This window comes from Protomyctophum bolini (genome assembly GCF_963924005.1).
Source record: "Protomyctophum bolini genome assembly, chromosome: 8".
In the NCBI taxonomy this organism is placed as follows: domain Eukaryota; kingdom Metazoa; phylum Chordata; class Actinopteri; order Myctophiformes; family Myctophidae; genus Protomyctophum; species Protomyctophum bolini.
Window position 1 is genome coordinate 40,116,296 of NC_137869.1, and position 61,752 is coordinate 40,178,047.

Consider the following 61,752-nt stretch of genomic DNA (forward strand, 5'->3'; position numbering starts at 1 on the left):
TCTCAGAGAGAGAGAGAGATAGTCAGAGGTAACTGGGGGAGGCATACTATGGTCCAACGGAGCATTGGTTCGAAGGAGCATTGGTCCGAGGTGCGTTGGGGGTCAGGAGAGGGTTGATACTTGGGGTTAGGTTTAGGTGTGCTGCCCCGGGGGAGGTTAGGGTTAGGGTTAGGGCTTGAGGTATAGGTTGTCGTTCGGACCAATGCTCCGCCGGACCAAACACATGAACCCGGTAACTGGGTGAGGGGGTGTTTGTCCAGTCAACCTGTGTTTATTTATGGCTTTATACAAATGCTATATATATCTCTCTGAGCGTATGTGTACAGTATGCTATATATACTCTGCTGACCTTCTTCCCTTGGGTATCTGATGGCCGGACAGACGCTCAGTCATGCGTTTCTATGGAAAACAAACGGCTCATATTGAACTTTTATTTATACAGCGATGGTTACCTAGATTAACCGGAGTCCCCTAGGGCTATATGCTGGGCCCACGTCCTGTTTTCGCTCTGCACTAAAAAAAATGTCGTCGCCGAACATAATAATAAACAAAGTTACGTACAAGCTCACGCACTCTCTTTTAGATCTGCTGTTTTTGCTGTTCACCCCAGAATGGGGACGCTGCTGCTTCATTCACAGTATAACCATCTTCTTCAAGTGTTGGCCACTGTAGAAGTACGTGTATTGTTTTGTTTTCTTTATTCATTCATGGCGTTAAAAAACATTCGACCTTCTAGCTGTGAGGCGACAGCACTACCAACTGTGCCACCGTGCCCCCCCAAAAAACATTTGATAACAAAAAAAAGTGTTGGCCACTGTAGTAGTTGTGCCTTGCTCTGCAGTACCTTAACAATTCTGGGTGCAAGGGAAGGGGGTGAATGATTGATTATTTTCTCATATCCTGTGTCCTCCCATGGGCTCTGTGCTAGTTCTGCTCCTTTTTAAAATCTCTTTGCCCAATAATCGTTGATCTAAAAGTGCTATAGACCGCAGTTTTTGCGTCACTTGTTTTTTTAGATCACTATCTATTCTACAGTATGTACAGAGCTATTTAAAAAAAAGCAATACAATATCGTCTCGGATGTTGGGTGGAAACGTCATATGTCCAAAACTGTTACTTCTCAGAAGTAGCAGATCTACAAGCTCAAAACCCTTCACTTCACACTGTGTTTTGAGCATGCAGATCTGCTTTTGTCCACAATTCCATGCTGTATTGATGTGGGAGAGATAACAGGCACACGTTGATCAAAATAACAATTCTTCTACATTCCCTTTATCTTGTAAATTAAGTTATGCAGATGGTTAACAATACACGTAAGGGTCCATTTGGTTTCAGTTTACACTCACAAGAGTTAAAGATCTACAAGGGTCCATTTGGTTACAAACTCTCCATCATAGATAGATCTTCATTTGTCATTTCAACAAGTACAACGAAATTAAAAGTGCCAACCGATCAGTGCGTCATAAACTACAATATAAAAGCTAATACAACAAAACACACACATAACCGTACTTCATGTTACTGCACAAATCCCTATTGCACGTGACATATATTGCACAGAGTACACCCTTAACTGCAGCTGTTATTTATACGGTGTTATAGCTGGGGACCACCTGGAACCCCCTCAAGGACCACTGGCGGTCCCCGGACCACTGTGCTAGCACACTGTGTGATAACCCCACCCCCAGTCGGCAGAACACTTCCCATGCAGTAAACATGACTCCTCAGACCGGCCTGATCCAGTCGGGTCCGTGCCCTGGCTGCCGTCATCGCCTGCGTTCTGTCCTCTCAGCAGTGGGGTTCAGCCAGTCTGCACTGCAGCCAGGCCCCCATGTGGGCTATATAGCATGGCTGCCTGGCAGACCTTCAGACATTCATAGTAGAAATACCAGCCACATAATGCTGCACTAGCTCCCATCGGGAGGGAGCCAGAGAGGGAAGGAGGGAGAGATGGAGGGAGGGAGGGAGGCGTAGCAGTATAGCACTCAAACCTGTTCATGTCAAGCAGGACCCTCAAAGGAATATGTCTATGGCCGCGGACATAATATATAATAGTAGTATAATACAATTATTAGTGTCTCCAAAAACATAAAAAAACCAACAAAAAATAATTAATTTTATTTAATTGTATTAATTAGCCTACATTATTTTGTATATCATAGGAGAGATAACAGGCACACCACCTTGATCAAAAATAACAATTCTTATACATTCCCTAATTGTGTAGACTTCTTGTAAATTAAGTAATGCAGATGTTTAACTAAAAATACCCATAAGGGTCCATTTGGTTTCATTTTACACTCGCAAGAGTTAAAGATAGTTAAAGGATCCGTTTGGTCACCAACTCTCCATCATTTATATACGGTATTAGCTGGGGACCACCTGGGACCCCCTCAAGGACCACTGGTGGTCCCCGGACCACTGGTTGAGAACAGACTGTATCAAACATGACGAGTGAGTGACTATTGTAAACTATACAGAGCCGCCCGGGACGTTTTGTTTATTTTTGGACCACAATGCTTACATGAGACGATTTTAAGATGACCCAATGTTAACGAGTGACGTCAGAACTTGCGTGCTCTAATAGCTCTGCTTAGGGAAGTTTTTTTGCTGTCGTCTTTCAGCAGCTATAGCCTTGGCAATATCTCCATCCATGGACGAACTATGGCTTGTGCCAAGTGTGCACGTGCACGGGGGCCCTGAGCCAATGGGGGCCCTTGGGTTAAAAATATCCTCAGAGTAACGCTTACAACCAGCTTTGAACTGAGCAGAATGGACTTTCTGTTCCAGAGATAATGGACAAAGCATCTTGAATTCAACTTTAGCCGATTTTCACCATTGTCGCCCGTTTCTCTTTAATAACACAGGCTAGGAAGGTCGGAGAGCGACTAACTAGATACCCGAGTAAATTTCACTTCGAACATATCCACTTCAATTTACGTCAGCCTTACCGTTAGGCTGCTAAAGGGCTAGGGGCAGTTGATGAACCTGTGCGTAAATCATCATCATTTGCTCAGCTGACATATGACGTAAATTCTCCATTCATTGTCAATGGCATTTAATGTTCAAATCAAATGCCTTCATCATTAAGCTACTAATTTAGTAGTAAAGCGGGTCACGTTTGCATGTTTGGAATCGTAACAGCTGAAATCAATATATCAGTATTCTGATATGGGCAATTCTGATATTGCCCATGTATGCCCTAGGGGACACGGGGAGAACAGGCAAACTCCACACAGAAAACTGCAATTTTCAAATGGGCAAATGTACAGTATTTATCGGGCTGAAGTAGCCTAGTTAATGTATGTTTTGTAATAGTAATCAAAATCTACAAAGCAACTAGTAACGCAAGTTTTTAAATAATTATTGTCGAGTGAAAGTATAACATTTGCCTCTGAGATTTAGTGGAAAAGTAAAAGTACAGAAAATTGGAAATACTCTAGTAAAGTAACAATACCTAAAATAATTACTTAGGTAGGCTACAGTAAATTACTAAATAAACTAGTTACTTTAAATCAGGCAGGTCCTTTGATTGTTATCCTGTTCTCCAAGCCTCCTAGCTGGGCTCCTAAGCTGTGGTTTGACCTCTGACCTCAGGACTGCAGACTGACTGACCTTGTTTGTTCAGTCTGAAAAACCTTAACCCGACCCCCAACACTCCTCATTCCTTGTTATCTGTCAAGATGTAGGAGGTCAGAAAGCAGACACAGACACAATGAGGCCAGTTAAAATGGTTATACACATAACGTGAAGGAGAAGAAATGGAAGCAATTAAGCCAGCTCGTGAGGACCGGTAAATCCATCGACTAAAACTACGACGAAAAATGTTTGACTACATTTTTTCACTGAGGAACTGAGAAGTTGATGAGGTGATGGTAGGCAGGTGTGTTAACTGAGGGAAACGAGGAGAATAGAGCTGGTGTTGGAAATCAGGAGCCAAGCCCAAACACACGGCCCCATGGACACCCGCATCCACGTCACACGCACACAGTAGGCTTGAGGAGACCATGTAAGACTGTAGGAGAGACAGACAGTAGGAAAGCTGAGAGGGAGACAGTACAGACAGACAGACAGACAGACAGACAGACTGTAGGAGAGACAGACAGTAGGAAAGCTGAGAGGGAGACAGTACAGACAGACAGACAGACAGACAGACTGTAGGAGAGACAGACAGTAGGAAAGCTGAGAGGGAGACAGTACAGACAGACAGACAGACAGACAGACTGTAGGAGAGACAGACAGTAGGAAAGCTGAGAGGGAGACAGTACAGACAGACAGACAGACAGACAGACAGACAGACAGACAGACAGACAGACAGACAGACAGACAGACAGACAGACTGTAGGAGAGACAGACAGTAGGAAAGCTGAGAGGGAGACAGTACAGACAGACAGACAGACAGACAGACTGTAGGAGAGACAGACAGTAGGAAAGCTGAGAGGGAGACAGTACAGACAGACAGACAGACAGACAGACTGTAGGAGAGACAGACAGTAGGAAAGCTGAGAGGGAGACAGTACAGACAGACAGACAGACAGACAGACAGACAGACAGACAGACAGACAGACAGACAGACAGACAGACAGACAGACAGACAGACAGACAGACAGACTGTAGGAGAGACAGACAGTAGGAAAGCTGAGAGGGAGACAGTACAGACAGACAGACAGACAGACAGACAGACAGACAGACAGACAGACAGACAGACAGACAGACTGTAGGAGAGACAGACAGTAGGAAAGCTGAGAGGGAGACAGTACAGACAGACAGACAGACAGCTGAGAGGGAGACGAGGGAGACAGGAGAAGCAGGCAGTAGGAAAGCAGAGAGGGAAACTCTCACAAAGAAAATTTGATTTATTTGCATAATATGCCATGTGTCATAAAACTGGTCTTAGGGGTAAAATCGGTGTCTCCTCAGTCACCTCACCACCACTCAATTCCTGCAAGACTGCGGTCCGTTTTGCACGGTCACCATATTATTGTCTTTTGTCTGCACGAAACAGATTCGTCCCATGAGTCACCCCGCGCCAGGCCGACGTATGGTTAAGCAACTATACATAGTGTCTTGGTGTCAGACTGTCAACAATGACTCTCAAACATAATGACACCCAGTCATGGCCAACAGGCTGCGTGGTGGTGTGATAGTTCTGTATTTTAGTTTTGCTCAGCAGTCAGCACAGTAACATGTTTACACAAAGCGACCTCACTGCTGTCAGAGTCCCCTAATGTCAGCATGTACGTGTCACACTTCCTGTTTGGGGCGGTCAAGTACACAGTGGGACCACACGTGATTCACCACATCCTACTAACGGTGGTGGAAGAAGTACACAGATTTGTATTTCAAGTAAATGTATCAATATCACAAGGTAGACATATAGACCAACTCTGTTATGAGTTTAACATTCTGAATTTGACTACTTTAAGATACAAAGGTATTCGGCATAAAAATCTGCTTAAAGTAGCCACTAAAAGTAAAAAGTATATGCCTACTCATTATGCAGAATGTCCCATTTCACTATTTTCTTTCTCAAAATGTTCACAATTTGTTGCAAAGTAACTAAAGACGTCAAATAATTAGTGTAATAAGAAGTACCGGTATGATATTCTGTGAAGTATAAAAAAAAAAACTCAAAGAAAGTGCAGTACTTGAATAAATGTACTTCATGGTTACTATCCACCACCACTGGCACACATGGCACACACGTGTCACTCGTGGAAGAAAGTACTCAAATGTTTTACTTAAGTAAAAGTATCAATTCTGAAATGCAGAAATACAATTACAAGCAGTCCGGAATTCAAAATGTGTGAGTAAAAGTACAAAAGTATTGGTATAAAAATGTACATAAAGTACCAAAAGTTAAAGTAGGCACAATGAGTAAGTTGTTGAAAGTAATGTAATGTTGAAAAATCTTTTGAAAATAGCAAATCTATCTATGCAATTGCAAGCTCACAATGCGTCGCAGATGCAACGCATTGTGAGCTTGTAGATCGGCTATATTCAAAAGACTATATGTATATGTGGTTAATGTATGTTTTCAAAGTCTACAAAGTAACTAGTAACTAAAGTTTAGAAATAGTAGTGGAGTAAAAGTACATCATTTGGACCCGAGATGTACTGAAGTTGGAAATAATGAATAAGTAAAGTACAAATGCCTCAAAATCGTACTTAAGTACAGTACTTCAGTAAATGTACTTATAGTTACTTTCCAGTTTCCACCACTGATGAGCGTTATTATATGTCCTGCATGCTGACAGCGTCAGCATTTCCTATCCCGGCATGGCCTGTACTCAAATACTCATGGCCGCACTCCTCCAGCCCAAGGCCTCCTGCAGGTTTAAATACTTTTGCTGACATAGCAAAAAAAAAGGGTTTGGTGGAGCCGCAAGGACACCGAGATAGATGCAGGCTGCTTTGTCAAGTGTTATTATGCCTGTTTTTTGTCAGGAGAATATCCTGGCGTCAGGAGTTCTAGTCAAAACAGGGCTCAGATAAATCCAGAGTAATGGAAGGTGTTTCGGTAAACATTTTCTATGCGGCTTTATGTATCGGACAGTAGACTAGCTGATAGGAAGTGGGGAGAGAAATGGGGAGTCCGAGTGACATGCAGCAGAGGTTGTCAAGATTGGGATTCTACCCACGACACGCTGTCAGGCTGCCAGGTGGTTCCTGGACTGCTACACCAGCGGCCCACGTGCAGGGTTTTTGAGGGGCACCAGCCCCTCCTATGCCCAACTTTGTGCGTCTGTGTGTAACCCATAGCAATGATTTGATTGGCTGAGCACAGAACGTGCTGTATGATGATGTGATGTATGACGATTTTTTTTATTGACTAAACTGCCTCGCTTCGCATATCTCCCATTCACTGTTTTCACTAAGATTACATCTTAGTATCTTATGCTCAGTATTGCTAATCTTTTTACCCAATGTTATTCTTAGTGAGAGGGCAACCAGCAAAATTGGTTAAAAATGGAGTGCTGTGTTTTTTCCCACCCAAAAACATGATTATCAGGTATTATTATATAAGAAATATTTCAAAAAAGTGTTTGTTAAAATGTTGTTGGGTGGTGATCAACCTGAACTGAAGCCGCCAGCTGTTGTTATATGATAAAGGGGTAGGGGTTAGGGGAGGGGAGGATATTGTGATGTATATCTATATCACTACTATATCACTGTTTTTTTTTTCATTGGCATGTTTGACTGTCAAGGTTTGAGCCTCCAGGAAGAAAGCCTAAAGGGAAGACATCATTGCACATATCAACCAACCACACCAAGGGGTCTAGTGAAGTACTGGAAAAAATATCACTCCACTCTATCTTTAATATATAGCGTCACAATCATTTTAACCACTTTAACCATGTTTTATACTTTGACTATTAGAAAATAACAAATAGTGCGTAGACTGGTGTAATAGCTCCTACAAGCAGCTACGAAGCTGTGTCGCATACAGTAATCTAGAGAACAAATTTGAGGAGCGATAGCCCCGCCCCCGCTATTCACTTCAATAGAAGTTTGCTCAGTGGCGTTTTGGGGCATAGAAGAAGAACGACAAAGTCTTCCGGGTAGTACCCCTTGAGCACAGTATGATTGGTTGGCTCCCATCGCAGTACCCCACGCACTGTTCTTAATTGTGGTACCTCTGCGTCACTGTCACGGCTACATCACAAATTCATTCAAAAATGTAATCTGGGCCCAGCCCGCCTGCAGTAGGCCTACCTGCAGGTTTTGACCAGTTGGGGAGACGGCTTCAACGTTTCCCAGCCATTCTCAGGGCTTTGTGCAGGGTCGCTATAAGGTAGTGGTTCTCAAACTGGACTCAAGGACCCCAAAATTGATGTGTATTGGCTGCAAACCCCCAGTTGAACAGCCGCCCCTCCCAGAAGAGAAAGATTTGTGTTTAAAAAAAAGAAACATCTAAATGATTGAAAATGTCCCAAACATTTTCTTTTTAATATTAAAAAAAAAAAAAAGAAATGTAGGCCTACAAGCTTGTACTGTGAGCTGGTATATTTTTGAAAAGTCAACATATTAGATATTAAAGTAGTTAAATGATTGTGATGCTATATTATCACATTTAGCTGGGGACCCCCTGAACCAAGGAACCCTGGCCCCATGGGGGTCCCCGGACCCCACTTTGAAAACCACTGCTATAAAGCACCTTTAGTTTCACAGCAAAGCGTGCCACGTCCAGGGAATATCAATCAGCAACATCAATTATACGACTGATTGCCTTTATTAAAGGCTACTGACAGACAACAACGCTACATTTTGTAATTGTTGACCAGAGGAAGTATACATGCCTGTTTTGTCCTCCTGTAGAGCATGGCCCCAGTTTGAACCCAACCTTCACTCCTGAAACTGATGCTGTGCCGTAAACAACCTCAAACTGAAGCCTTTGGTGCCCTCTACTGTCAATAACGGGTAGGAGTAGTGAAGCTGCCTTACTGCAAATGCAACAGGACACTGAAGCCACTGGCCACTGGCCAGAATATGAACCCGGACAGGCCCTTCAGGGAAATTGGACTGTGTGGTACTGGGATTCAGGCCCTGAAAAGGGCTCCTGTGGCCATTGATTTTGTTAAATTTAGGTCAAAAAGATGATAATACCACGAAAATGTCACACGCATGCGTGCTATGGGGGTCCCAAATAAACGACCGGCCCAGGGGCCCTGTTGGGAGTTAATCGTCCCTGACATGTCCAGTAGCTACCCTAAGGTTTTATGTTAGAAATGTTGAGTAACGAGGGGCACGGTGGCACAGTCGCCACTCGCCAGTGCTGTCACCTCACAGCTAGAAGGTCCTGGGGTTGTCAATATGTCAGTAACAATAAGTCAGTAAGTATGCCTATTTGAACTGTGTTCGTTGGGAGTGCAGTCTTAATTAGCAACTTTGTACAGCTGTGAGACTCTGCCTTTGAAGCGCAAAGTTACAAAATCGTGGGATAAAAAAAAATATACAGGCTATATATATATATATATATATATATATATATATATATATAAAAAAGAAAAGAGTTGAGTTGAGTAACTATGAGCGCAACTTCTACGTAGGCCTACTTCTACATTGCATCATAACAAAATTGTAGCGATCGGTACTTTCTATTGCCCCCGACCTGCGCATGCAAACAGGTTCTAGTCAGTGTGACATAATATTGTCTGGAAATGAGTCTATACAAATGTACAGGATAATGATAAAGTGAAAATGGAAGTGACTCAAGGTTAATCAGCCAGTAGCCAGGTGTCTCAGCTCAGCTCAGCTGTCCTGAATATGGGTGATTAGGGGGACATCACATAAATTGAGAGTATAGGGAGAAGAGATAAATAACTATCTAGCTCTCACCCCACTACATATGACATTTATATTGACTTAAATCCTGTTGTTAGTTTCTGTTGAGTGTTTATTATAAATCCAGCTCCTGATTTGGGATTCAGCAACCAGCCAACAGGATAAACACCATTTAAGTTTGAAGAACAGTGAGTCCATTTAGTTTTCTTTTATAGCCTACTGTTCTTTCAGTGAACTTCGGTTGATTGTACTTTAGCATTTGATGGTAAAGAAGAATACACCAAGACATTAAGTCATATGCCATCTCATTTCTGTAGCCATTCATTCATGATTCTCCTCTTAAAATAATAATCTTTTCTTCATTATGAACTGTTACTAGATGCAGCTGTGTTTGCTGTTATCAATGTCCATACTGGGCCTTCTGTTCCAGTACCACATTGTTGCAGCACAACCTACACCGGCAGGTAGCCTACGTTCAGAGACATTCATTCAGTAGATTTTATTGGGTCAAATACAGCCCTGCTGTCTATATGTCTATTTGGCTACTTAAAGATGGCTGATCTACAAGCTTACAATTCACCACTATGTGACACATTGTGAACTTTTTTATCTTTTGAAAATGTTTTAATTTGAAAGATCTTGAAGTCTTAAAATATTCACCTACATGGGCCCAAATAGGAATAGGAAATAGGAATGCCAGATCCCATGAATCTGTATTTTAATTAACAATTATTTTCCTGCTTATTTTGCACATGGGGGGGGTGGGGGGGGGGGGGAAACATAATAATTACCAGTTTCACTCAATGTCTCTTTGCTGTGGAATTTTTACATCTGTTCTAACAATCCACCATTTTTCATTTGGTAAACATTCTAAACCCATTACTCTCTCTAGGAAACACAGACGAGCTTCCATCGTTCCTTGATTACTGGGGACGACTTACTCCACGTATTCTTGACATAGCTGCTGGCCATATGGAAGCTGTGGCTATCGACGATGTGGAAGATCCACCCCGTGTCTTTCATCCCGATCCCGCTGTCCAGTTTATTTTCGATGAACTCAGATCAATTAAAGCACAAGCAAAAGAGATACAGACTCTGAGTAATGAAAATCATGGGGTAAGTGGCAGTGGCACCCATGGTGATAGATCTATTGGCTCAAGTGAGACTGACTTTTACTCGATGTCCAAGAAGATGATGCCTGAATTATACTTGGTACACCCTAACGTAAGCCAAATAACGGGAACTTCTTGGTCTGGCGGAACAGTTTGCCCAGTTCGACCCAACAATGAGCAAACTTATCAGACGACTAAAGAGTGATGTGCCCCACAATAGCTCTTGAAAGGGGCCCCCAAATCCTTATCTATCTACTTCACATCATCAAATATATACTTTGTACTGATAATGTCACATTTTCTGGTCTGAGCCTTTCTAACTCCAGATCTTCATTGTGTTTTCAGCTTGTGCACATGGCCCAATTCAGCATCTATTACCATCATGCCCTTGAGCAGGAACTGAGAGAGGCCGACAGAACGGGAGCGGCCACGTACTATAGTGAGTCTGGGGCCTCGAAGGAGGCAGGGTACCGAAAGCGTGCCCGGGAGACTGCCAAGAAGAACTTCGTACAGGATCTCCTGAGGGACTACTATGGGGATAGTACTCCTCCGTCTCTTCCAAGGTGTGCCAATACTTTAACCGTCTACATATTGTCTTCACTGTTCTTTGAAAACTTTAACTTGTCATTTTGTAGATTTTGATTATTACAATTCAAAACCACTTCAAACCTATAATTTATACATAGACTTTTGGCAATCTGAAAATGGCCGATTTGCAGTAAAAGTTTGAAAACTTGGTTGTGAGCATTCTGCATAAAGTAGCCTACTTTTGGTACGTAAAGTATATTTTGATGCCAATACTTTTGTTCTTTTTCTGAAGTACATTTTGAATACCGAACTTGTAATAAGATTTATAATCTGTTTACTGACTGTTGGCCCCCTGTTATTGAACAAACACTAACCTTTTAACAAAATGCCAAACAGTGGTACCAAGTACCCATTTGTGGGTCACAGACCAATTATTTTGGGGTCACAACTCGAGTAAACGACAAACAAAAAGACATTCCATAAATTAAATAAAAATATATAATTAAGAAGTGGTGTAAATGGCAGATCTTCAGTGTTGTGAGATTGTAGATTGGCTAGTAGTTTGGGTCCCAGGCAAACGTCAAATTTCTCTTTTGGGTCTTGAGCTAAAACGTTTGGGAACAACTTACTTACACCACCAGAAGCTGAGGAGAAGCTCTCTGATTCTAGTCCTATTCGTGATTCTTTTAAATGTATTAAACTCTTTTGTACAAATAATGTTCCCTCGCCTTACCCCAGACACCAGCACTGACACAATGAAGACGGACCGCATTGAAGAGGAGGATCACATGTACTGAACTGATCTAAATGCTTTGTCAAGATGGCTTAATAAACTGAAATCTTCAGATTCACAGATGACTGATTTATTACCCCTTCAGAAAGTGTCTTGAGACAGTTAACATTTTGATATAAATTCTATACACATTGGTACTAAGTGGGCACTGGGAACCTTGCATATAATTACTTGATGGAGGCATCTATTGCCCCCCACTGGGAAATCCCCATACATGGAGCAAAATACCCTATAGACTGAGGGTATGCGTGTGACATCGTCAAACCAGGAAGTTATGCATCACTTCCATTATACTTTGTTCTCTATCCTGAATACTGGTACATTAAATGTACTACTGTACAGTAGCATGATGTGTCCACTAGGGGGAAATACACCCACAAATGGTGTGTCTTCGAAAAGCACAACATTCAGTTTGTAGAATGGCCTGGGTACAGTTCAAAAGGTCTATACAAAGCTGCTATGTGGATAAAAGCAGTAAAGCACTAAGACTTGTTTACAGCAGGGTCCTCAATTTTCAATTCACCAGCACACAAACTGGGGGGGGGGGGACGACGACACACTTAAACCTCTGGTTGGAGCTTTTACAGTCTATGGGCCGTTTGCACCAAGAAAGATTAAATAAAGTTTAGTTTAGTGTTAATCAGGGATTTGTTGATCAAGGATTAATTTTAATTCGAGTTGTGTTGCACCACTTAATTTTAAGCATTGCTCAACAGATCTGTGATTAAATCCTTAACCTGTGATTAAAATCCATTAAACTGTGATTAAAACTTTAAACTGATTAATTCATGGATTAAACTTTGTTGTGTCCGCCATCTTGGTTTTGCGCTGTAAATAAACAGCAGCAGTCGTGAGCATCATTAGCATTACTATTTCATTCATATTTGAGAATGTTTAAATTATAGTGCCTGCAGCAAAAATATATATAATAATAAAAGTCGTCTCGCTCGCTAAAAAAAACAACAGACGTATGGTCACTCCGTGGTGCGTGGTAGGTTTATAGATCTGTTCCGTCGATCACACACACCACCACTTCCTCCGATAGTTTCCCAAACAACAACAAACATGTAGAGGTATATATGCTGCCATGTTGTTTTCAATTAAACCTCTCCTGCTGGTTTAGAATTAATCCCTTATTGATACTTAAATCAAAGTTTAAAGTAGTGGTGCAACAGGATTGACATTAATCCAGGTTTACTGTGAAAATTAAAACCAAGATTAAAAAAACAAAACCAAGATTAAAAGGATGGTTTAAAACTAAACCGGATTAGTGAAAACTAGGTTTAAAGTTTGGTGCAACTGGATTAATAGATAAACCTTGATTTAAACCAGATTAAGGCTTAATCTTTCTTGGTGCAAATGGCCCTATGGGTTGGAGCCGAATCTGTTCCAACAATGGGGAGGAATTACTGAAAATGCACCAAGACATTAAGTCATATGCCATCTCATTTCTGTAGCCATGCATTCATGATTCTCCTCTTAAAATAATAATCTTTTCTTCATTATGAACTGTTACTAGATGCAGCTGTGTTTGCTGGTATCCATGTCCATACTGGTCCAGTACCACATTGTTGCAGCACAACCTACACCGGCAGGTAGCCTACGTTCAGAGACATTCATTCAGTAGATTTTATTGGGTCAAATACAGCCCTGCTGTCTATATGTCTATTTGGCTACTTAAAGATGGCTGATCTACAAGCTTACAATTCACCACTATGTGACACATTGTGAACTTTTTTATCTTTTGAAAATGTTTTAATTTGAAAGATCTTGAAGTCTTAAAATATTCACCTACATGGGCCCAAATAGGAATAGGAAATAGGAATGCCAGATCCCATGAATCTGTATTTTAATTAACAATTATTTTTCTGCTTATTTTGCACATGGGGGGGGTGGGGGGGGGGGGGGGGAAACATAATAATTACCAGTTTCACTCAATGTCTCTTTGCTGTGGAATTTTTACATCTGTTCTAACAATCCACCATTTTTCATTTGGTAAACATTCTAAACCCATTACTCTCTCTAGGAAACACAGACGAGCTTCCATCGTTCCTTGATTACTGGGGACGACTTACTCCACGTATTCTTGACATAGCTGCTGGCCATATGGAAGCTGTGGCTATCGACGATGTGGAAGATCCACCCCGTGTCTTTCATCCCGATCCCGCTGTCCAGTTTATTTTCGATGAACTCAGATCAATTAAAGCACAAGCAAAAGAGATACAGACTCTGAGTAATGAAAATCATGGGGTAAGTGGCAGTGGCACCCATGGTGATAGATCTATTGGCTCAAGTGAGACTGACTTTTACTCGATGTCCAAGAAGATGATGCCTGAATTATACTTGGTACACCCTAACGTAAGCCAAATAACGGGAACTTCTTGGTCTGGCGGAACAGTTTGCCCAGTTCGACCCAACAATGAGCAAACTTATCAGACGACTAAAGAGTGATGTGCCCCACAATAGCTCTTGAAAGGGGCCCCCAAATCCTTATCTATCTACTTCACATCATCAAATATATACTTTGTACTGATAATGTCACATTTTCTGGTCTGAGCCTTTCTAACTCCAGATCTTCATTGTGTTTTCAGCTTGTGCACATGGCCCAATTCAGCATCTATTACCATCATGCCCTTGAGCAGGAACTGAGAGAGGCCGACAGAACGGGAGCGGCCACGTACTATAGTGAGTCTGGGGCCTCGAAGGAGGCAGGGTACCGAAAGCGTGCCCGGGAGACTGCCAAGAAGAACTTCGTACAGGATCTCCTGAGGGACTACTATGGGGATAGTACTCCTCCGTCTCTTCCAAGGTGTGCCAATACTTTAACCCTCTACATATTGTCTTCACTGTTCTTTGAAAACTTTAACTTGTCATTTTGTAGATTTTGATTATTACAATTCAAAACCACTTCAAACCTATAATTTATACATAGACTTTTGGCAATTTGAAAATGGCCGATTTGCAGTAAAAGTTTGAAAACTTGGTTGTGAGCATACTGCATAAAGTAGCCTACTTTTGGTACGTAAAGTATATTTTGATGCCAATACTTTTGTTCTTTTTCTGAAGTACATTTTGAATACGGAACTTGTAATAAGATTTATAATCTGTTTACTGACTGTTGGCCCCCTGTTATTGAACAAACACTAACCTTTTAACAAAATGCCAAACAGTGGTACCAACTACCAAGTACCCATTTGTGGGTCACAGACCAATTATTTTGGGGTCACAACTCGAGTAAACGACAAACAAAGACTATCTAAGACATTCCATAAATTAAAAAATATATATAATTAAGAAGTGGTGTAAATGGCAGATCTTCAGTGTTGTGAGATTGTAGATTGGCTAGTAGTGGATAGTAGTTTGGGTCCCAGGCAAACGTCAAATTTCTCTTTTGGGTCTTGAGCTAAAACGTTTGGGAACAACTTACTTACACCACCAGAAGCTGAGGAGAAGCTCTCTGATTCTAGTCCTATTCGTGATTCTTTTAAATGTATTAAACTCTTTTGTACAAATAATGTTCCCTCGCCTTACCCCAGACACCAGCACTGACACAATGAAGACGGACCGCATTGAAGAGGAGGATCACATGTACTGAACTGATCTAAATGCTTTGTCAAGATGGCTTAATAAACTGAAATCTTCAGATTCACAGATGACTGATTTATTACCCCTTCAGAAAGTGTCTTGAGACAGTTAACATTTTGATATAAATTCTATACACATTGGTACTAAGTGGGCACTGGGAACCTTGCATATAATTACTTGATGGAGGCATCTATTGCCCCCCACTGGGAAATCCCCATACATGGAGCAAAATGCCCTATATACCCTATAGACTGAGGGTATGCGTGTGACATCGTCAAACCAGGAAGTTATGCGTCACTTCCATTATACTTTGTTCTCTATCCTGAATACTGGTACATTAAATGTACTACTGTACAGTAGCATGATGTGTCCACTAGGGGGAAATACACCCACAAATGGTGTGTCTTCGAAAAGCACAACATTCAGTTTGTAGAATGGCCTGGGTACAGTTCAAAAGGTCTATACAAAGCTGCTATGTGGATAAAAGCAGTAAAGCACTAAGACTCGTTTACAGCAGGGTCCTCAATTTTCAATTCACCAGCACACAAACTGGGGGACGGGGACGGGACTTAAACCTCTGGTTGGAGCCGAATCTGTTCCAACAATGGGGAGGAATTTATCAAATTTTCAAATATAAGAATCTTTTGAAAATAGATTTAATATTTTAGACATTAAAGTGGTGAAACAGGACAATCTAACGAGTATAATATACTAGAGTGGTGCCCGTTGGGCACTGGCCTACTTGGAACGATGCAAGTTGGAAATGCATGCCCCCCCATATTAGGTCTGTTTTATGTCCATATATATAGAGTTCAACTCTATATGGACATAAAACACAGAGGCTGGCAGTGATTTTGGCCCGTGGCGGGGCTATAAGACATCCATTATACTATATGCTACTATAGTTCAACCTGCAGCAATAGCATCATATTCCAGATATCAAAGTACAGTGCCAATGACACTATACTACATAACTACGGTCCTATACTTTGTTACAGCAAGTGCTCCACAACAACAGAAGTGCATGCCCACAACAAACACTCCACTGAACATTGTTTGTAGATAGCTGCTCTTATACTGCTCTTATACTATTAATAATGACAGTACGCATGCACGCACGCACGCGCGCGCACACAAGCGCCAAGACGAATCAAACACACACTCTCACAACTTGCAAAGCACACACACACACATGCACGCACGCGCACACACACCGCACCGAAACAACACTAACACACGCACACATACCTTTCTGTGGGTCCGGTGTGCGGTCAGCTGTCTGCCCCAAGCAAGAATTTCAAACTCACAAAATGTATTTTGTCTCCTTTCCTTTTGTTGTATCCAAAATGGACTATATGCTCCAAGTCTCTTAACTTCATTTTCCCCTCCACGGACACCGGACAAAACGTATTATAAAGTAAATAATACACTTGTTATTTCATTTAAAATACTTCCACCCGCCATTCTTACACAAACAACACACACGAGCAGGTGCTGTGATTGGTCAATAAACCAAGCAGGCGTGTCTTGGCAGCTGTCAATCATTCAACGCAATGAAAACCAATGGAAGCCTTTTGGGTTGTAAAAAAATCAGCCCATTTTGACCTATTTTGTGTTTTTCTTGTAACTATTTGATGCTGTTGCTGCTTTAGATTATACCAGAATATAAAAGTATCTATTCTTAATAATAATTTCTCATCTTTACTCCATAAGATAGGGAGGGCTCCATATATAGATCCTGGGCAGGGGCCCTGTTAGTCCGGCAGCCGACGGGCTTCTTTTTTTTATTGGCCTAAAATATTGTCTATATTAATACATACATTCATGAATCCACTTGCTGACCGGCTGTTAGTATTGGGCTTTTTTCCATTAACATTCTATGGCAGGCAAAATGGTCAAATGTCAAACTTTCCTTATGCTTTAAGTAGCATGTGGACATGTCAAACTAGGGGGTTTTCATGAGTCTGAATCCATTCCAAGCATTAGATTTGCACAAAAAACACTCCTTGGGCTAAAAACGGCCATAGACGTCATGACCAATGTGATGAGGTCAGCACATATTTTGATATTTTTCAAAAATGTTCAATTAAATAAATAAATAAAATGTACAAGCTTGTACTGTGAGCTGGTATATTTTTGAATAGTCAACTCAACATATAAACAGATATTAAAGTAGTTAAATTATTGTGATGCTATATTATCACATTTAGCTGGGGACCCCCTGAACCAAGGAACCCTGGCCCCATGGGGGTCCCCGGACCCCACTTTGAAAACCACTGCTATAAAGCACCTTTAGTTTCACAGCAAAGCGTGCCACGTCCAGGGAATATCAATCAGCAACATCAATTATACGACTGATTGCCTTTATTAAAGGCTACTGACAGACAACAACGCTACATTTTGTAATTGTTGACCAGAGGAAGTATACCTGTTTTGTCCTCCTGTAGTTGGCCCCAGTTTGAACCCAACCTTCACTCCTGAAACTGATGCTGTGCCGTAAACAACCTCAAACAGAAGCCTTTGGTGCCCTCTACTGTCAATAACGGGTAGGAGTAGTGAAGCTGCCTTACTGCAAATGCAAACAGGACACTGTAGCCTGCAGTGGCCACTGGCCAGAATATGAACCCGGACATGGGCCCTTCAGGGAAATTGGACTGTGTGGTACTGGGATTGAGGCCCTGAAAAGGGCTCCTGTGGCCATTGATTTAGTTAGATTTAGGTCAAAAAGATGATAAAACCACGAAAATGTCACATGTGCGTGCTATGGGGGTCCCAAATAAATGACCGGCCCAGGGGCCCTGTTGGGAGTTAATCGTCCCTGACATGTCCAGTAGCTACCCTAAGGTTTTATGTTAGAAATGTTGAGTAACGAGGGGCACGGTGGCACAGTCGCCAGTGCTGTCACCTCACAGCTAGAAGGACCTGGGTTCGATTCACGCTCGGGACGCTGTGGGCGCCGGCGGCGTGTCCTCTCCTCCGCTTCATCAGTGCCCATACCCGAGGCGGGGTTGGCGAAAGGGCCCCTCTGTGTGGAGCTTGCATGTTCTCTTCTCCCCGTGTCCCCTAGGGTATAGGTACCCTCACAAAGAACATGCATTAATCCTGGTCTCTAAACTGCCTCCCCCTGGCCAGCCGGGACGCCTGATGTAGGGGAAAGGAACTGGTTGGAATAACGTGTTCCTTCCACGCACTGTCGCGCTAGATGCAAACAGGGAAACTTCCCCCCTGTCAGGTGTAAAGGAGCGACTTGGACATTCTTGCATGAAGGAAGCATGAGTTCAAGTCCATTGCTCTCCCCAGGTTGGTGGAGGGTGTGTACTGTGTAGAGCCCAGGATCACATTAGATAATTGACACAGGGGTGAAAAACGGGTTACAAAATCGTGGGATAGAAATTGTAAAATAAAAAGAAGAAAAAACGTTGTTGAGTAGCTATGAGCACAACTTCTACGTAGGCCTACTTCTACATTGCATCATAACAAAATTGTAGCGATCGGTACTTTCTATTGCCCCCGACCTGAGCATGCAAACAGGTTGTGACATAATATTGTCTGGAAATGAGTCTATACAAATGTACAGGATAATGATAAAGTGAAAATGGAAGTGATGAAATGGGGAGCAGCACGTCTGCAAGTGGTGACTCAAGGTTAATCAGCCAGTTGCCAGGTGTCTCAGCTCAGCTGTCCTGAATATGGGTGATTAGGGGGACATCACATAAATTGAGAGTAGGGAGAAGGGATAAATAACTAGCTCTCACCCCACTACCACATATAGTGACATATGACAAGTCAATTTATATTGACTTAAAGCATTACAAAGTATAGTCAATTCAATAAGTGCTCCTGTTTTTAGTTTTTGTTGAGTGTTTATTATAAATCCAGCTCCTCATTCTGTACTCTTCCTGATTTGGGATTCAGCAACCAGCAAACAGGATAAACACTTAAGTTTGAACAGTGAGTCCATTTCGTTTTTTTAATAGCCGAGGCCTACTGTTCTTTCAGTGAACTTCGGTTGATTGTACTTTAGCATTTGATGGTAAAGAAGAATACACCAAAGACTGTCTGTAATTCACTTAATTTACAACAACATGTTGGAAAAGTTTTAGAGCAAGAGTGTCTGTCCTGTTGTCTGATTTGTTTGTCTGTTCACACTTGTCATTGTTTAACTGTTTTTTGTTTTTTCATGTTTATCACATTTATATGTCTTTTTTTTATTATGTATTGTATGTGGAACATTTACATTGCCTGTTTTTTTTTCATTTTATTTAACTGAATTACTGAAAATGCACCAAGACATTAAGTCATATGCCATCTCATTTCTGTAGCCATGCATTCATGATTCTCCTCTTAAAATAATAATCTTTTCTTCATTATGAACTGTTACTAGATGCAACTGTGTTCGCTGGTATCCATGTCCATACTGGTCCAGTACCACATTGTTGCAGCACAACCTACACCGGCAGGTAGCCTACGTTCAGAGACATCCATTCAGTAGATTCTATTGGGTCAAATACAGCCCTGCTGTCTGTCTATTTGGCTACTTAAAGATGGTTGATCTACAAGCTTACAATTCACCACTATATGTGACACATTGTGAACTTGTAGATTCTTTGTATTTTTTGAAAATGTTTTAATTTGAAAGATCTTAAAGTCTTACAATATTCACCTACATGGGCCCAAAATAGGAATGCCAGATCCCATGAATCTGTATTTTAATTAACAATTATTTTTCTGCTTCATTTGCACATGAGGGGAAAAAAGGAAAAACATAATAATGACCTGCAGTTTCACTCAATGTCTCTTTGCTGTGGAAGTTTTACATCTGATCTAACAATCCACCATTTTTCCTTTGGTAAACATTCTAATTCCATTACTCCTCTGTATGAAACACAGATGAGCTTCCAACGTTACATGGATACTGGGGGAACCTTCCATATCGTGTTGTTGATGAAACTGCTGAACATGTGGAAGCTGCGGCTATCGACGATGTGCTAGCGCCAACCCGTCATCATCCCAATCCCGCTGTCCAGTATATTTTCGAGGAACTCAGATCAATTAAAGCACAACTACGAGAGCTACATACTATGACTAATGAAAATCATGGGGTAAGTGGCTGGCTCTATTGTAACAAAAGCCTATTCACACTATTTGTAATGCTAGCAATGAACACATCAGAACCTAAAAAGGACATGTATCGTAAAGTGAGCCCAAGCCAAGCTAACAATCACACCCGTGTGAAATGAGGGGCGCTCTTGTCATCCTACATCAATTTATGTTAGCAACGTTAGTGCTTCAACGTTGGAGCGCCTCACTGGTCCCTTGCCTAGCGCCCCTTAAAAACCAAAACTCAACCCTTAAAGGAGTAGTTCACCCAAAACCTACACATCCCATGAGTTTTTTTTTGTTTGTTTTTGTTGCATTTCTGAGCCAATAATTTAATGACCGAGTCATCAGGCAATGGAGACTCCTACCGGAGACTCTTTGCCGGTCATCAAATTATTGGCTTAAGAATGCGACAAACTAAAACCCCCATGAATTCAAGGCTTAATGGGGTGTGTGTAATTGATAGAAAATAAGTCATTTTTGGGGTGAACTACTCTAAGGAAGGCATGGCACATTTCAACAAGGGTGGACTGACCGATTTAGAATCATTTAGCCTACGCTCAGTCTAAATCATCAGATTCAGTCTTTGTCTGCTGTTTGCCAGTGAACTTACTTGCAGTTGTTTCAGAAAGTGTAGCCTCAGTACCCAGGCTTTTATTTTCGTTCGCATTTGGCTCAAGTGAGACTGACTTTTACTCAATGTCCAAGAAGATGATGCCTGAATTATACTTGGTACACCCTAACGTAAGCCAAATAACGGGAACTTCTTGGTCTGGCGGAACCGTTTGCCCAGTTCGACCCAACAATGAGCAAACTTATCAGACGACTAAAGAAAAGGGTAGTGTGATGTGCCCCACAATAGCTCTTGGAAGGGGCCCCCAAATCATCATCAAATATATATACTTTGTACTGGTCACATTTTCTGGTCTGAGCCTTTCTAACTCCAGATCTTCATTGTGTTTTCAGCTTCTGCACATGGCCCTTTTCAGCATCTATTACTATAACGCCCTTCAGCAGGAACTGAGAGAGGCCGATAAAACGGGAGCGGCCACGTACTATAGTGAGTCTGGGGCCTCGAAGGAGGCAGGGTACCGGAAGCGTGCCCGGGAGACTGCCAAGAAGAGCTTCGTACAGGATCTCCTGAGGGACTACTATGGGGATAGTACTCCTCCGTCTCTTCCAAGGTGTGCCAATACTTTAACCCTCTACATATTGTCTTCACTGTTCTTTGAAAATTTTAACTTGTCATTTTGTAGATTTTGATTATTACAATTCAAAACCACTTCAAACCTATAATTTATACATAGACTTTTGGCAATTTGAAAATGGCCGATTTGCAGTGAAATTTTGAAAACTTGGTTGTGAGCATTCTGCATAAAGTAGCCTACTTTTGGTACGTAAAGTATATTTTGATGCCAATACTTTTGTTCTTTTTCTGAAGTACATTTTGAATACGGAACTTGTAATAAGATTTATAATCTGTTTAGTGAGACTGTTGGCCCCCTGTTATTGAACAAACACTTAAACCTTTTAACAAAATGCCAAAGAGTGGTACCAAGTACCCATTTGTGGGTCACAGACTAATTATTTTGGGGTCACAACTTGAGTAAACGACAAACAAATCTAAGACATTCCATAAATTAAATAAAAATATATAATTAAGAAGTGGTGTAAATGGCAGATCTTCAGTGTTGTGAGATTGTAGATTGGCTAGTAGTGGATAGTTTGGGTCCCAGGCAAACGTCAAATTTCTCTTTTGGGTCTCGAGCTAAAACGTTTGGGAACAACTTACTTACACCACCAGAAGCTGAGGAGCAGCTCTCTGATTCTAGTCCTATTCGTGATTCTTTTAAATGTATTAAACTCTTTTGTGCAAATAATGTTCCCTCGCCTTACCCCAGGCACTGACACAATGAAGACGGACCGCATTGAAGAGGAGGATCACATGTACTGAACTGATCTAAATGCTTTGTCAAGATGGCTTAATAAACTGAAATCTTCAGATTCACAGATGACTGATTTATTACCCCTTCAGAAAGTGTCACCATTTTGATATAAATTCTATACACATTGGTACTAAGTGGGCACTGGGAACCTTGCATATAATTACTTGATGGAGGCATCTATTGCCCCACACTGGGAAATATCGTCAAACCAGGAAGTTATGCAGGAACGCCTACTGAATGGCAAAAAACTACTTCCTGGCCTCGACAGCCCATACTTAGAAGTCCTATCTGATTGAATTGTGTTGCCACTCTGTGCCATTCACTTTAAGCATGCGCATACCCTCTATTGCGTCACTTCCATTATACTTTGTTCTCTCTCCTGAATGGATGGTTTCTTGACCTGAATTAGCCTGTAGATATGAACAGTTTTTTTTTTTTTTTTTTTACTATTTCAATAATGCAAGATTCAACATCAAGCCTATTTTTCCCCCTCCATTATAGCCCACTCACTTATCTTTTGTTGAATAGGAACACACTGTGAAAATAAGACACTTTTTTTTCAAATACTGGTACATAAATGTACTACTGTACAGTAGCATGTGTCCACTAGGGGGAAATACACCCACAAATGGTGTGTCTTCGAAAAGCACAACATTCAGTTTGTAGAATGGCCTGGGTACAGTTCAAAAGGTCTATACAAAGCTGCTATGTGGATAAAAGCAGTAAAGCACTAAGACTTGTTTACAGCAGGGTCCTCCATTTTCAATTCACCAGCACACAAACGGGGGGTTGGCCCGTGGCGGGGCTATAAGACATCCATTATACTATATGCTACTAGTTCAACCTGCAGCAATAGCATCATATTCCAGATATCAAAGTACAGCAATGACACTATACTACATAACTATACGTCTACAGGCCTATACTTTGTTACAGCAAGTGCTCCACAACAACAGAAGTGAATGCCCACAACAAACACTCCACTGAACATTGTTTGTATTTATATATAGATAGCTGCTCTTATACTGCTCTTATACTATTAATGACAGTACGCATGCACGCACGCGCGCGCGCACACACAAGCGCCAAGACGAACCAAACACACACTCTCACGCGCGCGCGCAACTTGCGCAAACGGCACCGACTAAAATGGAATAAAGATGCAAGCAACTTGCAAGGCACACACACATGCACGCACGCGCACACACACCGCACCGAGACAACACTAATTAACACACGCACACATACCTTTCTGTGGGTCCGGTGTGCGGTCAGCTGTCTGCCCCAAGCAAGAATTTCAAACTCTCAAAACGTATTTTGTCTCCTTTCCTTTTGTTGTATCCAAAATGGACTATATGCTCCAAGTCTCGAACTTCATTATCCCCTCCACGGACACGGGACAAAACGTATTATAAAGTAAATAATACACTTATGATAAATGATAAAGTGAAAATGGAAGTGATGAAATGGGGAGCAGCACGTCTGCAAGTGGTGACTCAAGGTTAATCAGCCAGTTGCCAGGTGTCTCAGCTCAGCTCAGCTGTCCTGAATATGGGTGATTAGGGGGACATCACATAAATTGAGAGTAGGGAGAAGGGATAAATAACTAGCTCTCACCCCACTACATATGACATTTATATTGACTTAAAGCATTACAAAGTATAGTCAATTCAATAACTGCTCCTGTTTTTAGTTTTTGTTGAGTGTTTATTATAAATCCAGCTCCTCATTCTGTAGCCTACTCTTCCTGATTTGGGATTCAGCAACCAGCCAACAGGATAAACACTTAAGTTTGAACAGTGAGTCCATTTCGTTTTTTTAATAGCCTAGGCCTACTGTTCTTTCAGTGAACTTCGGTTGATTGTACTTTAGCATTTGATGGTAAAGAAGAATACACCAAAGAATGTCTGTAATTCACTTAATTTACAACAACATGTTGGAAAAGTTTGAGAGCAAGAGTGTCTGTCCTGTTGTCTGTTTTGTTTGTCTGTTCACACTTGTTTTTTCATGTTTATCACATTTATGTCTTTTTTTATTATGTATTGTATGTGGAACATTTACATTGCCTGTTTTTTTTTCATTTTATTTAACTGAATTACTGAAAATGCACCAAGACATTAAGTCATATGCCATCTCATTTCTGTAGCCATGCATTCATGATTCTCCTCTTAAAATAATAATCTTTTCTTCATTATGAACTGTTACTAGATGCAGCTGTGTTTGCTGGTATCCATGTCCATACTGGTCCAGTACCACATTGTTGCAGCACAACCTACACCGGCAGGTAGCCTACGTTCAGAGACATTCATTCAGTAGATTTTATTGGGTCAAATACAGCCCTGCTGTCTGTCTATTTGGCTACTTAAAGATGGTCGATCTACAAGCTTACAATTCACCACTATATGTGACACATTGTGAACTTGTAGATTCTTTGTATTTTTTGAAAATGTTTTAATTTGAAAGATCTTAAAGTCTTACAATATTCACCTACATGGGCCCAAAATAGGAATGCCAGATCCCATGAATCTGTATTTTAATTAACAATTATTTTTCTGCTTCATTTGCACATGAGGGGAAAAAAGGAAAAACATAATAATGACCTGCAGTTTCACTCAATGTCTCTTTGCTGTGGAAGTTTTACATCTGATCTAACAATCCACCATTTTTCCTTTGGTAAACATTCTAATTCCATTACTCCTCTGTATGAAACACAGATGAGCTTCCAACGTTACATGGATACTGGGGGAACCTTCCATATCGTGTTGTTGATGAAACTGCTGAACATGTGGAAGCTGCGGCTATCGACGATGTGCTAGCGCCAACCCGTCATCATCCCAATCCCGCTGTCCAGTATATTTTCGAGGAACTCAGATCAATTAAAGCACAACTACGAGAGCTACATACTATGACTAATGAAAATCATGGGGTAAGTGGCTGGCTCTATTGTAACAAAAGCCTATTCACACTATTTGTAATGCTAGCAATGAACACATCAGAACTTAAAAAGGACATGTATCGTAAAGTGAGCCCAAGCCAAGCTAACAATCACACCCGTGTGAAATGAGGGGCGCTCTTGTCATCCTACATCAATTTATGTTAGCAACGTTAGTGCTTCAACGTTGGAGCGCCTCACTGGTCCCTTGCCTAGCGCCCCTTAAAAACCAAAACTCAACCCTTAAAGGAGTAGTTCACCCAAAACCTACACATCCCATGAGTTTTTTTTTATTTGTTTTTGTTGCATTTCTGAGCCAATAATTTAATGACCGAGTCATCAGGCAATGGAGACTCCTACCGGAGACTCTTTGCCGGTCATCAAATTATTGGCTTAAGAATGCGACAAACTAAAACCCCCATGAATTCAAGGCTTAATGGGGTGTGTAATTGATAGAAAAGAAGTTTTTGGGGTGAACTACTCTAAGGAAGGCATAGCACATTTCAACAAGGGTGGACTGACCGATTTAGAATCATTTAGCCTACGCTCAGTCTAAATCATCAGATTCAGTCTTTGTCTGCTGTTCCCCATTTGCCAGTGAACTTGTTTCAGAAAGTGTAGCCTCAGTACCCAGGCTTTTATTTTCGTTCGCATTTGGCTCAAGTGAGACTGACTTTTACTCAATGTCCAAGAAGATGATGCCTGAATTATACTTGGTACACCCTAACGTAAGCCAAATAACGGGAACTTCTTGGTCTGGCGGAACCGTTTGCCCAGTTCGACCCAACAATGAGCAAACTTATCAGACGACTAAAGAAAAGGGTAGTGTGATGTGCCCCACAATAGCTCTTGAAAGGGGCCCCCAAATCCTTATCTATCTACTTCACATCATCAAATATATACTTTTTACTGGTCACATTTTCTGGTCTGAGCCTTTCTAACTCCAGATCTTCATTGTGTTTTCAGCTTCTGCACATGGCCCTTTTCAGCATCTATTACTATAACGCCCTTCACCAGGAACTGAGAGAGGCCGATAGAACGGGAGCGGCCACGTACTATAGTGAGTCTGGGGCCTCGACGGAGGCAGGGTACCGGAAGCGTGCCCGGGAGACTGCCAAGAAGAGCTTCGTACAGGATCTCCTGAGGGACTACTATGGGGATAGTACTCCTCCGTCTCTTCCAAGGTGTGCCAATACTTTAACCCTCTACATATTGTCTTCACTAGTTCTTTGAAAACTTTAACTTGTCATTTTGTAGATTTTGATTATTGCAATTCAAAACCACTTCAAACCCATAATTTATAGATAGACTTTTGGCAATTTGAAAATGGCCGATATGCAGTACAAGCTCGCAACACGTCGCATTGTGAGCTTGTAGATCTGAGTTTGAAAACTTGGTTGTGAGCATTCTGCATAAAGTAGCCTACTTTTGGTACGTAAAGTATATTACGTAAAGTAAGCCAATACTTTTGTACTTTTGCTGAAGTACATTTTGAATACCGAACTTGTAATAAGATTTATAATCTGTTTACTGAGACTGTTGGCCCCCTGTTATTGAACAAACACTTTAACCTTTTAACAAAATGTCAAACAGTGGTACCAAGTACCCATTTGTGGGTCACAGACCAATTATTTTGGGGTCACAACTCGAGTAAACGACAAACAAAAAGACATTCCTTAAATTATATAATTAAGAAGTGGTGTAAATGGCATATCTTCACAGTGTTGTGAGATTGTAGATTGGCTATTATAGCACTAGTAGTCCCAGGCAAACGTCTAATTTCTCTTTTGGGTCTTGAGCTAAAACGTTTGGGAACAACTTACTTACACCACCAGAAGCTGAGGAGCAGCTCTCTGATTCTAGTCCTATTGATTGATTGAGTCCTATGATTCTTTTAAATGTATTAAACTCTTGTACAAATGTTCCCTCTGCTTACCCCAGACACCAACATTAAGACGGACCGCATTGAAGAGGAGGATCACATGTACTGAACTGATCTAAATGCTTTGTCAAGATGGCTTAATAAACTGAAATCTTCATATTCACAGATGACTGATTTATTACCCCTTGAGACAGTTAACATTTTGATATAGATTCTATACACATTGGTGCTAACTTAAGTGGGCACATTAGAATACATTTGCACAAACACTCCTTGGGCTAAAAACGGCCATAGACGTCATGAACAATGTGACGAGGTCAGCTCATTTTGGGATGTTTTTAGCCCAAGGAATGTATTTTGTGCAAAACTAATGCTTGGAATGGATTCAGAATCATGAAAACCCCCTAGTTTGACATGCTACTTAAAGCAAAAGGAAATTTTGACATTTGTGTCTGCCATAGGATGTTAATGATGGGGTCACAACAAACTCCTATAAAGAATTGCCCAATATCAACAGCCGGTCAGCAAGTGGATTCACGAATATATGTATATAGACAATATTTTAGGCAAATGAAAAAAGACTATATACCACATTTCCCACCCGTCCACCTCGACTGCCGGACTATGTCCAGTTGTCCACAGCCCAGGCAGAGGCCTTTTTGGGCCGGTTCTGGACAACCGTGGGAGCCCAAACGTCTGTCATTCCATCATGTAAAAACGCAGTCTTGGTGTGTGCAACCCATTGCCTTTATTGTTTAGGGGCGCTAGTACATCCTATACAAAGGTTTAATGTTTGTCTTTAGTTCAATGTTTGTTTTGTAAACGCATTGACAATGAAGGGAAAATTCACGTCATTGTCTCTTTCTTGTTAATGGCGTTTAATGTTTGAGTTTGCACTGTTTGTCTTGCATCACCATTACATCACCTAATCTACTTTAATATAATGGCGCCCCTCACTTCACACAGGTGTGATTTTTACAATGTGATTTCAACAGGTAAGGCACCATAAATAAGTCAGTGTGGACGCACTGTGGTCACAAGAGAGGTTTTTGAAATGGTCAAAGTTTAGGGATAAGGGGATTAAGCACTGACAAAAATGGGGTCCCAGCGTACACGACAAATGCAGTGCTGATCGGTCCACTCGTTTTAAGATTACCCCCAGATAACAGACACACATTGCTTTGGGATTGGGGTGACACTAGACTGAAGTATCTGAACAATATTCACTTATTAAAGTAACATTATGAAAAAATAAAAGATTCATAGTCTTGGCCAACTCGTAGCCTGCAAAAGACAATTGGTGCTGATCTGTCTGTGAAATTATGTCCAGCAGAAAATAGAATATTTCTCATGACTTTATGGCTCTATGTCAAACTGTCCTTCCCATGTCAATTAATCATTGATTGATTATGATCCTTGTAATGAGCTATGAATTCGGCAACAGGGTCATGCCTTCCTTCTATGGGAATTGTGCCTGCAATGCTGTCATTCTCCAGGATAGGCAGGAAGAGCTTCACGAAATCGTACGTGTATGGAGGAAGAATGACATCCAACACCTCGGTGACAAAGTATCGAATGAGAGAGATGTCCGTGATGAGCTTCTCCAGACACTTGCGGATGTAACGTACGACGGGCAGAACGTAGCCGCGTCTCAGCAGGTGAACCATGCGATCCAGCAGCGTTTTCTTCAGCTCCAGCTGCTCGATGTCGTCCAGCTGGGAATGTTGAGCCTCGAACAGCTTGACGAGCAGCTGGAGGACCTGTGGATGCAGCAGCTCGTGGTGGATGCATATCTCATCCAGCAGCGCCAAGTGAACTGGAGTGTGGTCTGTCTGGAGGTGAAAGTAGGACGGCTCGGACACGGTCCAGTCCACCCACTTCAGAACCCCCACGGCAACCACTGGAAACAGGATGCGCTCGTACAAGTGGCTGAGTTCGGCCAGCAGTTCCGTAGTGCCTTTGTTCTCCTTACAACATAAGTTATGGACCTTCCTTATGGCTTCAGAAGTGGACTCCAGCTCATTCTTACTGATCTTGACTCTCTCGTTTTTCTTCCACGTCTCCACCACGGTGGCAGCATAGGCCAAGATGTAAATGTACTTGTGCTTATGGTCCTGGTTGATCTTTGAGCTGGGCTTAAAGAGGGACTGCATGAAGAGGTCCAAGAAGGCAGGGACTCTTATCAGTTCCACTGGCGGCGGCAGATCATCCTCGCTGCTGAACATCTTGTAAAGGACAGTGATGTCTGCGGGATTGAGAGCTCCTCTGGACAGCATGGCCCCCATGGCTTGGCACGCTCGTGGGTATGCGGCCGCTGTACCCAACGCCAGGGTTATCTGACTGGCGTCGTGGCCCATCTGATGTGCTGACCTCTGCACCTCCTGGCTAATCCTACGCATGGTCGACCCACCCTGTTCCTCCCGCGAGAGGACCGACATCATGGCCTGGGCAAAAAGGTACGTGTGCTCGCCGTGGCACACCATTTCCGCGAATCCCGGAAGGTTCTTCTCCAGCTCGTCCTCTCCTTCGTCGAGCAGCGTGGCCAGAGAGGTCCTCAGCACCCCGAAGAAGACCTCCAGCTGCTGACACGCCGTCGTCACGCTGGTGATCTCGCCCTGGTACCCCGCGTCTGAAATGAGCTTAACCGTGAGGTTGAGCATGAGGCAGTCTGGGTGAGCCTCGGCCAGCTTGTAGAAGAGGTCTCTCCAGGTAGTGTGGGCTATCATTTGTTTAAGCCACACGGGTATCTCTCTGCTCGGGTGGTCTTTGAAGATCGAGTCTGCCTTCTGAGGGTCAAAGTGCTTCATCAGAAGACGCTTGAGATGATTCCCCACTCGCTCCTCCACCTCGCTTTGGTCCACGTCCATCTGGACGAGCCACCCTGCCAGCAGGTTGACAGTCCGCGCCAGGACGGTGTAGTTCTCAGACAGGAGCTGGGTGACGTGGTCCTGAGAACCCCCTGCTCTGAAGTACGTTTCCAGGGTGTTGAAGACGGCAGGCTCCATTACGTAATCTCTACTAGAGAACTTCTGAAGACAATCTTGGATTTTCCGTTGCTTTTCTCCTTCAACATTACTATCGTCGTGCTCCATAACACTCTCTGAACCGTCCCAGTTCTCGCCACCATGATATTCCTTGTCCATCTTGACAGGAAAATAAAAAAATAATATCAAAGATACTAAACAGTGCTCCCTATTTATGCAGTGGGTGACACAATCAGTGATGTCACTGTGCTAGACCAAGTAGGGGTGGGTGTGCTAACGTGGTGAACACATCAGGTGAACTTGTATATCTGATATTTCGGCAAAGAGATCTGTGTTGAGGGGTAAAATAATGACATAACTATAACTATAACTATATGTGTTATATTAGAAAAAAGATTCAAATCAATGTGGATGTCTGGATCCACATGGGACTGCATGTGACCAACCTGTGAGGCATCTGTGATGTCAGTATCTATGACATAAATATAAGTTATATATCACAGTAGTTCTCAGAGCATTTTGTGCCAATGACCCAGAGAAGAGATTTAAGTAAAAAAAAAAAAAAAAAAAAATCTAAATTATTGAAAGCTTCCACAAATGTTTTGATGTAAAAATTAAAAATCTAAAATAGCAGATATAAGCTCGCAGTGTGGAACAATTGACACGCTGTAAGTTTGATAATTTTGAATATAGCCAATGTATAAAAATGGATAGTGGTTGAAATGATTGTGATGCTACATGAACTATGTTTTTATACACTGGATGCCAACGACGAACCTCTGCCTATTCCTGCTAGGCTATCTTTATGAACACAAATGAGAGAGCAGGTTTTTGTAGGCTGTCTAACCTAATGGTAGGCCTATAGGTCAATATGGATTATTAATAATCCATATTAATAATCATGACATTAGGTAACATTATTAAATAATAGGGTATAACTATCATTTAGAACCTTATACCCACTTGAACTTTAACCACTTCCATAGACCATAGATTTGATGAGGTCAGCACATTTGGGCATCTGGCTATGGCCGAACTTAGCCCAAGGATTGTTTGTTGTGAAAAACTAATACTTGGTTCATCATGAAAACCCCCTAGTTTGACATGTCACAGGCGGAATAATTAATTCATACATGACAAGCAATGTGTAAATAAATACACACATTTTAATACTGTACAAAACATCACAACAAATCCAGCTAAAACCATAACAAAGTCAGATCAATATGGACCCGTTACAACTGAAATTAGGTACAGCATGGTGAGCAATTAAATATTTTCTACTGAAATTGTTCATTTACTTTAGTCATGTTGAGAAATGTTTTCAACTTGGGTGTCTGAGAAAAGCTTTTATTAATTGTTTAATTATGTTGTACTATCCCTGTTATGAATCAGCATGTGCGTCTTCAGACTTCCTTTGCGATTAAAGGTTTTTTCACAAACTGTACAAGTAAAGGATTCTCCCGCTGTTACATGAACCATCATGTGTGCGTCCAGATACCTCTTCTGAGTAAATCTTTTACCACAAACGGTACAACTACAGAGTTCACTGTTTGTATGGATCTTCATGTGCGTCTTTAAATTACAGTTGTCTGAAAATCTTTTTTTACAAATTGTACAAATAAATGGTTGGGGACGTGGGGAGTGGTTTCCTGATTGACGCCTCATATGGTATTCCATGTGTCTCTTAAAATTAGATTTAATTTGAAAACTTTTACCACAAACTGTACAACTACATGGACAGGGTGTCCGACCTGGAGTCTGACTTGTGTGAAGATTCTTCATGTGAGTTTTCAGATAACTCATTTGACCAAAGACTTTCCCACACACCGCACACCTATACATTCCTCTCTCTGAATGTAACCTCATGTGTTGCTTCAGATGCATAAAACTTTTGCCACAAACTTTGCAAATTTCCAGTTTACTTCTTTCCCCGGTATGCTTCATCATGTGGATCTTAAGCTGTCCACTCTGCCTAAAACTTTTGTCACACAATTTACAACCAAAGGGTTTTTCTCCTGTATGAATCCTCATGTGTGTTGTCAAATTAGTACAGGCTATGCCACAAACACTACACATAAAGGGTATCTGTCCTGTATGAGTCCTCATGTGTGTCTTCAAACTAGTACAGGCTATGCCACAAACACTACAAATAAAGGGTTTCTCTCCTGTATGGGTCCTCATGTGCTTCTTAAGAGTTCCATCGTGGCGAAAACGTTTGTCACACAATTTACAACTAAAGGGTTTTTCTCCTGTATGAATCAACATGTGACTATTCAAATATTTTATTGATTGAAAGCCTTTGCCACAAACACTACAAAAACAGACTTTATCTCCTGTATGGATTCTCATGTGTATTGTCAAAGAGTGATTACGAGTAAAGCTTTTGCTGCAAACTGTACAAGTAAAGGGTTTTTCCGCTGTATGAGTCATCATGTGTGTTTTCAGAACACACTTTCGACTAAAGCGTTTACCACACTCTGTACATATAAAGCTCCCTGGATGAGTCCCTTCCACGTTTTGTGTATTGTGTGACTTCTTTGTATTTAAAGCTGACTGATCTTCTCTGGTTTCATCCCACTCACTATCACTGTCTTCTGATACTATGTCAGATTCAGAACAATGTGAGATCGGAGATATGAGCTGGTGATCACTAGTTGGTTCTGGTGATCCACAGTCCTCAACATCAGCTTGTATTTTCATGTGTTCAGTTGAGGTGCTGGCTGGAGGTTCCGTCTCTCTGTTTTCATCACACTCATCATCATCGTCTTCAGTGTCAGATTCAGAACAGTGTGAGGTAGGAGAGAGGAGCTGGTCATCACTAGTTGGTTGTGGTGATCCACAGTCCTCTACATCAGCTTGTGATTTCATGTGTTCAGTTGAGATGCTGGCTAGAGGCTCAGTCTCTCTGTTTTCTTCTTCATCATCATCCTCATCACTTTTCACTGCCTCCATTGCTCTTTGAAGTGGATCATATGGTTCCTCCTTGGCCAGACTGCGGCTCCTCTCCTGCTGTTCAGGGGAAACCTCTTTACACACAGAGGCAAAAGATAAAATGAGAGAAATCATTACAATGACATTTTCCCTTGCACTTTCCTCTGTTTTGGTGATGTGGTAGTTGGGAGGACTTTCTGCTGTTGGCAGCATACAGTGTCTGTGTCTGGTTTTTATTCAAGTGTGAGATGCCATATCCAAGGCAGGGTTTTTTATGGCTCTGTTCTTAATAGTAGGGTGTTTGTTGAAGAACATCCATCTCTCCATCTTCAATTAAAAATAAATAAATCTTCAGGTGGGTTGCAAAATTTCAACCAATCATGACAGAGTACCAATTTATCAGATTCAATTATAAAGTGTTCCGGTTCCAGTTTTGTATGATTTTGTCATCACTTTCAATTTCACTTGTTTAATCTGTATCCTGTCCAAGTGCTCTATCCTGATTTGTTAACATTTTTGAAAATGCATTTTCCGTTTAATAAAGAGCTGGAGAGACATTGACAGACACTCCCGTCACTAAAACACTGAAAGCAATTAATTCTATCAGAATATAGAGCTATTTTAACCAAAGAAAATACACATATTGTTAGCTCTACAAAATATTTCCTACTGTAGTTTGGGTGTTTATCGCTTTCTCAGAAGTAGGTCCCTGGGGGTGTGGTTACTGGTTATAAGCTGCATATGAACTCATCATACTGTTCAATCAGGTTAAATATGTCTAATTATTACATTTGAATGGTGAAAAATAATATTAATTCAATTTTTTTTGTATATAGTATACAGATTTGTTCTAAAATAAATAAGACAGAGTGGGCTTGGTGCCGTTTCACTTGTTGTAATTACAAGGAAGTTACTACTTAAGTCTCTATACTTTCTCCACATGACGAAGCTCTGTTTCGTTGCACGGCTAACATAGGCGACATACGAGGCCACAACGCGGTGTGGATGAGTCGCGTTGTGTGCTTAGATAGGCTCCGCTATCCGCACTACACCATGGTAGTTGGTAGAACAGCTTAAAGGCAACAAGCGATGCGAAGCGTTAGCTTGTAGCTGCTTCTTTTAGTGAGGAAAAACAGAGTGCCATGCGTGGAGTCTAAACGAGGCTCCGTTCAAGCCACACTGCCTTGGATTAGGACGCCACGCAAAATAACATGACATGATGTCTTGAGATATATACATACTAGTTTAGTTGCAGATCAATCATGGCAATGTTGAATAATAGTGGTATTGTGACACCACTGACTCTGCATTGTGGTATTTATTTAGTATCAAATAAGTCTTAAGTGGTTAATCATACTATCTGATATAATTGATTGTTGCAAAGCCACAGCCTTCAAGACAAGACCAACCAATCATAGTAGGTACACAATAGGGTTAGCCAACACTGGAAAACATGTACACTGCTACAACCATGGATAACTAAACTGAAGGGTAACCTTAACCCATTCTGACCTGAGATCAGATTCATACGAGGTTTCCACGGGACACACACTGGTCTGACCAGATCTGGTCTGGCCATTCTGACCTGAGATCAGATTCTAAAAATGTCAGTCGTTCTTCGAATTTTTCAAAAATAGCAGACCTACAAGCTCGTATCGCGCCACTCGGTGGCGCGATACGAGCTTGTAGATCTGCTATTTTTCAATAGCTAAAGCATAACATGATGCCAACACCAAAATGGGTGCCCGGTCAGAATGGGTTAACTGAAGGGCCATCAATTTAGTGGGTATTTTTCCCCTAAATTGAAGCTGTAAGGCAGCCAAAGTGATACAATGATTAGTGAATTAACACTTTCCTTGCGGATTGTACTTGTACTTTAGTAATATTTGATAGCATAATTTTTTAGTATACTATATGTATTGTATTTGAAAACAGACCTGTTTTAGAATGTTATTCACGTTTAATTCTGTTTATGCATACAGTACATTGCAATCTTATTGTACTTGTTTTTTCTTTATGTTCAGTGGACTCCTTTATATTTACACCGCTTCCGTAACTGTACTTTATTCTTTACTGTACTGTATTTGAATGCCTTGTCCATTAAGACATACTGTCCCTCTCAAATAAATAAAGTCAAAGACTCTGCATCGAGTACTTTGTCCACCACTCTGCCAAAAAGAATTACACTGCAAATGTATTTGATCAAATCAATGAACAATAAGTGTGTCTTTAATTTACGGATCACTCTCTGCAGTAGTCCGTGGAAACCAACAATTTAAAAAACAAAACTGTACTTACCTTTCCTGTACTTTCCTACAGAGTTCATCGATGCATCAAACAATGCACGTCCCTGCTCCATCTCTCACTGTTCCTCAGACAAGTACGTAGTTATCTCTCTTGATACTGTAGACCTCTCCCTGTGGTGCTCTGTGGAATAATACCACTAGAAGAAAAAAGGGAATGACTCAGTCATAATTGCCAGCTGCAGCAAGCTCTATGAACAGCTATAATCAGTTTGTGTGCCTCAGCCTCCGCTCTGCAGCTCACAGCTTCATGTTGCAGCGTTCAGAGTATGGGTTTTATGGCATTCAGACTATGGATTTTATGGGCAAGTCTCCCATTGGCTTAGGAGCAGGCCCGGTGGGAGGAGACAACGGTGCATGTAGGGGTCATTTGCATAATTAGATGGGTCAGGCATACATTTGCATATATAAACGCTAGGTGCCTGTCTATGCGCAGCGGTGCGTTCTGTGCCACTGTAAGTGTTTTCCAAACAGAATTGTATTTTCTGTTTGGAGACTGGGAGAGATAGTCCTGTTATTTAACAATTGATTGATTGATTTATTAACAGTTTGCAGAATGACAGTACATTTCAAGTACAACTCAATACAACTACTGTTGTTGGTCGTTAAGAAACTCGATCATATGTCAACATCAATAAAATAAAATACATCTATGAGATGCGAGGACTTGCAACGCACACTGGGACAATTTCATCATGCTTCATGTTGCATGTGACATGTCAAACTAGGGGGTTTTCATGATGCTGAATCCATTCCAAGCATTAGTTTTGCACAAAAAACAATCCTTAGGCTAAAACGGCCGTAGCCGTAATCACAAATGTGATGATGTCAGCCCATTTGGCCGTTTATAGCCCAAGGAGTGTTTTATTTTGCAAAACTAATGCTTGGAATGGATTCCCCCTAGTATGTCACATTATGCTATGTAGAAGCCATCCTCACTGTTTTGTATGTCTATTTATTATTATTATTATTATTATTATCACAATTGTTGTAGTTATTATTTGGCATTATTGGGTATTGGTTTGATGGGTTATGTATTTGAATCACTGTTTGGACACCAAGGGCACGCCTCCCCAGACCTAATTGATTGATTGAGAGCATAATGTAGGCCTGGGTGATTGGGGAGCGGCATGCACCTGGTGGACAAACCAGTTTTACCAGACAGACAACACAGAAGAGACAAATGCCAGAAGGAGCTGTTTGTAATGTACCATCACTGCACTTTAAAGGAAAGTGAATACAAACAAAAATGACAATGAACCTGTGGACAATCTATTTCTTATATCTGCGTACATCCATAATCCCTAGCATCAGTGGGTTTGTTGGCTAAAGGTAGAAATGTTTGGAACCAACAAAGAGCCTCAACATGCTATACATATAAACTCATAAAGCATGATAAAATGGGGGGGGGGTGTAACCCTGCGTGTTATCTAGCTATAGTAACATTAGCGTCTGCAACGTCTTTAGCACAGACCTACGCAAATACATCACGATCGGTTAACCTCCACAGTCCACACCTGAATTCTCACGGTGACAAACCTGTTGTGTCTAAGGTGTGAGTTCTGATCCATTAGGATGCATTCGCAGCCTCTGTGTTGAAGGAGAAGACCTTGTTCGTGCCGTAGTTCTTTCAAACATCACAACACATCTATTGTTTATTAATGTTTAACATCAGCACACAGTCCAGATGTCAAACACGTTCAGCCGTTCCGTTAGTAAACGTCAAAATAAAAGCCTAGTCGTTTTTGATGATATTTTCAGTATTAAAGTATTTATTCACACTTTTAGAGGATATCCATGGTCATAATATGGACATGCCTAACAATATTAGCTGCCCTCAATTTTGTATTTTTATATCGAATGAGGCTAATCTTAATTTCTTCCTGTGAACGCAAACGTACTGCATGATGACATAGATATACTCATGTAGGCCTATATAGAAATGTATTTTGATTTCATTCACCCGTTTTGATTCCCATAGCTCACGTTCCTCCAGTCCAAACACACCTGATTTTAATTACAGTAGGCCTACTACTCAGTATATGAATCTCATTCAAGTCACGGAAATGGCTAGGTTTCTTTATGGAACCATATAGCCATTTAGAGAGCCATTATTTTTAAACAAATGGAATTATGGAAATAAAAAGAAAACGATTTTTCTTTTTTTATTAATTTGATTGCTATCTTTATTGACATGTGATATAAAACAAAACAAACAAGTAGCCACACACCACTGTCAAAAGGATACATGCAAGTATAAGAGCTTATTTCCACTATTGTCCTTAGAATGTGTACATATGCGCACACGCTACATAAAGGGAGTGACAGGGAATGTATGTTTGAGTTAGAATTAAATACATTGACTGCCATGGACATCCCAGGAAGTCAATTGTGTGTTTTCAGTGTTTACGCTAGAGAGCGCTCATCGTCAACGTATTAATTAATTATTCTAGGTTATTAGGAGACGGATACAACCGGAAATGAACCGGACGTATTTAGGAAAATACATTTATCTCTGATTCTTTTCCCAGATTGCGTTTATGGTCAAAAAGAAAATATGATTGTCCGCTACTCCAGCCTATTTACATCCAGTTCACATCCTGGGTCCCGTGGGTTGACAAGATAAGATTCAAACACTGGAAAACACTGGCAGTGTTCATACCTGACAAGCAATATGTAAATACAGTTTTTTTTTAAAAATATATATAATTTTTATCCCACGATTTTGTAACCCATTTTCACCCCTGTGTCAATTATCTAATGTGATCCTGGGCTCTACACACACCCTCCGGACAACCTAGTCCCCATATATGGGGGACATGGGGAGAGCAACAGACTTGAACTCATGCTTCCTTCATGCCCGAGTGTCCAAGTTGCTCCTTTACACTCGACAGGGGGAGTTTTCCTGGTTGGACGTAGCGCGTGGAAGAGACACGTTATTCCAATCAGTTCCTTTCCCCTCCATCAGGCGCCCCGGCTGGCCAGGGGGAGGCAGTTTAATACACACAGGATGGAATATGAAATATCGGACCGATCTGTCTTGAGCACATGACTATAGAGATACCATGTAACGATTTGCGGGATTTTCGGACAAAATATGGAGGAGTAATATAAAAAGAATTGTTTTACAAAAGTCTTTCTCCTGGCGGTGCTATAACAGGCCGTTCTGGAAAATCTGGGGCAGAGGTTCATCGTTGGCATCTAGGGAGTGTGTATGCAAAGTTTGGCATTGACCGGTTTAATGGTGCCGGAGATTAGCTGGTAACACGGACGGAGTGTAAAAAACAGTGCCTTCGACCTGGTGGAGGTACAGCATGGTGAATGTATGTTCGAGCAATTCAATATATTCTACTGCAAAAACTAAAATAATTAAAAGTGAACAGAAATGTTTACTTTTAGTTTTCAGTTTTTAGTTTTCAACTTGGATGTCTGAGAAAAGCTTTTATTAATTGTTTAATTATGTTCTACTATCCCTGTTATGAATGAGCATGTGTGTCTTCAGACTTCCTTTGCGATTGAAAGTTTTTTCACAAACTGTACAAGTAAAGGATTCTCCCCCTGTTACATGAACCATCATGTGTGCGTCCAGATACCTCGCCTGAGTAAATTTTTTACCACAAACGGTACAACTACAGAGGTCACTGTTTGTATGGATCTTCATGTGCGTCTTCAAATTAAAATTGTCTGAAAATATTTTTTCACAAATTGTACAAATAAATGGATAGGGGCAGGGATGATTCCCTAGACGCCTCATATGTATTTTCATGTGTCTCTTCAAATAAGCTTTTAATTGAAAACTTTTGCCACAAACTGTACAACTACATGGACACGGAGTCGGACCTGGAGTCTGACGTGTTGTGTGAAGATTCTTCATGTGAGTTTCCAGATAACTCATTTGACCAAAGACTTTCCCACACACCGCACACTTATACTTTCCTCTCTCTGAATGTAACCTCATGTGTTTCTTCAGAGTTCCACGGTGCATAAAACTTTTGCCACAAACTTCACAAATTTCCCCTTTACTCATACTTCTTTCCCCTGTATGCTTCATCATGTGCGTCTTAAGCTGTCCACTCTGACTAAAACTTGTGTCACACAATTTACAACCAAAGGGTTTTTCTCCTGTATGAGTCCTCATGTGTGTCTTCAAACTAGTACAGGCTATGCCACAAACACTACAGATAAAGGGTTTCTCTCCTGTATGAGTCCTGATGTGCTTCTTAAGAGTTCCACAGTGGCGAAAACTTTTGTCACACAATTTACAACTAAAGGGTTTTTCTCCTGTATGAGTCATCATGTGTCTATTTAAATATTTTATTAATTGAAAGCCTTTGCCACAAACACTACACAAGACTTTATCTCCTGTATGGATTCTCCTGTGTATTTTCAATGAGTGATTACGAGTAAAGCTTTTGCTGCAAACTGTACAACTAAAGGGCTTTTCCCCTGTATGATTCATCATGTGTGTTTTCAGATCAAACATTCGACGAAAGCGTTTACCACACTCTGTACATATAAAGCTCCCTTGATGAGTCCCTTCCACGTTTTGTGTCTTGTGTGACTTCCTTGTATCTGACTGATCTTCTCTGGTCTCATCCCAATCATTATCACTGTATGTGTCAGATTCAGAACATTGTGAGATCGGAGATATGAGCTGGTGATCACTAGTTGGTTCTGATGATCCACAGTCCTCAACATCAGCTTGTATTTTCATGTGTTCAGTTGAGGTGCTGGCTGGAGGTTCCATCTCTCTGTTTTCATCACACTCATCATCATCGTCTTCAGTGTCAGATTCAGAACAGTGTGAGGTAGGAGAGAGGAGCTGGTCATCACTAGTTGGTTGTGGTGATCCACAGTCCTCTACATCAGCTTGTGATTTCATGTGTTCAGTTGAGGTGCTGGCTAGAGGCTTAGTCTCTCTGGTTTCATCATCATCATCATCATCACTTTTCACTGCCTCCATTGCTCTTTGAAGTGGATCATATAGTTCCTCCTTGGCCAGACTTCGGCTCCTCTCCTGCTGTTCAGGGGAAACCTCTTTACAGGCAAAAGATAAAATGAGAGAAATCATTACAATGACATTTCCCCTTTCCTGTTTTGATGATGTGGTAGTTGGGAGGAATTTCTGCTGTTGGTCGCATACAGTGTCTGTGCCTGGTTTTTGCGTGAGATGCCATACTAGCGTTATTCCAATTTGAACAGGGTGTTCCATTAGTCTACACAATGTCCACCTGGGTCAAGAAAGTAGCTAGCCGGGTGCACGCAGGTGTCGTACAACTCGTACATGCAGGTTTTTTCATGGCTCTATTCTTAATGGTAGGGTGTTTGTTCAAGAACAGGGGCCTACCCATCTCTTTCAAAAAAATAAATAATAATCTTCAGGTGTGTTGCAAATTTTCAACCAATCAGGAGAAAGCACCAATTTACCAAATTCAATTTGAAAGTGTTCCATTTCCAGTTTTGCTTGGCCTAGTTTTGTCTGATTTTGTCATCACTTCCAATTTCACTTGTTTAATCTGTATCATGTCCATATTTGACCAGGAGTACTATATACTTTGACTATACTTGAAATCATTTTGCACATTTATAACATCATTTTAGTATACTACCGTTATTCACGTTTAATTTTGTTTATGCAATATGCATAGGCCTACATTGCATTACTGTTTTTGCTTCATGTTCTGTGGATGAAAATTGGGACGGCATTCTTGCCAACTCCTTTATATATAGGCTACACCGCTTCCGTAACTGTATACTTTACTGTACTGTATTTGCCTTGTCCATTAAGACATAATGTCTTGTCCCTCTCAAATAAACAAATAAAGTCAAAGACTATGCGTCGAGTACTTTGTCCACCACTCTACCAAAACTAATTACACTGCAAATGTATTTGATAAAATCAATGAACAATAAGCGTGTCTGTTAATACAGATGCTCTGCTGTAGTCAGTGGAAACCAACAGTTTAAAAAAAAAAAGTCTCTACATACCTTTCCTGTACAACCGTCCTACAGAGTTCATCGATGCATCAAACAATGCACGTCCCTGCTCGATCTCTCACTGTTCCTCAGACAAGTACGTAGTTATCTCTCTTGATACTGTAGACCTCTCCTGTAGAAGAAAAAAGGGAATGACTCAGTCATAATTGCCAGCTGCAACAAGCTCTATGAACAGCTAAATCAGTTTGTGTGCCTCAGCTTTGGCCTCATCTCACGGCTTCACGTTGCTGCGTTCAGAGTAAGCAGCTAATAGGGCTTCAGAGTATGGGTTTTATGGCGTTCAGACTATGGATTTTATGGGTATATGTCTCCCATTGGCTTAGGAGCAGGCCCGGCGGGAGGAGACAACCGTGTAGGGGTCATTTGCATAAAGTAGAGGGGTCAGGCATATACATTTGCATATCTATATGTATGTGCGCAGCGGTGCGTTCTGGACTAGAGGGTCGGGCGCACATGGAGCAAGCGCTGGAGAATATTGGTTTACCGATCCAAGTTTTCATCTCAGGTAGGCCTATACGACTCAGGTAGCCTTCAAGACTATTGTAGATGTATTCCATTGATGTTGTCATTATCTACAAGTCTTAGCAGCCCCCCACCACACACACACACCAGAAAAGCCCGCAGTTCTCTCTGAACAAACATGCGTACAAAATACAAATGCAAAATATAAGGTGCTTCGGCGAGCCCCAAATGTTAACTTGCGCTGCAGAGTCTTTGTGAAATTAATGCATCAGTCCATATTTTTCAATAAAGAAGTAATTTAATCACATCTGTGGCCAATTCTGTCGGAAGTTCCCAGTGGTCGGTATAGATCCGTTTAGAACCTCTATATCTACGCTGCTACACTTTAGCTCTGAGTTGAGGTTCTGAGAAAAGCTATCCCTGCGCTGGTAGAATTGGAGTCTAGCTGGGTATAGAGCCCGTCGACAAGTAGGCTAGTGGATTACCAGTAAACCAAACCCCTTTCACAGTATTTATTAAAAAAAGTAAAGGTATCAGAACTAATGTATCTTGGTTCTCATACCTTTACTTTTTGTTAATTAAAGGACCACTTCACCACATTTCAACCTATAATAGGTCCTCACTAATAATCATGATAAAATGGCACGTTTTCTTTCTACTCAGTCTGTGTCTCATAGGAGGGCTGTGGGCAGTTTAGAAACCGTCTTCCAGTGACATCATCATTAGGAAGATTCGATTTTCATTATCGTGAGAACGTTGGCTTCCATTTTCGCATTGCAACTTTTCAGGACTAGAAAGCCTGCAGTTTTTATTAGCTTGTATTCCCCATCGATGATGTCACTGGAAGACGTTTTATGAACTGCCTCCTATGAGACACAGACCGAGTAGAAAAGAATTGCGCCATATTTTCATGATTATTAGTGAGGACCTATTATGAAGATAGGTTGACTGGACCACATTTTTATTTAAGCCTGATTTAAGCGGTTGTTTGCCTCAGTTGAAGTGTAATTTTTCGAGTTCCCACTTGTAAAAGAGACGCAGTCTCAATGTGATTTTACTGGTTAAATAAAGGTTAAAAATAATAATAACAATTAAAATGTAGGGGCCTATGTTACATTTATCAACTGTGTATTGGTTCTGATACCTTACTTTTGAAATAAATACTGCGAAAGGTGTTTAATCCACTACTTGTCGATGGGTTCGACCCAGCTAGACTTTTGATTTATTGATTGAAATATTTATTAAGTTTGCAGAATTACAGTACAGTACAGTACAGTACATACAACTCAATACAAAGACTGTTAACTGTGAGTGGACGATCCAATTAAGCATTACACTTGTTTACAAGAGGGTCCACCATGTTCAATTCATTAAAGACTCTGAACCTCATCTCGGAGCTAAAGCATAGCAGCAGAGAGGTTCCAAACGGAGCTATAGTGGTCGGTAGTGAGGGGGCTCTCTTGTAAACAATTAAGTGTAGTGCTTTATTGGGTCGTCCAGTGCAGTTTTTGTATTGAGTTGTGCTTGAAATGTACTGTAATTCTGCAAACTGTGTTAATACATAGGCCTACTTCAATCAACACTATGTAAACGAGTAGAAAAAATAAATGGTTCTCATGGCCACAGACGGAATTTGAAACACTTCTTTATTGAAAGATATGGACTGATACATTGCAGATTGCACAAAGACTCCGTAGCGCTAGTTAACATTTGGGGCTCACCGCTAATCACCTTATATTTTGCATTTATACATGTTCGGAGAACTGCGGACTTTACTGGTCCGTCCAGCGCAAACTGGGGGGTGGTCGCTATGAGACGCTCGTATATACAAACGTCAACATCAATAAAAGGACATTACGAGAGGGACAGGGGGAATTCGCTTCCAGGCGGTCTCTTTGAGAGGAACCAAATGGAGTGGACGTGGACCCCTTAGAGATCTGTAGCTAACTCTGAGAGACGAGACGAATATGAACCCTCACAGAGTAACTCACTGTTCACTAGCTAGTAACATTAGCTTCTGCAACGTCTTTAACACGTACAGGCCTGCCCCACACAAGTAAATCACGATCGGTTGTACATTCAACATCTTCTCACGGTGACTTAAATAGACCAAGTAAGAACAAACCTGTTGTGTTCAATATCTAATCTACATGATCCCCTAGTATCAGGATGTATTCGCAGCCTCTGTGTTGAAGGAGAAGTCCTCGTTCGTGCCGTAATTCTTTCAAACATCACAAACATATATTGTTTATTAATGTTTAACAACATCAGCACACAGTCCAGACGTGAAAAAACAACACGTGCAGCAGTTCCGTTAGTAAACTTCAAAATAAAAGCTTGGTCGTTTTTGAAGAACTTTTGAATTTCAACAAGCTAGCCTGGGGCTGGGTAATAACATGAAAATAAATAACATGCCTATATTGACAAAATAATGACTAATAGTATAGTATCTCTCGCTCTCTCAATTCAACTCAAAGTGGGTTTGTGTCTTCCTGAGGGAGTCAGGGACACTTCGACACATTATGAGCTGGAATCGTACCATGGGACCTCGGGGGTGTCCGAGGTAACAAGAATACTCGGCACATTTACTCTTTTTGCAAAACGTGTAGAAAACTCGGCAGACTCTTAAGAAGAATCGCCGCGCGACGACTCTTCTTCAGATTCTGGCGAGTTTTTTACACGTTTCGGGGCACTTTCAGCAGCTGCAGCTGCAAGTTTCTGAATGTTCTCAATCTGATCTACAAGCTCACAACGTGCGCTCACGAACACATTAAGAATAAATCAGGCAGATGTCTTTTGTTGGCCGTTCGTGGCACATTATGTGCACTTTCAGCAGCTGCAACGATGCTAAAGCAACAAAACCAAAACAAACCGCCAATATTGTAAGAGTGTGAAGTGTGCATCTCGTTAGTTAGCCTATTCTGTACTGTTGTAGTAGGCTAGCTATTCATTGAGAAATGCGAGGCCCTGTGCTTTATAATTTGTTAATATCCAAAACTATACAAAAATCATCACATTTCTATCTAACGACAAAGAGCAAAGAGCAAAAATTGCTCTTTTGCAATGTGAAAGAAATGCCACCGAATTCTTAATTATTTTCCTTCTCTATATGGGCACACTTGTGAAAGCTCAGCTGAATGCTTTTGCATGCTTTTATTGATCTGCTGTCTGTCAGCGTGCATGATCATCATGCAGTAGCTATAGATGCGCGCTCCAGTGGCGAGATTTCTTCCCCTTTCGGCGACTCTTCGTCACTTTCGGATCGAGTTCTCAGACAGAACTCGGATCCGAAAGTGACGAAGAGTCGCCGAAAGGGGAAGAAATCTCGCCAAAGATGAAGAAGAGTCGGCGGGCCGAGTTCTCCAGTATTCGTGTCCGACTGTCCGGGGTCCTAGACTCCCAGGCGGGCAGCAACTGTCATAATTCCACTCCCATCCTATCTAATTGTTGCAAAGTATTAGCTGATTATATTGCGTTTGTGTTTTCATCTCTAGGACCCTAAGTCAACAGAGTTCTCAACCGGGGGGGTCGCCTTTTTCTTCTTCTAAATGAGTATAAAAAGAAATAAGGAAAAAAATGGACAATGGTGATTGTAGATCTGCTATTTTGAAAAGACAAATCTTTAAAAATGAACAGTTTGCAAAAAAACACAGAAGAGTAGGCCTACTATGGCTTTGTTACCATTGGGGTCCTGAGTATTCAATTCATAGAAGCTACACAGATGCTTGCATGTGTAGCCCCCAGCCAAGACCCAGCCCGCAACAGCCCTGCCAATCAGGCTCAGCCCTATTGGCACGATAGGTTACGCGTTGGTCTGGCGAATGGGAGCCCCGGGTTAATCCCTGCTTCCGCGTAATGCTACACATGGGAGACTGCAGACATTTGTCTGCAGTCTAGTTCTATATTAATTTGTACTTTGGAGGTCCTTGACATGAAAGAGTTTGAGAAACCACTACAAACGTTATGAAGCAAGTCCAAATAAGCTGTACTACACCTTAGATATAACTACCAGAGGGTATACGCATGCATGAAGTGAGTGGCAAAGAGAGACGTTTAACTTTGTTTGGATGTATGGGCTGTCAAGGCCAGGAAGTGTTTTTCGTCACTCAATAGGCGTTCCCGAATAACTACGTGTTTTTACACACAAACAAGCCCAAAGCCGCTGAGAATAAGCAGACATGGCAATACTGCTAGCCATTTCACTGCAACTTTAAGGTTACCCTACTCAAAATGGTTCTTTAACCATCAGAAACCATTTCTGATTCCTCAAAGAACTTGAGTTCTATAAAATCATGAGAAACATAGCGAACCATTCACTAGCAAAAATGGGTCTTAGGCGCCATTTAAACATATTTTTTGTGTAACAAAAAAACAGCACAAACATTTAAATGAATTTGATTTCCATCTTTATTGACATATGGGATGGGATCCGAAAACAAAATTTAAACATGCAATCGCACACCACTGTCCAAATGAGAAATCCAAGTAACAGCTTATTTCCACTGTGTGTAGGTGGGGGGATCACATAAAGGCCCCTAGCAGAAAGAGCTTTTCTAGAATGAATTACATACACACAATACACACATTTACTGTACAAAACAGCAAATCCAGCTAGAACCATAACAAAGTCAGATCAATATGGAACGTGAATGTATGTTCGAGCAATTAAATATATTCTACTGTGAAAACAAATAAAATAATTCAAAGTAAACCGAAATTATGTTGATTTACTAGTCATGTTGATGTCATGAATATGTTTAACTCATTTAATTAATTCATAATTAATTGTTAAATTATGTTGCATAGTGTCTTCAGACTTTGATTTAAGCTTTTGTCACAAGCTGTACAAGTAAAGGATTCTCCCCCTGCCTTATGAAGCCCAACACACACAGGCTCGCGTCAAAACAGCTGCCTCCATTATTTTCAATGGACCTATCCCACACCGGCGGCATCGTTCACGCATCGCACGGCGCTTCGATGCGCCAATGTTCTATTTCCAGGCGTTGCAGCATGGTTTAAGTGTTTCTTTTTCTTTTTACTACAACTGTACAAAGTTGGCAGCCGCACAGCAGAGCACCGCGTTCTGTTCTGCACCTGCTTCGAATGGTATCAACCGATAATTCCCAGTAGGTTACTTATCAAGCCGATCTTATCGACCTACTGCATGTAGTCTGGGAGCCTACTGGCTACAATTGGCATAAAACGACGATTAAGTTTGGCACCGCGCTGCTACGTGCTTGCGGTTATGTTTAGGTTAGGGTATGAGGAGGCTTGTCGTTTCTCAGTAGGCATTAGACCAAAACGACCGGATTAAGGTTGGCGAACATGCGTTAAGGTTGAGACCACGCTATACGTGCTTGTGGTTATGTTTAGGTTAGGGTATGAGGAGGCGTGTCGTTTTCAGTAGGCTCCCAGCATGTGCAGTAGACCGATAAGATCGGCTTGATAAGTAAACTGCTGGGAATTATCGGTTGATTTTCACTCGAACCTTTTATCAATGCCAATCGCAGCCAGTTTGGGAATTATCGGTTTATATTCACTCGAATCCGTTGGTTGGTGCTTATGGGTGGCACTTGACGTGCGTCGATACTGTGCTGCTACGCTGCGCAGCCTGTGTGTGTTGGGCTTTAACTATCATGTGTGCGTTCAGATACCTCGTCTGACTAAAGTTTTTACCACAAACTGTATAACAGAGTTGATCCTTTGTACAGTATGAATCTTCACGTGCATCTTCAAATTATAACTTTTCACAAACTGTACAAATAATGGGAAGGGGACACGGATACCCTGAATGACGCTTCATACGTACGTCTTTCCATGTGCACCTTAAAATCCACTTTTCTGCAAAACTATTGCCACACACTGTACAACTAAATGGATGCAAACACTGTGTGAATCTTCATGTATTTTCAGGTAACCCATTTGACCAAAGACTTCCCCACACACTGTGGGTCTTAAAGCTTTCTCACACAACGTACAACTAAAGGGTGTTTTCTCCTGTATGAGTCCTCATGTGTATCTTTAAATTAGCTTTTGAAGATACACCTTTTCCACAAACACTACAATTAAAGGGTTTCTCTCCTGTATGTACTCTAAGGTGCTTATTCAGATCTCCTTGCTGAATAAATCCTTTCTCACAAAATGCACAAATATAGGGTTTTTCGCCTGTATGAATCATCATGTGAGTTTTCAGACCAAAAGTAGTAAACATCTTGTCACAACTTGGACAACTAAACAGCTTATCTGGTTTATCCTCTGTATGGGTTCTCATATGTATTGACAAATATTCATTACGAACAAAGCTTTTGCTACAAACTGTACAACTATAAGGCTTTTCCCCTGTATGACGCCTCATGTGTCTTTTCAGATCAGATATTTGATGAAAGCCTTCACCACACTCTGTGCATTTATGAGCCTTCTCCCCAGTATGGCTTCTCTCGTGAATTTTCAAAGATTGATTACGAGCAAAGCTTTTGCTGCAAATTGTACAACTAAACGGCCTTTCCCCTGTATGAACCAGCATGTGATTCCTCAGACTTCGCGAAGTAGCAAACCTTTTGTCACAACTTGTACAACTAAACAGTTTATCCCGTTTATCCCCAGTATGAGTTCTCTTGTGTGTTGTCAAATGTTCATTACGAACAAAGGTTTTACCACAAACTGTACAACTATAGGGCTTTTCCCCTGTATGACTCATCATGTGTCTTTTCAGATCACACATTCGATTAAAGCCTTTGCCACAATCTGTACATGTACGAGCCTTGTCTCCAGTATGGATTATCTTGTGCATTTTCAAAGATTGATTTCCTTCAGCATTTTTTGTATTGTGTGACTTCCTTCTATTTAAAGCTGATTGATCTTCTCTGGTCTCATCCCACTCATCATCACCATCTTCAGTGTCAGATTCAGAACAGTGTGAGGTAGGAGAGAAGAGCTGGTCATCACTAGTTGGTTGTGATGATCCACAGTTTTCACCACCATCATCACTTTTCACTGCCTCCATTGCTCTTTGAAGTGGATCATTTGGTTCCTCCTTGACAAGACTGCGGCTGCCCTCTTGCTGTTCAGGGGAAACCTCTTTACACACAGAGGCAAAAGATGAAATGAGAGCAATCATTACAATGATATTTCCCAAACAGTTTCCTCTATTTTGATCATGTGGTAGTTGAAGGAATTTCTGCTGTTTTATTAAGTGTGAGATGCCATACTAGTATTATTCCAATTTGAACAGGGTGTTGTTCCATTAGTCTACACAATGTGCACCTGTTGTAAAAAAAATTAGCCAGCCGGGTGTACACAAGGGTTTTTCTATTCCACGATTTTTGTAACCCATTTTCTTCACCCAGTGTCAATTGTCTAATGTAATCCTGTTAGAGATGGTCCGATAATTGGCCACCGATCGGTGATCGGCAATTTACTCTATCTGGAGAAACCGATCTTTTACAACATTTAAGTGGTATAAATGTCAATCAGATATATAGTATAATATCATTTTTGTGACAGGCCTAAACATTCTCCCCTTCCTCCCCACACAGGAACAGTTTGGACATATAATTATTTTATTTTATTTTACGCACAAGATCGGGTTATTGGACCTATTGGTATCGACCGATCATAATTTTTATCCCACGATTTTGCAACCCATTTTTTGCATGGAAGGAACACGTTATTCTGACCAGTCCCTTTCCCCTCCATCAGGTTTCCTGGGTGGCCAGGGGGAGGTAGTTTACCCTTTTTTGTGAGGGTACCTACCCTAGGGGACACGGGGAGAACATGCAAACTCCTTACAGAAAGGCCCTTGCGCCAACCCCGCCTCGTGTATGGGCACTGTTGACGCGGAGGAGAGAACACGCCCCCAGCACCCACAGCATCCCCAGCGGGAATCAACCCAGGACCACCTGGTATCAGCCGATTGTGAGAAATACAATCGGTGATCGGGATCAGTCCCAAAAAACCTGATCGGAGCATTCCTAAATCCTGCAATAATACCCCCCACCCTGTTTTCATTATTATTATAATGACCAAAGACGTACAGACGTGTTTTGTCCCAACGGGTCTTCTGTAACAATTGGGCGAGAGAGAGCCTATGACCCAGCACGCTCGATCTGAGCAGTGCTGCGCTATGGATGTTATGTAATATTTCATGTCTACCACTCGTCATTAGATTATTGTCAGATTATGGTAAGAAAATTACTATTCTGGAATTCTCCTTTAACCCAGATTACTGTGAAGTAGTCTGTGGATACCATTATCAACAGTTAAAAAACTGTACATACCTTTCCTGTACAACTTTACTACAGGGTTCATCGATGCATCAAACAGTCCGTTGCACTGTGGAAAGGAAAAAATAAATACAATTAATAATATTAGGTTATCATTCATTAATCAACCTTACATACACAGAGAAGATGACTGAAGTCAAATGCAACTAAAGTGATCAGTGCGTGGCTGTTTGCAAGAGTACATGTGGGTTTTCATATGTGCACTGGGTGGACTCCACTGCAGTAAGGAAAGGTACTATGTTTACCCAGGGTAACTGGACTAAACTCAAGAACTTGTTTACAGCCAGGCCCTGCTCATAGAACATTTCATGGTAGGGGTTCAATGCCTTGTCCAAGGGCACTTCAGCTGTGGTAATTTTAACGTGCCGGTCCGGGGATACGAACTCCGATATCAAGACCGCTCCGAAAACCGTTCGGCCACCGCTGCCCCCATGGTGAGTAGAGTATTGGTAGCTGCCCTCGAATGCATTAGGCCTACATCTTTTTTTATTAGGATTTATATGGCCATATTATTGGGCTTGTTTTTCGAGGGTAGATTTAATTGGTAATTCTCTCGCAAGAGTTTTCTTGTTTTTGGAGGTCGTGGGTTGGCTTATTTATCTCTCATGAGAGTTGGCAACACTGAAGGCAATGCCCGTCTCAAGCGATTTTAAAAGTCGTGCATTTGTGGTTAAAATTTGCACACACGCAGACGTGCAGAACTCTAGTCCGGAGGGCGCTCCTCTTCGCCAGACACGGTAGCCTACATGCTTTTAAAAAGCAATTGTATGGAAACTTAAAAAATCAAGCTAGTAGCTAACAATTAGCTTCTGCAACGTCTTTAGCACAGGCCTACACAAATAAATCACGATCGGTTTAAAACATCTCCTCACAGTGACTTTTAAATCAAAATATCTGAGTAAGAAATGTGTTTTAATAAAACAAACCTGTTGTGTTCAATGTCAAATCTACTATCAGGACAGGACAGGATGGCAATGCGGGAGCTGGCAAAAACTTATTGGGAACTCAGATTTCTGCCAGTGTCTAAATACAAGACTTCCGGTGGACGATCTCTTCAAAATAGAAGTACCATCTAGAGTAAACTGAATCCATTGAAAAACTGTCCATTTGCAAATTAAGGGAATCAATACCACTTTAATAATTCAACTGGTTTATTAATTCATTCGTTTATTCAAGTTGAATAGATTAAGTTTAAAATAAATACATAGGATTGATAGGAATGTTGTTGAAAATAAACTAAACGTATCATTTATTTCAGGTTGGCCCCATTTTATACAGATCTTCAACAGCAGGGGCGGTCATTGATTGTTACGCCAACCAACTCAACGTAGTCAACCCGGAAGTGATTCCCCCCTCCCCGTTGTGTTTTGTTTTCTCGTTTTCCATGGTTGTGTGTGTGTTTTTTCACTCGCATCAAAGAGATTCTATATTCTCTTTCTCTTTGCTCGCATGCCACACAGCGAGAGCTTGTAACTCTTCTAATAATGATTTCAATACGAACACTGAAGACCTTCGTCAACGAGCGCCTCTCTGCGGCTGCTGAAGAGATATGTATGGTTGTTGAAAGAATGATAACAGACTATGAGGATGAGGCTTTACGTTCCAAACACCACATTGATAAGCAGCCGGGAAGAGTTCTGGATAAGGCTTCAAAATCACACAAATTACACCGAGCAGGTTGGTACAGTATAACCACACTGCTGTGTTTGCGTTTATTATTATTATTTTTGTTCCCCTCCTTCCATAACTCTTGAGTTACAGACCTGGCTGTCTGTGCAGGAGCAATTGGAATTTGGAACCCTTGTGCTTGTGCAATTGAGCTTGACCCATTCTGTAGCTCATTCGCTCTCAAACTTTTTCATGTCAAGGACCCCCAAATTGACACTTATTGGTCCTCAGAGTCACGGACCCCAATTTGAAAAGATATGCTCTTACCCCTAGTTTGCATGCATTTTTAGGTTACGGCTAGCCCCTTTCGGTACCTCCCTCGGTTACCTTTTCTGAAGTTTGGATGCGGCACCCTAGGGTCCCTTACAGCTTATTCCGCCCTCCTGCAGATGTACATACTCTCTGTTCACCGAGAGCGGCGGCGCCGCTTGAGTGTTGGTGAGATGTTTCAAAGATGCATAACACAGCTATAGGAGACAACGGAAACGTGTACGAAACCGCATTAACCGCCGATGCCTTTAAGTATTTTTAATCTTTTTTTGAAATGTTGGCTTCTCTGAAATTCTCTCTTCCTCACTTCCTTATTGACTTCCCATTGTACCACCTCCTGAGCAGCGACTGGCTATAGCTGCACGTCCTAGTAGTTACTGCCTCTGATTGGCTGACCGCGTACAACATGCAGGATGTTTATAATGCTGTTGTGTCGTGGGAGGCGGGACATGGGAAGTGAGGAAGAGAGATTTTCAGAGAAGCCAATACTTAACGGCATCGGTGGTTAATGTAGTTTCGTACACGTTTCCGTTGTCTCCTATAGCTGTGTTATGCATCTTTGAAGCGCCGCCGCTCTCCGTGAACAGAGATTATGTACATCTGCATCCTATGGAGGGCGGAATAAGCTGTCAGGGACCCCAGGGTGCCGTGTCCAAACTTCAGAAAAGGTAACCGAGGGTGCCGAAAGGGGCTCCGGGCCCCCATGGTATTTTTTATCTACTTACTTATCTACCTAGGTCCTACATCACATTATGTCAATAATCCACTCAAAATGCACAAAATAAACTATAAATCCCATTGGCTCCTACACATACGAATGTGCTCCACAAGGGAAGTTTTCATATGTTCAGTCCTGCAATCATGTCAGGCTTTTCACTGTCACATCATTTAAAAAGCTCAGTCAATTGGTTTGATTAACTGTTATTTCTTACTTCTGATGCTTGCAGCAGACATCCCAGTGTTTAAAGAGGAAAGTGATGGTGGTGGTGGTGGTGATGAACATTCCCCAGATGATGATGATGAAGAAACGTCCCCAGAAGAGACCATCACTGCCACTAGTGAGGGTGGATATGATGGTGATGGTCATGCCGAAGATGAAGATTTCCCAGGATTCCCTGCCTCAGGTGAGGAGGAGGAGGATTCAACGAAAACAGAAATTTAGAGGGGAAAAACGATCTGGATCTGTCCAACTGAAAGAATTAGACAAAATTTTAAAAGTACTACTTAGACATGCTCTCTGGTGGAGATTATGTCTACTTAATGATCGTTTTACCTACTACTATTTTGTTTTCCAATAATAGCCATACACTTGCCATATAAACGTGCCTGCCTGTGGTTCTGCATAAAACGTCTTCTTAACGAGTATCGGTATACAGCTTGGAAATGATGTTGTTAAAAACAATAAGTAGGAAAATGCAATCAGAAAGTACTTGTGCTCTGCTGATGGATGTTACCTTTTCTCGCCTCCTCCTCGATTCCCCACTTCCTCCTGTGTGTGTGTGTGTGTGTGTGTGTGTGTGTAGAAGAGGATTCACTTGAAGAGCAGGAGAAGAGCTCCAGTCTGATCCAGGAGGAACCAGAGTCACCGCAGATGAAAGTAGGTCAGGAGGAGCTCAAAGCAGTGGCTGACTGGTCAGCGTTGTCGTTGATGTCACTAGACGGGATGGCGAGGGGTGACATTCTGTCGGGTAAGAACAATCTCTGGTACAAATCTCTTAATACTGTAGCCAGATGTAATTACTTGGGGTCTAGTAGCACTATACTGTAGTAAATAATAAAAAAATAAATCGCTATAAAAGTTTGTGAAAAAATATTTTCATTTTCATTTTGGAATGCTCATCTTTTACTCTCTCTAATAACAACCTAAAACATGAACCTTTGGTTGAAAAAAACGAAAGTTGTCCTTTAAGTCTTGCACTTCTGAAACCTGCAGGCATCTCGGAACATCAACAATTGATCGTCAAAATGCTTGAGGAAAGTGATAATGATGATTTCCCAGGATTCCCTGCCTCAGGTATAGTATAAAAATCACACCTGTGTGAACTGAGTGGTGCAACCCCCCCGCCCCCCCCCCACACCCCTCTCTCTCTCTCTCTCTCTCTCTCTCTCATTAGCAGGCAACAGTGCAGCACTATCCCTCTCTCTGTTTCTGGCAGCGCCCCTACTGGTACTAATAGTCATATACTGGTGCTCATTAACGTCACATAGATAGGTGAACACAGACACACGGACATTGCTGTTCCTTGGAGTGGTTGCACCACTCAAAAAGGCCTTACGGTATTGTCCATAGCGTTAGCAGGTCTCCTTAACACAATGGACAGAAATACTGTTCATGGGTGGGCTGTTGGAATTGCACTACATCGGTGCGTGAGGTGCTCACCTAGGGCTCGATTCACCAACAATAAATACGCCAGAGTGTAACGGTGGCGGAAACAGATATCGTATTTATCCGTCCGATCAAGCTACGTTGAGATGACGTGTTATTCAGAGAAGCTGGTGTAATCACTTCATTTGTTCGGATCGCTGAGTGTATCCTTTCCGCATTTTTCCCAAGCGATTCGCCTGGTGTTGCCTGATTAGTTGGAACATCCACGCCCATTCTACACCATATAAGGCAACAGGAAATCTCGAAATACGTCATCATAGCCGGCACAGACGATTTAAACAGCGCGATGAGCTTGTAGAGTAGTTAATTTTGACAGGAGGTTCCAGTCTGCACGGACAGATCTTCAAGCAAACAGCGCGAGTTATATAATTATAAACGAAACTTGCCAACTTGGCACGCATTGCTTCACTCCTTGTTAAATGTCAGAACGCTAATAAGTTAACTGATGTTACAGTTACTTTCACATAATGAGAAAGAAGTTAATTTGTGCTGTTCACCACACGACCAAATGCTATATTACAACTCGGCAATGATAAGCCCTTACTGATGAATGCACTGCAGGGTTATAAAAAAAACACTCGCCTGCAGAAGTAAAATTGTTATCCGATACTTTTTTTTAATCAGAGCTGCATTGATTCATGCAGGGAATAGATTAATATCATCTCACTGTCATCTGTCTGAATGCCATGTGGAGAATGGATTTGTTCTGATCATAGACACGTATAGCATATAGCTATTTAAAAGTTAAAACTGACTGGCCAAATTGCACGCGCTGATGCCATAATGTGGATTTATAGGGCGAATTAGCCCTCGTGACTGCTGTCTGTCTGTCAGAACGGCATGTCTGTGAACCATAGAATGCCAGTCGGGCCGGGCCGTGTTCTGTCCAGGCTCACTGCGCCGTTATATTAATTTTCCAATGTAAATTTCACCCAGATTGGACTCAGTTCAGCGGCAGCATGCTGCTGTCCGCCATACACACACACACACACACACACACACACACACACACACACACACCGACAGTCAGAGAACTGACTCACTAACTAAACAACACTAACGCAGAATGCAGATAAGTGTAGCCAGGCCTATGTTCTTATTATAATTGTGAGTTTGTTTTTTAACATGCAGCGAGTCCGCGAGAGCCGATCTACAAGCTCACAGCGCGTTGCACTGCGAGTAGAAAGCTGTCAAGTGAGAAGCACAATCGCGCATGCTAGAAATATCCTAATAAATAAATAAAAAGGTGTCGGGCTTGCAGGGGCAGTTTAGAATGCATGCATTTAGGCATACAAGTGCATACAAATGCACTCGGCTTTTTATATATAGGCTATCATTTTTTTTATGTGCTGACCAATGTTGGGGGGACATGCCTACATATTTATCTGAGATTTGGGAACTATTTATTGATTCAGCATGAAGACTAAAGCCTTCTGAATGAATCCGTAAATTCCTCCGCCACCTAATGAGGTCCCGTAGGATTTGACGGAGTTTCCGACCAACCTACGTGACCGTCAAGTTCACGGCCATTTCCATGAATTCCAAATTAATGTGGGAAATTCACGTAAATGCCTTTCCGCTAGTGTCACGTCATGTTATCATCGTAAACGCCGTTGTGAATCGGGCCCCTAGTCTGGATTTTTGGTGGTTAGGTGACCACCGAACTACAGCCCCAGCCCTTCTCTCTGTTTTTACTCACCACCGCTCAACGTTATTTCAGCTCCGGTGGTCACCTCACCACCGGAGCGGTGGTCACCCCACCACCGAAAATCCAGACTATGAATGAGCCTTCACTGGTGAAGCTAAATGTTTTGGCAGTGCTGCAAAATGTGTCAAATGTAAACTTGCAAAACAAAACAAGGACAACCGATTGTATATGATGTGAAATCGCATCGAGTTGCTCCTGTGCTGACTTTACTTACTCTCTCTCTCTCTCTCTTGTACATAATGTAATCCTGCTCCTTCATTCCTGTGTGAAAAGAGGTTTGTTCAGAACAGCAGGAGAGGAGCCCCAGACTGGTCCAAGAGAACCCAGAGTCTCCACGGGTTAAGGAGGAACCGGAGGAGCTTGTTCCAATACCAGAGATTGTTGATGTGTCAACATTGACCACATTAGAAGATACGAAGTCTCGCCTAGGCACTCTCTCAGGTAAAAAAAAAAAAAAGCTTGTGTGAAGTGAGGAGCACCCACTGTGGCGGCCACATGACGTCACAAGTGGGGTGTAGTCATACAACATTTTATTTTGGCACGCCATGATGGTGTCGTAATACCTGATTTTACACTTTACATACTGAAAATGTGATGCGTTGTGAGCTTGTAGATCTGTTATTTTCAGAGTGCAATACCAGAGCGAAACCAACTGGATCACTTCGCCACTAATCCTCCCTAACATTTTAGCTTAGTTTGTATTTGTTTACAAAATTGACAATATATTTAGTCTTAGTTTGTAGTCATCATAGGTTAGTTTTTATTTGGTTTACGTCAGTGAAAAAAGGTAGTCGACAAACGTTTTTGGTCATAGTTTTCAGTCGATGAAATTAACACTGCGTCAGAGCCATGGGCCATGAATCAAATTTCCCATTCAAAATTCTTAAATAGATTATTTTACTCTGGGCCAACAGCTGCCACCAACCTCCCAGACACCGTTTCCACCGCTACAACCTCTGGTCCCCATTGGCCAACTGACATGACCCCGGCAGAACCCGAGCAACAGCTGGTAAGCATTTACAGGTTACCCTGTGACGGATGTGACAAGATTTCTCCGCTTGTGTCATTGTGTCATATTGTGTATATTTCTTCCAGGGCGTGTGCAGTGTCTCGTGGATGGACCGGCTGCGCAGCCTGGCAGAGTGCTTGGTGGGGCTGAGGAATGAAACTGGCCCAACACTGAACACCCAGCAGGCCGATACCATCATAGCCCTGTGGGATAACCTCATACCAATACTATACGACCAGAGGCAAGTAGCACAGCACCAGTGTATGTCGATGCACTCCAGGCCTATTAAACGTCTCATTATACTAGATCTTGGAACAGGATCCCATGCCCAGTGGCCAGACTGTTGTCATCTGGTGGAGTCTATCCTTGTCAAACTCTGTGACATCCATAAGAAATCCATAAGAGGCCAGGCCTGTTACACACTAAGATGGACACCGGTTCTCAGGGAATACAACAAGATCTGTCAGCTGCTCCGTCGTGACCGCGCAGTCACGGAGAACACTAATCTCGAGTTGTTTATGGTCAGTCAGGACATTTTCATCGATTGGCACGTGGGGCGAATGCGGATGCAGGACTGTAGTATTCTCCTGCAAGGGGTCACGTCTGCCAGCATTCTGGCACCGCCACCCGCTGCACCGCCCCCACAGCCTCGTCGCCAGAATCCATACCGCTCTCCTCATAGTACTGTAGCAGAACAGGCAATGGACACGACGAGCGAGCCCGCGGCTCCGGTCGAACAGTCTGACTCCCCGACACTGAGCGCTGAGAGGCAGACGTCCCCTCCGTCTACCTCTGACCCCTGGCCTGTGTTTATGATCCCACAAGTCCCTACATGCAAGAGGTGCTCCCAGGCCTGCAAGAAGGAAACTGGCCACAGGCACTATCTTGGGTCTGTGTACTGTCCCACGTCAAGTGTGCCACTTGACGAGTGGAAGGAGGAGGTTAGACATAGGAGCTGGAGGAGGTTAACCCTTTTGGGACTGAGGCCGATTCAAAAAACGTCTTCTAAATCCTGACGTAGTGCAAGATACCGGGGTTGTGGCTCTTTCGGAGCGTGAACTCTGGGGGGAAGGGAAGGGGGGGGGAAAAAATGTTCGAAAAATGTTATGTAATATGTGTGAAAAAGTAATAAAAAAACTTTGATAAAAATAAAAAATAAATCCCGACGTAAGTTTTCTGGAAAAACTTCAAATATTTATATAGCGGCATCAATTTTTGGTAATTTAAAAAAATACTGTACATAGTTTAGTTTATTTAGCACATGGTTATAAAATAGACAATACGTATCAATGAACAAGAATACTATAACATGCCTGATGAACATACAGTACAGAGGGAAGCCTGGAATCTAGAGTGTCTAGAGTTTTGTTCAGTTACAGTCTTACAGAGTGACACCGCAGACTACAACAGGCCTGTCACCTGCTCAAATGTTGTTGGAGAGGAAGCTGTGCTGCACTCTTGATTTGATCCATCCGGATATTGCACACAAGGTCATTAACAAACAGGAGAAACAGAAAAACGACCATTACAAAAGAGCTAAAGGAGAAGAGGATTTATGCCTCTTTTACACGGCGACCATCTCCAGATAAAACGGCAAAGTCCTGTTGCGTTCTCAATTTTTATTGACCCTTTACACGAGAACGCACACTTTATGAAAACGCTATAATGTCGCTAGGTGGCGGTAACGGGCTGCCATCGACTGTAACTTTTGAGTTACATGGGTTTTTAGACCCAGCTTGGCATTGGATAATTGTGTAGACTATGACTACTACTATACTACTACTACTGTTGTTGTTGTTGTTGTTACTGCTGCTGCTAGCCAGCCTCAATTAGCAACGTCAGCGTCTCCCTTTTATAGACCACCACCTCCCTCATTTTGCTATAATTGGTTTATTTAATTGTCATTATTGTAATCGTTATAACATATTCAGGGAAGATTATAAGACCTATCATCAATGTGCATAGTTCCCATTGTGTCATAATAATGTATATACATGTTAAATTTAATAGATCTATACATCTACAGGCTTGTAGGTATTTTCAGAAAATTAAATAATAATAATCTAATGAATCATATATTGTGAGCTTGTAGATTTGCCATTTTTGAATAATAACAGCTGTGTGTGTGTGTGTGTGTGTGTGTGTGTGTGTGTGTGTGTGTGTGTGTGTGTGTGTGTGTGTGTTACTGCCGCCCTGTCTGCTACTGCCACTGCCTATGACAAATACCCCTGCCACCTCTACCATCACCAGACCTGTGCTCACTCTCTCAGCATCTACAGTAAACCCAGGTATTGCTGGCCCTGCCACTCGACTTCTAATTCCTTCCCCTGGTGGCCCATCGACACAACGCATAATGCCTGATGGCTCTGCCACACGACACGTAATGCCTGCCACTGGTGATACTACACTCTCCTGCAGGTCTCACTCTCAACCACCACTGGGGTCACTGCCGCCCTGTGTGCTACTGCCACTGCCTATGACAAATACCCCTGCCACCTCTACCATCACCAGACCTGTGCTCACTCTTTCAGCATCTACAGTAAACCCAGGTATTGCTGGCCCTGCCACACAACTCCTAATTCTTTCCCCTGGTGGCTCATCGACACAACGCATAATGCCTGCTGGCCCTGCCACACAACTCCTAATTCCTTCCCCTGGTGGCCCATCGACACAACGCATAATGCCTGCTGGCTCTGCCACACAACACATAATGCCTGCCCCTGTTCGCCCATCCACACGACACATAATGCCTGACCCTGCCACTGCTCGCCCATCCACACACTCCTGGCCTCAACCAAAACCTCGAGTGCTACTACCACTGCCTTTCACGGGCCCTTCCACACAGTCCATAATAGCTGCCAGTCGGGCAACTCCAGGAATTGCTGGGCCACCTACATCAGCCCCTCCAACTATGCCCACAACACCTGGTGCTCAAACTGTTGCCTGTCTACGCTGGGCGAAGTCTACTTTATACCTAAAGCGCAAGAACATGGAAGCAGGAGAACAGTTAACAGGAGTAGGAGGCAAAGTGTCACGGGTTCAAAATCGTCTACCTGCCTGTAAACTATGTGGCCAACAAACTCAGGGACATAGAAAATACAAAAAGAAAACATATTGCCCTGTAAAAATGATGTCAAGCTCTGTTGGTCTGACCGACAGAGTGTTTAGCAGCTATGACGACTTCACCTCTGCTGTTGACAACTTGACAGAATATGTATTTAAAATAATGTAGCCTACAATGTCTCACATCCTTACATGCACACTTCATAATTGCATTGCCTTTTAAAACATTAAGTTATAACAGATATAACAGCTCGTCCCTCGAACATGGAAGCCGAAGCCTCCCAACGGGCAGAATAGAGAGTTGAGTTGCGGTGTGGTGCCTAGTTCTTCAGGTCTTTAGGTGTCATTTACAATTGTGTGTGTGTGTGTGTGTGTGTGTGTGTGTGTGTGTGTGTGTGTGTTTTTACTGTTTAGTTGCTGCAGAGGCTACATTGGCTACATAAACGCTGCTGCCGCGGCTGCCGCCTATCACAGGGCTTTTTATTTACATCATGGTTTTACATTCACCATCGCTGATGAGCAGCGCTTTGTAGTTTTCACCACCTGAAAACACCATTCTCGTCTAAAGGGACACCATGCAGCAAAGGATACTTTATTTAGCCGTTTTCTATGAACGCCGTTCTCGTGTAAAGACCACCTTAGAGTAGGTGCTAGTGCTAGTCAGGAATTTCAGTCATGGACCAAAATGGGTCCCAGGATTCAGACACAGTGACTGGCCCGGTGTCATATATACAGTGATGCTGGGGGAGTGGTCCGGAGACATGCCACTACTGCTGGGCCCGGCAGGGACTGCCGCTGAAGCGATAGACTGAGCCACTTGTGGTCTCACAATCTGACCAGGAGAAAACAGGGGAAGGCCTGAGACGGCCACAGAGACACACTAGAAAATGTGCCCCTACCGTTGGGCTAGGGTGGGCTGGTGCTTATATCCTCTTTGTGACGTGAAGTTTCAGTATGACTCTCAGACAGAAATGGGAATACAGTAGAATGAGGATGTGTTGTAGGACGGAGGTGGGTGTGAGAAAAGGGAATAGCAAGTCTTCACCATCAAAACATATTTGTATGTAGAGGTCTGTTTTTAACAATGAAGTCATATGACGTGAATTTATCAGTCTGGTTCTTGTTTGTCTGAGCAGCACGCCACCCATTGCAACCTGTTTCCTTTCATTCATATTACATTTTCTAATTCATTGTTCATCCGATGTTGCTTGTGACTCATAACACAGTCATTGAGTCAGTACAGAATACTCGTAATTTGCTTTAGATTATTGTTATTTCCATTTAACCTTGGTTTCAAATGAGAGGTTCTGTTCCGTTGTTTTGATATATAAACAGATATTGTTGTTGTCTCCACCAGGCCGATGGCCTGTTATAGTTGGCCCTGTGTTGAACAAAAAGCCTCAAATCATGAACGCCGCATGCAATTTACGTGAAATCTTTCATGGACTTTCCTACTAGGCTGACGAATATATCCCACCCTTTTCACATTGGCCTGTTATAGGTGGATCTTTGCTAAACACATT

At 41.9% G+C, this 61,752-nt stretch overlaps 2 protein-coding genes and 2 long non-coding RNA genes across 4 annotated transcripts; 2 read left to right on the plus strand and 2 right to left on the minus strand.

Moving 5' to 3' along the window:
- Positions 1 to 25,136: 25,136 nt before the first annotated feature.
- Positions 25,137 to 27,326, plus strand: LOC308319809. Its single transcript, XR_013964487.1, has 3 exons — positions 25,137 to 25,275; positions 26,248 to 26,465; positions 27,223 to 27,326. It is a non-coding gene; the product is annotated as an uncharacterized lncRNA (long non-coding RNA).
- A 1,225-nt stretch (positions 27,327 to 28,551) lies between these two features.
- On the minus strand, positions 28,552 to 30,306 carry LOC308320226 (negative elongation factor C/D-like; the record flags this gene model as incomplete). Its single annotated transcript, XM_080770544.1, has 1 exon — positions 28,552 to 30,306. The coding sequence occupies one exon, from the start codon at positions 30,304 to 30,306 to the stop codon at positions 28,552 to 28,554; it is 1,755 nt and encodes a 584-aa protein (XP_080626670.1).
- Positions 30,307 to 48,234: 17,928 nt separating this feature from the next.
- On the minus strand, positions 48,235 to 51,137 carry LOC308320615. The gene is made up of 3 exons (XR_013964546.1): positions 51,052 to 51,137; positions 50,120 to 50,174; positions 48,235 to 48,920 (listed from the first exon to the last, which is right to left on the minus strand). It is a non-coding gene; the product is annotated as an uncharacterized lncRNA (long non-coding RNA).
- Positions 51,138 to 51,520: 383 nt separating this feature from the next.
- On the plus strand, positions 51,521 to 58,182 carry LOC308319632 (uncharacterized protein; the record flags this gene model as incomplete). The annotated part of the gene is made up of 7 exons (XM_080769737.1): positions 51,521 to 51,802; positions 53,011 to 53,187; positions 53,587 to 53,751; positions 53,997 to 54,077; positions 56,431 to 56,598; positions 57,072 to 57,166; positions 57,253 to 58,182. The coding sequence occupies exons 1-7, from the start codon at positions 51,610 to 51,612 to the stop codon at positions 58,180 to 58,182; spliced, it is 1,809 nt and encodes a 602-aa protein (XP_080625863.1). The 5' UTR covers positions 51,521 to 51,609.
- Between the last annotated feature and the right edge of the window lie 3,570 nt (positions 58,183 to 61,752).